Source organism: Phaseolus vulgaris, chromosome 5 (assembly GCF_051622355.1).
Source record: "Phaseolus vulgaris cultivar YP4 chromosome 5, ASM5162235v1, whole genome shotgun sequence".
In the NCBI taxonomy this organism is placed as follows: domain Eukaryota; kingdom Viridiplantae; phylum Streptophyta; class Magnoliopsida; order Fabales; family Fabaceae; genus Phaseolus; species Phaseolus vulgaris.
The window spans coordinates 5,595,070-5,667,158 of record NC_143502.1 but is presented as its reverse complement, the minus strand read 5'-3'; the positions used below and the strand labels follow the sequence as shown (position 1 = coordinate 5,667,158).

At 34.7% G+C, this 72,089-nt stretch overlaps 3 protein-coding genes and 1 pseudogene across 8 annotated transcripts; 2 read left to right on the top strand and 2 right to left on the bottom strand.

The window, feature by feature from the left end:
* Positions 1-13,886: 13,886 nt before the first annotated feature.
* LOC137834971 (C-type mannose receptor (DUF620)) lies at positions 13,887-17,816 on the bottom strand. The gene is made up of 3 exons (XM_068643248.2): positions 17,210-17,816; positions 16,452-16,799; positions 13,887-15,043 (listed from the first exon to the last, which is right to left on the bottom strand). Exons 1-3 carry the CDS (start codon positions 17,522-17,524, stop codon positions 14,549-14,551), a joined length of 1,158 nt encoding a protein of 385 aa, XP_068499349.1. The 5' UTR covers positions 17,525-17,816; the 3' UTR covers positions 13,887-14,548.
* Positions 17,817-25,770: 7,954 nt separating this feature from the next.
* LOC137836268 (small nucleolar RNA R71) lies at positions 25,771-25,876 on the top strand (annotated as a pseudogene).
* A 10,280-nt stretch (positions 25,877-36,156) lies between these two features.
* LOC150027442 (uncharacterized) lies at positions 36,157-36,600 on the bottom strand. The gene is made up of 2 exons (XM_090302367.1): positions 36,368-36,600; positions 36,157-36,250 (listed from the first exon to the last, which is right to left on the bottom strand). The coding sequence occupies exons 1-2, from the start codon at positions 36,598-36,600 to the stop codon at positions 36,157-36,159; spliced, it is 327 nt and encodes a 108-aa protein (XP_090158493.1).
* A 16,654-nt stretch (positions 36,601-53,254) lies between these two features.
* LOC150027441 (aldehyde dehydrogenase 22A1-like) lies at positions 53,255-55,952 on the top strand. 6 transcript variants are annotated; one of them, XR_016521049.1, is made up of 7 exons: positions 53,255-53,536; positions 53,685-53,872; positions 54,421-54,494; positions 55,001-55,081; positions 55,235-55,378; positions 55,470-55,639; positions 55,718-55,952. XR_016521049.1 is itself a non-coding variant. In XM_090302524.1 (6 exons), exons 3-5 carry the CDS (start codon positions 54,481-54,483, stop codon positions 55,376-55,378), a joined length of 243 nt encoding a protein of 80 aa, XP_090158650.1. In that variant the 5' UTR covers positions 53,255-53,536; positions 53,685-53,872; positions 54,421-54,480; the 3' UTR covers positions 55,718-55,952. The 6 variants fall into 6 exon arrangements, 1 of the variants encoding a protein (XP_090158650.1); XR_016521046.1 differs by having other exon boundaries at positions 54,997-55,081; positions 55,470-55,592; XR_016521047.1 differs by having other exon boundaries at positions 54,997-55,081; positions 55,470-55,602.
* Positions 55,953-72,089: the final 16,137 nt, after the last annotated feature.

Here is a 72,089-nt window from a genome sequence, read left to right as displayed (position 1 = left end):
GATATAAAGATCAATGGTGTTGTCTATAGTCATTGAGGAAGAAGTTATATGTGGGTCTGAAGGTATGTGCAAGGGCAACCACAATCCCAGTTACTTGTCAAATAGCGTATCCACGACGGGTTCATATGTAGAATAGACTTTGTTTTCAGGGAACAATCTTGAAGAAGAGTGGCAACAACCGGAAGTGGAGGTGGCGCAAAGGGCAAGCCTAGAATGGAAACTGCTAGACCCAGTCACATCTCAGTGTGGGGAGCCTAACGAGATGGACATGCCAACGCAGGTGAACATTATAACAAATATGACGGAAGCAATGTGTGAGCCCTAAGTTGGTCCAAGACGTAATCACAAATCTGGTTGAGGCTGTAGAGGCTGTAAAAAGCATTCACTCTAAGCCCAATACGAGTCAGGCCCATACACCTTCTAAACTATCCTAGAGAAGGGGAGGTGGGGGTAGGGTCGAAGATGGAGTTGATGAGGTTAGGCAGCTGGGAAGCGAAAGTGATGTCGTAAGTGTATCTGTGAAGTGTGCGTTGATGGAAGCACGTACGGCGGAACCCAGAGCTTGTCGATCGGTGCAGCCGCAACCTACGGAATAGTGGAAGAGCACGTTACCCTGCACCAACGCATCTCGCATAGGAGAGGAGAAATTGATTCCGCTTGAAGGCTCGCAGACTGAATCTATTAACCTTGGTGTAGGTGAAATGGAAGGGGGACGAAGTAAGGATGCAACCGTGCTGTTAAACTTCGTTGGAGAAGAAGAATTGGCTCGAGGAGGGAAGTCCGGTGGAGATATCTATCAGATGTTTACGGCAAATCCAGGTTAGTTTCCAATTCATTGTGTAGTCCTATATCTGATAGTGGTATTATTAACTGTAATAGAAGGTCCCGATGCATGGTTAACATAGATGAACCAATAAAACTGTAGGAGATTGGTAAACATATAGGGATAACATGTGAGGGGGATGTGGAAGAGATTATCGGCGAGATGGAAAGTATGGAAGAAAGGGACTCTGAGAGTAGGAAGAGATGTGAGGAGGGGGGGGAGGGTGTTTATGATAATTATAAGTTTAAACATTAGAGGAATTGGTGGGGGAGCTAAGGCGGGATATCTAAGGAATTTAAATGGTAAAGAGGGAGTGGAACTAATATGTATATAGGAAACAAAATCTACTTTAGTGTCAGAAGAGAAGTGTTACTCCCTGTGGGGTGAGAACAACATAGGGTGGCTACATAATGAAGGAGTTGAAGGGGCAGGGAGCATGCTAACGATGTGGCATAAGGAAGCCTTTAGTTATGTTAATCATATGAAAGGAAAAGGTTTTATTACGGTAATGGGGAAGCACATAAAATCAAAGGCAAATATAATGGTGGTGAATGTATATGCATCATGTAATGTGGGGAAACTAAGTTTATTAATACAAAGATTGAAGTTGATGGAGCAACTAGTTGCACAATTGATACAAAGATTGAAACCATAATTAACTGAGCAGATAAAAGCACAAGTTACTATTGAGACATGAGTTCGACTAGCGATTAGAGTCCATGGGTATCTCTTAGCAACATCATATGATTTATCCAGATGTACTTCCATCTCATGATCATGTTAGCACAAAAAGTAGTTGTGTTACTGAGGACTTAGAAAAAGAGGAAACACACACTGATATTTCCGATCGATGTAGGTTTTTTGTTGGAGAAGTACCTCCTTGTTAAGTAACCATTGGGAGAGTGTATCTAGGAGACTCAACCATGAATGATGATTTCACTAGAGTGGTGATTGAAGAAGTTAGGGATGCAAGTATGACAATTCTAGTGCCCACAATAGAGGTTAAACTAGTGGGAGAGACACATGGAACATCCATTGCATGGCATACACATATGATTAAGGTCAGTTCAAAAAATTAACATGTATATTTCATTAATTTCTCTTAATGTTATTTACATTGATACATAATGTTTATTAATATGTTTTACAAAACCCTTTGAGGAGAAAAAATGCCCCAATTGATGGTGATTTAAGAATTGAGCCTCAGTCATAACTCTAACAAAATGTTAATCTAATTCAAGAGTTGGTTAGGGTTTCACATAAATTATTCCATACGTGTTATGTCATTCCCTAGGATGCCATAGTGTTTGGCGTTGACAATAGAAGTATATTGTTGTACATAAACATGCAGGATATCTTTGAAATCATCCAAGGGAATCAAATGATGAACATTGCAGTCATTCAACACTTTATGTAAGCCCACTTTAAAACCTTTACATGTTATTTAACGAACTAATGTTCATGAGATCAACTATTTTCATTGTATCTATATTAATAATGTAGGTATATGAAGCAATTAATTATCAACATGGGAAATGTTTATATTTATTGTTTCTTTGAGCAACAATCTTTACAAAAGTTTGGGAATAAAAAAAATGGAATGTTAAACTTACATTTAACAATGGATTCATGAATCTCGAAAGAAGATTTACATGACCCATTTTATTAATGGGCAAGTAAAATTGGCTACATTTAAATGTGGTACAGAGTTATGTTTTAATTAAGAAATAATATGTTATCTAGTTTATATAATTGTAAATTTATAATGACCTTTCTTTTTAGTGCAATTAGATGATATATCCACTTTATCATCACATAATATGTGTTGGGTTTATCCTAAGGTATTTAATTCTTCATTTGAACTATTAAATTCTAGTTTTTTTTAGTTTTTTAATAAATTAACTTTGTTTAATTTCAAATCTTACAGTGCATTGGGCAACAAGGAAGTTTTGAATGTGGCTATTATGTCATGCATTGGATGTGAACCAACAAGTATTGAAACACTTTAAATATTTTGAAAAAACTTATTAGAAATTTCATATATGTCATTACTAAGACTAATTTATTTGTGTTTTAGCTTTTTGCATATAGCAAATCATTGGGCATAAACACCATAGAATAAATTTGTCATGAATGGGCAAAATATTTTATATGCATAAGAAGTCAGAACATGTTATGATTTAGAATTGTGCATAGACATTGTCTTTTCATATTGCTAGTTTAGTTTTGATTATGTTATGTTAGACTTTATTTTTCTAAGTATATTTTTTTCGACAAGTTTTTTTATTGCTAAGGTTGGATAAATACAAAATATTATATTTTTCTAGAAATATGGTATACATGTTTAATAATTATAGGTGGAGAAAATAATAAAATTAAAAAAATATTAGAAAATTAATGCTACATATTACATTTGTTGTAACCACAATCGATATAATAGGCAGGAGCTCCAACTTAAATTTTTACCCTAGGATGTGAATTTAAATCGGTTACAAGAAGGTAACCAATGTAATAGGTGACGATGTTATATGTGTCTTGTTTTACTCTTAAGTTGGCTCTTTTAATCACACTTTTATATTCGTCAGTGTTTAAATTTGATGTAATATTTGTATACTTTATATCGATTTTGCAATTGATTATAATGTGTTCCACTTTCTACATCGTTAATATATATATATATATATATATATATATATATTGAAACTGATGTAAAAACTCACCTATAACTAATGTAAAACGTATTATTTGTATGAATTATTTTTTCTTGTACACTTATAAACTCTTTAACTTAGTTAACATAATCTATGGATATGGCTCTACTCTTAAAGGTCGATTTCGTAATACTATAATAAAATATATAAATAATATTAGTAAAACCAACTTTGATAAGTAAAAGTCAAACACTAATTAGTTAATAACATTAAAGTTATGTCACACATTCAACAAACTCTAAAATCATGGATGCTAATTTATTAACATTGGTGATGATTTTTAAATTGATTTTTAATTAAAGCAATTTAGTCTCGATCAAGATGGTACCGTTTTTATTTTAAATTTTATGTAATTTAGTGTTAGTTTAGCCACTACATCATACATTTTTTTTTTATATTAATCTAATTTGTGTTTGTGAGGCTGACACTAATGACAATCAATTAAAAAAAAACTCATACAATGCATCTATCTTAAACAAAAATAAAATACTAAGTAAGTTTTTTTTTTTTGTAGTGGATGAAGGAGATAAGTGTAGATGAAAGAAATGAGTGAAAATAAAAGAGACGTGTATGGATGTAAGAGATGAATGTGGATGAAGGAGATGAGTGTGACGAGATTTATATAAAAAAGTGAGAAATAGAAATTGTGAATGACAAGATTTGTCATCTTTATATTTAAGACTTTAGATTAAGTATAATCTACAATTCTTATACATTGTCACGAAAATACACAAATTCATAGTATATAAATTAGTATCGCTTAGTTAATGCTAACTTAAATAAATTTTAAACATGGATTATATTAGTATCAATCTGATTGGCACTAACTTAAATAAATAATCAAATAAATAAAATTAATATTAGTTTAAGTGACGCTAATTTTAATAAATATAAATACTAAAAAAGTAATAAATATTTTCTTTTAAAAGTTATAATTATTTTTATTTAATAATTTAAAATTTATTATTATGATTTTGAATTTTATTTTCCAAACTGCAGCTCAATTTGATTTTGAAGCAAGAGTACACGTTATCTTAATGATAGAAGAAAATTAGTTTCACTCATGCCGCTACAAAAAGATGCCTTTAAACACAACCCCCACTTTTAGATAATTACATTCACATTTTAAATTATTTAAAATTTTATATCACATATTTTCCTTTTTTTCAACACTTAAAAATCGGTTGATGAAAAAATTATCAATCAGAATCATGAATATGGTTCCTATTTTATTATTGATGTATACTTAGTTGACCATAAATATTTTTAAGAATACTTATTTAAATGTTTAGGGACATAAGAGAAGCATGATATTTTTATTAAAAAAATTATAATTAACTATATTTGTTTAGAAAAATAATTTATTACATTAAATAATCCAATAAAAGTAATATAACTTTATTACTAAAGTTGTTAAAGTGGGTTAAATTTGATTAAAATTAACCCATCTCAATTATGTAAAATTGGACCAACTCCACTTAAGACTACTAATATAAAATAATAGAAAAGTAAAATAAAGGTAAAAGTATAAAGAATATAGCTGCCAAAAAGTAGAAAGAATATATGTCACTTTCAACAAATTTTGTAAATTAAAATAATTTTATTTTTAATTGGTTTATATTAGATACAATCCATATTACCCATAATGGGTTTGGCTACGCTATTTCTAAGTTCAAATAATTAAAGCCGATTTGGATTGGCGCAATTCTTTTGAGCATTTTGATAACTAATTTTTTTTTGTTTCACAGAAAAATCAGTTTCCCTCTTCTTTATAAAAGAAAAATAAGAAAAAAAATATATATTTTCAAAAAATGTTATTTTTAATAGTTATTTTTAAAAAATAAAGATGAAAAAATAACATTTTTAAATTCGAATTCCTTAGGTTTTTTTTTTTATTCCCTTACCATAATCCTAGCAATAATGTATACTTTTTTTAATGATACAAATACATAACATAATCTGTATCCAACAATTGAAGAAACTGTTACACATAGTACAAGCAAAAAAAAAAATCATGCAGAATTTTAAAATAATCAGAAAGGAAGAATTTTAGGGTTTAAATAATTAGAAAAAAATTAAACTGAATTTATTTTTTACTGTTGATAATTATCTTAGTGCACTTCATCATTTCAACCATGGATATTTTTACTGTGACGTCAGCTCATGAATATAGTAACCATCCTAAGTAGAATGGTTTTTCCTTTTTGGACGAATTGAAAACACACTTAGGCCCAGGAATTCACACAAAAAAGGAAAGGCAGCACCCCTACATTTTTCTTCTTGTACCACCACAATTTTATAATCCCGAAACTCACCTTCACCTCTTATTTGAAATTGGAATCTGGGAGTGTGCTATGGATTTATCAATCCGGAAGGGAATCATATTGCTTTCCGGATGACGGGGTGTTCCAGAAGCAAAATTTGCATGAATTGTTGATTTCAGGATTATTGAATTCAGAAGCCTAATTTTTATTACGGATTGGTTGATCTGGAATTATTTTTTCAATTATGGATTTTTTGAATCCAGAATACATATTTTGAATTACGGATTGACAAATCTGGAATGATTTTTTTAATTATATATGTTATGTATTTTTTTATTTTGTATTAACATTGTCATTCATGTACTACTAAAAGCACCAATCTGGGAGGTTATCGGACGCGCCAATCCAAAATTTTACTGGAAGCGCCAATCCGAAAATTTACCAAATTTCGTAATCCAAAATGCAAAAAAATAAATGTACAATTTTTATATAAGAATGGTTTTGTCTTTGCACAATATTGTGGGGTGCAGGAAGAAAAATGTAGGTATGCAGGAAGAAACTGCCTAAAGGAAACAATATTGGGCCTTTTCAATTATCCACTTAGGCCCATGTACTTTTTTCCTGAACTCCCATGGTATCCTCCTGGACCTCCATAAGGTGTGAAAAGTGTCAAAAAAATAACCCATGAAGTTTAGTTAGGAAAACTTCAAATTAAATAATTTAGAAAGTTTTTACATTATATAATTCAAAAGTTGAAAAATTTTAGTGTTACATTCTGAATTGCATAATTCTTATATTATTTATTTTTACGGTTATTTAACATTTTGAATTAGTTTAAAATATTAGATGATATTAAAAATAAATAATAACATATCATAAAATTCAAAATTAAAACTTTTCATTCAAGATATTAAGTATAACTCAATTTTATAAAACTGACTCATAAAGTAAGATTTACACTCATTTATATATAATGAAATGTTTTTATCTCTCTATATTTGAGCATAAGACTATATATTTAAGGGTGACCCAATAACGTCTCGATAGCGGATAACTTGATAAATTCAACAAATTTTCGATAGAATAAGTTGTGTATAACTATTTTAAATTTAACTCAACCTTATAAACTTAATTAGATTTATTTTTATTTATATACTATGAAATATTCTTATATCTGATCTAAAAAAAATAATAGTGAATCCAAAACTTTATTTTCTATGAAAAAAATAGTTAATCCGAAAGTACTTTATAATCCAAAAAAAAAGAGTATATAATTGATTCCATTGCACTTCCCATTTCACCTACTCTACTCTATATAGAGCACATAGCATTGAATCGAGGATAACTAGGTCATATTTATTGGAGGTGGTTTCAAAATTCTTTACTAACCGTTTTGCTTCATGAAAAAGCTTGGCCCCACATAACGCTGATATCATGATAATGAGCATAGCCATCTACACATTATGGAAATAAATTACCAAATTATTACCAATTGAAAATCTCAATTCTGAATTATAAACACTTCCTAAATAATTGTTTTTATAGAAAAAAAAAAGTTTAAATTAACTAATTCAGAGAAAAATTAATTTTAGATTTATAATTCAAAAAAGTTAAAGAAAATTATGTAACATTTTGTGTAACACAATCTAGTATTATTATTTTTAGTATTATTTAACATTTCAAATTATTCATTCGCGTTATCAGAAATATATTTTAATTATATAATTCAAAATATTAAATAACATTGAAAATAAATAATATTAAATTATATAATTCAAAATACAACACCAAATATTTTAACTTTCAAATTACGAAAATTTTATAAAGTTTTTTTATATTTTCCATACCTTGTGGAGGTGGAAGATGGAGTCATGGGGGTGTAGAAAGAATGAGCCTTTTCCTTTTCCTTTTAACCTTGATCGTACGCAAAATACATGGGTTCATTTTCAAAACCTTGATCCATTCTTTACCTAAAGGGTCTTCGTCTTTTGGAGATATCTAACAACAATGCATGATTTTGTGGATAAAGCAAAAGTTATTTCCTGAAAATATATTTTAATCAAATACTTTATAATATACGTAACTGTATAAGCTTTTGAATATGGTTTCGATCTAAAACATTACATATATTATAACCCTATGTATTCTGTGTCTGCACAACTTTACCTCATTTCAACAACTTTACTTCTATTCTTGACTTTAGCTTTTTTGAAGATATATTATCTACTATACACCAAATTATAAAGATTGATTCACTTGTTACAATAAAATATCTATACCAAAACTTGAATTTAGGAAATAGATTTTGAATTACCAAATTGCTGTATATGCTGGATACATGATTATCATTAACTTCATTAACATTTTTTTTTCTTAGAAAGTGTGAGTGTTAACAGAGTGAGAAAATAGTTGAAGGAAAATGTATAAAAAAAACAACACTTCTTGTTCTTCTTTTAAGATTTGGGATGATATGTAAGTGAGTGACTCTTTTGATGAGAAATCATATAAAGAAATACTTTATCAAAGTGAGTGAATCACTTCTTATTGATCAAATGATATACTTTTTCAATTTGGTTTTTGATCTGGGAACTTTATGAACGTTATAGAGAGCAGATCATAGATGAAATACTTTTGATCATAAAGTAACAAGATTCATGAGATGAAAATTAGAGGGGCTTCTTGATTATTCGTTGTATGGTAAAAATAACCATGTAATTAATTAATGTGCGCAAAAATTAATTTGTGGTTCATAAAGTTTGGTGTAATAACTCTTTAGGATAGATTTTTTTTTTAATTTAAATAAATTTTAGGAGTTTGTTTTATTGAAACTATAAAAAAAAGGATTTTTAGTAATGATTTAAAAAAATTATTAAAAATAATTGCACGTACAAGATTAAGGTGCTCAAGTCGTCCAATTATTTCAACCAGGATATCTTGACGACCTTGAGGTAGACAATTACCTTGGGAGCTTTGCTAAACAAAGGAATCCGACAAGAGACCAAAATCATATAATTTTTTAATATAACTAATGCTTTAATATAAATGCAAAAGAGAATAAAAGTAACTTACAATTTTTTCTGAGACTATCCGTGATTGCTCAAAACTATATGCATCTGACTTTTTAATTCATGTCATCTTCCATTTTTCATGGTGGGAAGGTGGTGATGAAGGTTCACTAACCCCTGTATCAATCTCAGATGCAGTCCCCTGTTTGGATTGCTCATTTTCCATCATCAATGATTGCTCAAGCTTTCGATATCCCGAACAAGAAATTAGGTGTAGGGTAACATTCTTTAATGTTGTGTCTTGAGCTTTCTTCCGACGATCTTGTCATAAATTAAATAAACAAAGTGAATCAAATAATATTAAGTTATTAATATTATGATCCATAAATAAAATAGTTAAGTAACTTCACTTACCAACCACGCTTCATATTCACGACTTTGAACAAAAAGACGTCACGTCTCTTCATCAATATTGTTATACTTTAAACAAGGATTTTGGCCTTTATAACAGTAAAAAACATATTTCGTCGTCAATGTTGACTTAAACTGACAGAATTTAATGTCGATCTTAGATATAATCTTTAATCTCAGTGGTTCCACATTAGGGATCTCAAAATGTGTCTGCAAAATAATATCATGAAATTAAAATTGATCAATTAATATTAAAAAGCATTATATGATAACGATAATAATGTAAATCTTACCAAGACATTCTCCTAGAGCATGTTTCGATCAACCTCAGACACATCATCCCATGAATTAAACAATATGGAGAGCCTCTCACGAGCAACAACTCCAAGATAGTTGTTGAAAGTCTCAACATTAGGATTAGACACTCCAATGTTCACATCAATGTTGACAAATGTCTTCTCACCACTAACACGTGTCAATGAGAGACGCTTCAGTCTGGTAGGTACTCTGATGGCTTGTCCGAAAGAGGGGATATACGAAATCGGAATTTGATTGTCATCCATATCTGTGTTAAAAAAATAGGTAACAAAAATTAGTTAAATTGTATCAAAAGAAAATCATATAAAACGAATACATAAAATTCTAAATTTGTATTATAAAAAATATTTCTAAATTATTTACCATATGTAAATTCCTTCACTTTGGTCTTGACGGGTTGCATGTACATCATCAACTACATCGTCATCTTTATTCATTATCATTGGTCTGAATGAATGAGGGTCACCATTTCCAATATCCTCAATAGCCTCCCTTTGTTTTTTCTCGCGTAAAACGACATACCAATCTTCTGACAAAGGATCTTTGACGTAGAAAACCTGAGATGCTTGTTGAACCACTATAAATGACTCATCTTGATAACCTATCTTTCGAAAGTCCACTAATGTGAATCCTAATTCATCAATTTTAACACTGCTTTTATTGTCAACCCATTTACACTTGAACACTGGAACAAAAAACTTACTATAGTCAACCTACCATATCTCTTTTATAATACCATAGTATGTCATTGATCCAACTACATGATTTGTATCTTTTGAAGTGGAAAATTGCATTGACTCAGCTTCAAGAGTAACACCATACTTTTGAATAGTAGTCCTTTCATCCATAAACTTCGTGTAAATAGACAATTGTTCACTTCGTAACCTGTACAAGAAATGACATCAAACTTCAATCCAGCAGCTAACCAGGTCAAGGTCTCTGATGCAATTTAATCTTTTAACACTTTGTCTTTAAACCAAGGTATGCAAGTTTTATTATGTTCCATCAAGACCCATTTTTGTGGTTGTCTTGGGATATTTGCCTTCACAGTGGCTTTATGAGCATCTATGTAAGGTTTAACCTTATTTGTGTTATTTAATATATACAAATGTGCCTGCAAGATTTCTGATCGAGATTTGCTTACCACATGTACACCACGTAAACATTTACTTATAGAACGCCTATGGTGCCATGAGTTGGCTTGAAGACCTATTGGATTTGCTTTTAACATGTACTCTGAACAAAATTCAATACTTTCTTAAGCTATGTACCTTTCAATCATTGAAGCTTCTAGACGATTTTAACATACCCTTTCAAAATTTTCATATACCGCTCAACAGGATACATCCATCTTAAGTACACTGTTCCACACAATCTAACCTCTCTTACCAGATACAAAACTAGATGAACCATGATGTAAAAAAAAAAGATGGAGGAAAAAACATCTCCAATTCACACAAGATAACAATAATTTCATCTTTAAGTTCATATAACTTTACTGGATCAATGACTTTACAACAAATGAAAGAAAAGAATGAGCACAGACGGTTTATGGTATGTCTAACATTTTTTGGTAAGATCCTACGAATAGCTACCGGTAGCAACTATTGAATCAAGATGTGACAATCATGAGACTTCAACTCAATTAACTTCAAATGTTGCATTGACATAAGGCTCTTCACATTTGAGGAATGTCCTTATGGCACTTTCACACCCTTTAGACATTGACAAAAACTTATTTTTTTCATCTTTTGACATGATATAACAGGCTGGGGGCAAATATGTACACTTACCAATTTGTATCGGTGTCAACTCACCTCGTATCTTCATCTCAATCAAATCTAAACGAGCATTTAGACTATCTTTCGTCTTCCCGTTAATGTTAAGAAGTGTACCAATTAAACTATCACACACATTCTTCTCAACATGCATTACATCTATACAATGTTTGACTTTAAATCTTGACCAGTACGAAAGATAAAAGAAGATTGATTTTTTCTTCCATATGTTTGTCACAAATGACTTCTATTTTGACTTACCGAAGGTGTGATATGTGTTATTTACCTTTTCGTAAACCTCAACACCAGTTAATGGAGTTGGTTGACTGTCAGTCTCTTGATGTTCATTAAAGGCTTTTTTCAACCTTTGTAAGGCTGATGACTTCTAAGAAACCTTCGATGCCGAAGATATATTATCATCCTTCCATGTTTCAATTGTTGAGAAGAGGTGTCTTCTTCGCACATTGGACATGCTTTATGACCCTTAACACTATACCCTGATAAGTTACCATATGCTGAAAAGTCATTGATGGTGCAAAATAACATGGCATGCATCTTGAAAGTTTCATCAGCAAATTCATCAAATACTTCAACACCCTGATCCCACATTAACTTCAAATCTTCAATTAGGAGACTTAGATAAACATTTATGTCATTTCTTGACTGTCTTGGACCGGATATCAGACAACATCACGTATTTTCGCTTCATGCACAATCCAGAAGGTAAGTTGTAAATAACAAGTAAAACAGACCATGAACTATGATTCATAAACAAATTTATTCCATTTGTAGCTAAACCAAATTGGATATTTCTTGATTCTTTACCAAACTTTAGAAACTCATCATCAAATTTCTTCCATTGAATAAAATCAGCTAGATGTCGGTACATGCCATCATATTTCCTCTCATCTGCATGTAATCTAAGATTCTTAACATCATTTGGGTTTGCAAACAAACGCTTCATCCTTGGAATGATGGGAAGATAACACATAACCTTCATTGGGGTCCATGCTTTTCTATTTCTTCAATAATATCATCAAAAAAAAATTTCAACTTATAACGTGATAACCAACACGTATTAAATCTATTTACAATCTAACAATTTAATAATTCTATTCTAACCTAGCAACTAAAATAATATAAATTAAAAATAAATACAAATACAAATTATAATAAATACAAAATATACAAATTAATAATACTAAAAAAATATTAAAAAAAATAAAAACACCACCAACCTTGTACGTGAAGGCAACATTGGTGAAGAGTAGCGGCGAAGAACCAATGGAGGCACAAGGAAACCAATGAAAACAGCGTGTAAGGAAACGAAACAGTAATAGCAACAGAGAAAACATTTACCAATGGAGACATAAACGAATAAGAGAAACAAAAAAAGAAACAAATAAGCAATGGAGGACGTCGAAATGAGTGAATGAAAGAAACTTACAATGAGCAGAGAGCACGAAGATGAAGAAGAACTAGAGAGCACAAAGGAAAAACACGAAACAATGCGAGAAGACAAAGGAAATGCGAAAAGCGTAAGTGACGCGCTACGAATTAGGGTAATCAAATTTGTGTAAAATGGCAGTTCCTATGTAAAACTGTCGTTTTACACCAAATCTGCTTAGTATAAAACTGTGGTTCCACCACACCCGTCATTTTAGACCAAGCAACTTTGATTTAAAACGACGGTTTAACCCTAAACCACCGTTTTACACTTATTTTAATTTAAAAAATGTTACCGCGTTTTGATAGATAGCATTTAACCGTAAAAGCGTTATAAATTTATTATCGTAAATGGTATTTTTGCACTAGTGTCTATCTAAAAAAATTTCATGGTACTAACAAATTAGAAATGAAGGTATACCTTTTAAAATCATTATTATAAAACTCAACAAAATGAACTTTTTTTTAACTTTTATTCAATAAAAAACTATTACGCATGTTAATATCTAATTGAATAAAAGTTTGACAAAAGTTACGTTATAAGTATATATTCATAAACTGTATACTTTTAAATCAAAACTTTATGATGATTTGAATGGTTAGACATGAAGGGTATCCGGTGTAGTTCATTAGAAAGACAATTACTTTTTTATATCATAATTATATAATTTATTACTTCTGATTTATTATTCAATATTTTCTCTCTTTTATAATCAGATTATTCTCTCCTAAGTTTGTCCCCCCCAAAGCATCTCTTTATTGTTCGTTATTACCACACAAAAATTAATATTCTTAAAATTATCACAATAATTAAATCAATAATACTTTCAAAAACAACTTTCTTTTGGATAATTTAATTCATATTTTGCGTGTTTCAGTTGATACACTATATTTATCTGCTTTTAAGTCATATTTTATTTGTACATCTATATATATATATGCTCTTAAATGTTGGATAAATCAAAATGAAGGAACTTTATCATAAAAAAAAAATAAAACTTAGAAGAAGACAAATGGTGAAAAAAAGTGTGATGGGAAGGTTTTTTTTTTATTATTATTCACATAAAATAGTTAAAGTTAAATATAAAAAACCTATAATAACTCATACAAGGCATATTAAAATGGCATAATTGATCAAATATCCCACAAATTTCTCCAAATGAAAGTACATAAATATGTGCCATCATTATCTTATACGAATTTAGTAACTTATTCCACCCCACCTTGAATTTGTCATTTGAGCTTAATGACTTGAAACACATACTAACTAGTGGCCACTAAAACCTTACATTAGAAAACATGAACAAAGGCAAAAGTAAAATTACACCTTCTTCCACCAATCCTTTTGATTATACCACCCCCAAAATTAAGTAATACTACAATTCACATTGCCAAGAAGAAAAAGAAGAAGAAAAGTTTAATTATGATTTCCATTTTTGAAACTTGAGATAATTCTGATTTTGGTTCCCAAATTTAAAAGAAATTAGTCCCTTTAATAGAAAGAAAATAATTTTAGTCTTTAAACATTAAATTTAAGTAATTAAAAATAGTTTTTAACCCTATAAAACCCTGAAGCTTAAACCATATATCCTAAGCTACAATTCATAAAAAAACTCATTTTAATTTCTTAAATTTATTATTTAAGGACTAAAACCATTTTCTTTTAATTTTAGTGACTGAAAAAATCTTTTTAAATTTGGGAGACCAAAATCAAAATTATTTCAAATTCCAAAAATGAAAAAGCATAATTAAAAAAAAAAGTAAACCAAACCCCTCTAATAAAGTTAGGTTGTCATGGAGAACTTATGTTGTTAAAGATATCAGCTGGAGGAATGAAATGGTCCATGGAGAGTCCAGGCACGTTGAACATCACATCATCAATGGTCCAAATCTCTTCCATCCGGGTTCGGCTATGCTGCATCGAGAGCTCGCCAAACCGGAATACTGTCGCAATGGAGCGCCCTTGATGGGCTATGAGAACACCATCAACGTCTCTGTAGTCGCTGATGCTGCTTCCTATTGTGGTCTCCCAAAACACCGTATCATTGTCCTGCGTTGGGACCCGTGTGAGGTGAGAGTCTTCGAGGTATATGAGGAGCCCACTCTTTTGGCAAAAGTAACCGTAGAGAATGTGCCTTATCACCTCTGCGGGCCCCTCGCTCCGTTCAACCACCGCTGCACGATCCGCTGAAACCTTCAGCACAAAGCAATCAACGGTCCCGATTCGGTTCTCGCCCAAGCATTGCGCGTTTGTGAATAAGCTCGCTGTGGTCTTTGGATCCAAACCCTGCAGTGCACAGCAAATTAGAAAATTGCAATTCATAAAGAAATAAATTTCAAACATAGTATATTCATTTAAAAAAAATTAAAAGCAGTAATTATTTTTAAAATAACGATACTAGACAAATACATTAAAAAACTACAAATTTGATTATTTTATTTAAAAACATTCTATTTTTTTAAAATAAACACAAACAAACTCACGCATTAATATAGATAGAAAGAAATTATTTAACAATCTATAAACACTTTCGTTCTAAAAAGTTCAGCTATTATTATATACTAGTCGAAATTATAAGTAAATGATTTTCGTCTGTGTCTTATTTTGGATATACTTGAATGCCCATGGTGTGTATAACTTACCCAAATAAGTTTTTACATTTTTTATTTTATTATCTAATTAGAAATAAACAGAAAGAAATGGTAATGTATGATAAGTTATAGATATTATGAGTTGTGACACTTTCTTTTCCCTGATGAGAATAGTATAAGCTAGGAATTTTGGCTTTAAGAATGCTACATCACAACATCTATAACAGTCCGAAAAATCATTAATTGAATTTTATTTTGTCATTTTATGACTTTTTTTGTACAGTTGTTTTTGAAAGAATAAAAAGTTGGTGTTGATAAACGAAGGTGCGTTATCCTATGCAATGCCAAACATTAGGTGAAGAGTGAAAGAAGTACAAAATGAAAAAGGGAATATTTAAGCATGAAAGCAGGGGCAATAATGCAGTGGAGGAAGCACTGTGGATTAAAGTGCAGAATTAAAAGGAAAAGTTAAAGCAAAAGGATAATCCAAGGTAGCCATAGCCACCTGCAATAAGTGGCAATCCCAAGATCATGACTCATGAGCCATAAAAATAATCATACATGACGTCAGATTGACAGTCACGTGGCATGGAAGTATACTAATTCTTGAAGAAAACAAGTCCACATTGTAGGGTAAAGCATGGGACAGTTTCTCCATCATTGTCAGCTCGATATATACCCTTCATTCATTGGGATTTCAATTTTTTTTTCAATCTTTGTATTTGTTTGGTACAACATGCTTTCATTCCTAGGCTATGTCCCCCAAACCACAATTCCAACAAATAAAGTCTACCCACCAAACAAACCACCAATAAATCAACACAACTTGCTCCATTTTTGTTTCGCATCATGCCAAAGAAAACAGTGAACAAAATGACCTTTTCTTTTTTAATTTTTCTCTTTGTACTAAGACAAGTTTTAACATATTTAGCAGAATAGGTCTCATTCTCAATGTGCACTCTACCAAATCAAGTTGAATAGCCAAATAGAAAAGAAAAAAAAAAGCTTTAGATCGTTCTCTATGCATTAACTAGGAAATTAAATTATGAGCTAGTTAAAGAGATCTATTTTTTTTAGTTAGTGATTTTGATTCTTTGTTATACCTGAATGATACGACGCAAGGGTCTTTGGGGGCCTTTGGCAGCATGTGTGCCTAGCCATGGCGTGTGCCGCCACACAGTTTTGCCATTGCTTCCTGCAACCACCTTGTGGTCACCAACCACCAATTCAAGAGACCACATTCCAGGTAGCATCTGCCAAAGTACGAAGCAACCATTTTCACTGCTTCTTGTCCCCAAGCACTTGACATTCTTCCCAGATGAAATCTCTGTCTCACAGCATATCATCTTCACCGTCCCAGTGGCATACATGTTCTTTGTGTCCTTTTGCTGCTTTAGGCACCCTGTGGCAGCCAAATACTGCTGGATAATGTATTTGGCAGTTGAAGTTTCCTGTTGAAGTCACATGAATGGAAAATGTCACCTAACCAGATCCTACACCAGAATGGAATTAATAGTACCAAACTCTAAAATCTTAATCATGTAAAAAAAAGTATTGCCACAAGTAGTTGATGTGGCTGCAAGTTTAGCCACAATGCAGCTAACAAAACATCCAAGCTAACAACTTCAGTTGTATACAAAAGGAAAAAAAAAGGACAAAACTTAGATATAGTAGCTTCTGTTGTGTATTTCTTAAGTTACTTTCTGATAGTTTAACTTGGTTAAAAGATCAACACAAATTAGTGAAATAAAACGTTAGTTATGATAGGACAACAACATTAAAAGCACCAAAAAAACTACATTAAATTCTGTCTAAACAAAAAAGGTAACATACTGAAGAGAGAGAGAGAGAGAGAGGTTACAAATGGGGTGTCTTTGATGTGAATGCTAAGGGTGGGATCATGAGCTGAGGGAATAGGGGCCAAGGGGCATCCCAAGACACCAAGCAAAAGCCTTAAATCTTGGGTCTTGGCATGAATGGTTCCATAGAATGATTGTGAGAAGCTTCCACCTGGGGAGATCTTCTGAGTTCTGAACCATTCCCTTATGACTTCCCAGGAGCTCTCTTTCTTGGTGCCCTCCTCTTGCATTTCAGGGCCAGGACCTTCGATTAAGGGTGTCAAAGGCTGTGGAGCCCAACTCTGGCGCCAACGTGCTCTAGAACCCATTTGGGGCATGTAAGAGTCTGGAGAGTAATGATTATTAGGAAGAGAGAATGGAATTGAATTGAATGCAGGAGAAGATGCTGAGAGAAATATTGAAGCAGAAGGAGGAAAAGAAGAGCTATGAATGTGAATGCGGTTTGGGAGTTAAAAAGAGAGAGTGTGTGTATTTGTGTTTGTGTGAGTGAGGAAGTGATGGGAAAGAGACAAAAGCGACAGATTATCTGTTCAACGGCAGAGAAATGACATTATTATATAATACAAACTCGCATGTTGGGTTGTCTATTTGCTTTATTCCACTTGCTTTGGGACTCACTCTTGTCGTTACATTTTTATACTCTTTACTTATTTTTTTTTTATTCTCTCGAGCTAACCTATTCCCCATGCCACCCTCTAGGTCCCATGGGGATTGCCCTACCACCTTTGATCAATTACTATCTCTTTCCATCACTAAAGTTTTTTCATTTTTTTCGATATTTGAGTTCTACGAATATCTTGATAACTTCTCAAAATATATGTTTGTTGATTCTTTGGTGGTACTGGATGATAAGTCATGTGTACTGCTTGATCATTTGTATGCTTTTGTTATGAGTTTGATTTGTTTGCGTACGGTGTTTATTGTTATCGAGATGAGGAGGATAATAGAATGAAGTGTTACAATAAAAATACTATTTTTTTTTGTAAGCTCTGAATTTTTTTTTACTTGTCACAAAGAATAAAGTATAATAACACTTAATGATAATAATAAAACTAAAAGATATAGTAGTAGAATGAAATGTCCAAAAAAAAATGTATTTTTTTATGAATCTCTTAATTCTTAAAGATGAATCATGGTAACAACATTTGTTTTTTATGATTTCTTTTTCAGAAAAAAAAATTACTTCAGGTGTCCCAACTCTTTTATACATATACTTACAACCAACTTTCTATGATTTTCACCTAATTAAACAAATCTAAACCATATGGCCATGAGCATAGAACAAAATATAAATAATACCAACAACATTCCAACATCAAAAGGCAAAAACCACACATCTACTACATTCTACTACTACAAAAAGAACATGATTCAAAATCCAAAACATAGATAAGACAATCTTTTTATGCTTCTCAACAACCAATGTCCAAACCATGCTGCATAGTTTTGCAAAATAAATACAAAGCATAACATCGAGGGTGACTCTTTCTTGTGCTTCTTAGGGGTGCTTCTTAAACCCTGCATACAAACCAAATACTTCCTCTCTACCCACTAGAAAGCGTTAGCAGCACCAGTCTCAAGCATCAACATCAGATAATAATAAATCAATAAAAGAACACAAAAGTAGTCTAAAAGTCTCCCTACCATTAAAGCAACCCATCTTCATCTTCTCTTTCTGATAGATCAAGCAATCCCTAGGATTCAAACACCACTGGACATATGTAAATTCAGCTAAACTCTCTTTACTAGTAAGCCGTGACCACGCCTTAAGTTGGTCCAAAGTAAAGATCTCAGAGTTATCTACTCTTCCTTCCTTAAAAAATGATTTGATTACTTTGTTTCCAGATTTCTCCAACCACTGCAATCCACATACACCCCCAAGATCTATTTATGTCCTATGTTGCCCAACCTAACTTAAACTGAATGAAGTGGGATCTGCCATCCCAATGGAACACTATATTTTCCCCTACCCACTCACTACACAGGCACCATACCCTCTAGGCTACTTTACATTCAAAGAAAACATGGCTTCATGTTTCCTCTTCTTCCCCACACATAACACACTTGTTGCTTTCCAAGTCTAACCCTATTTTCACCAAATTAACATGTGTCGGAAGCCTATCTATCAAAACTCTCTAAGCAGTTGTCATTGACGAGGATAGCGCCTTAATGCTCTAAAAGGACTCATACATTGATCTACAAACCCTTTCTCCCTCTGTCCTTAGGCATTTCTAGGCTAAGTTAACCGTGCAAACTAATTTTTCTTCCGCCTTCCATAACCATTGGTCCCCGGGACCTTTTGAGAGGACTTTGTCAATTAATAACGTCATGAGCTAGTTTTCCCCTCCAACTTCCCACTCAAATAGGGCACGTCTCCAAACCACTTTCCAACTCCATATGTCATTGTTCCAGAAGCCTACTTGTGATAGATTAGCAATTTTATCTATGGTAATAGTAGAGCCTTGGGAATTTTACACTTAAAGCCTCACTACCAAGACACTTATCTTCCCAGAACCTTATTCGCGTACCGTCCCCTAACCTTCACGAGAGTTTATCCTCAAAGTAATTCCCCCACTCCTTCGACGACCATACTTTCTTTAAGTCCTTCCACCAGTTAGCCTCCTTAGAATTACTGCATGCTCTTCTCAGCTCTCTCCAACTGCCATACTTTGCCCCCCCTCCCAAGAATAATAGAACTTGTCCCCAGGCCAAGCAAGCCTCATTATCCCTCTATGATTGACACTTTCCTGCATTTGTATATCTTCCCATATAGCTCTTTGTTCCAACTCCATCTCCTGCAACTGTTCCAATAACTTGTCTTCCCTAAATGGTGCGTATGGTTCTGGTTGGTGGACGGTTGACTGATGTATAGAAACCTCACCATTTTGTGGTTCCTATTCTTTTGCAGCAATTCAGTTATTAACAATAAATTTCAAATCAACTGGAGGTCTAATCGTGACATATGGGTTAACCTCCACACCATGTTCTGCATAGAGGGCAATAATAAGAGTAGGGAACCCTAAAGTACCCTTTGCCTTCTGATTGTTTGGGCCAATTTCAAATCTAGCAAATTTATAAATCTCATGACAAATAATTTTGGCCACATCAATAGAATAATTATCTTTTAAAATGCAATAAAGAAGATGACACCTGGGAATATTCAAGTCAGATACATGGCCATTAGGTACCATATTGACCAACATGAAGACCATCCAAGCTTGAGATAGAGTCTTCATATGTTTTCTTAATATCCTCCATGATTTACCAACTGAACTTATTTGATAAGTGTGATTGGCTAAACAGATTTCCCTTGCCACTATGTCATCATTAAACCCACAAATTTGAGCCTTCAACCGATGATATGTGCAATCCTCATCTACTCTTATCTACAAAGGGTCACCCAAAAATGCACTAATGGAGTCCCTTTCAAAAGGCACTCATTGCCCTCCTACTCTTGAGCACAACTCTTGAGTTCCATCTTCTTCTGCCCAAGCATTTGCATAAAATTCATGAACTACATCAGGATTATACATTTGAAAAGGCTTAGCTAGCCTCATCCAATTTCTTCTTTGCAGGCTCCCCAGAAGTGGGTCATATTATTCTGGCAGCAGATGTACTCTTCTCTCAGGAATGAAAGCCCAATTCTTTATTTCTTCATACTTTTTCTGCAATTTTTTACTTCCAAACTTGTTTCTTGTTGGTGGTTCTGGAGACTCCATCCTTACTCTTTTCCCTTTGGTCGTTTGAGCTGCAATACTCTTGGTCTGACCCATAGCTGCAAAATTTAAATGAGGCGCAACCTATTGCTCAAACATTATTATCATTCCAAACCTCAATTCAAAATTTAACCAATCTCATGTAAATCCCACATAAACATTTTTACAAACCCCTTTTCTGCATTGTCAACTAGCCATCCATATGCAAAAATGAAAACTCCATGTAATTTTCACTACGCATTTTGACAAACACCTTCCATTCATGCTTAATTTTGGTGCAAAAGAGTAAGATTTCTAAAACTAACCATTCATAATGCAAGAACCAACAATCAACCATGCCAAACAGGGTTTATAGAACAAAGAAACTAACTTCATTTACCATTATCTTCTCAAAACTCAAAAACCCAAAAAAACCCCAAATCTTAACCCCAAAAAACATAAATCTATGGCTTAGCAAAGAAATTAGGGAAAAATATAGAGGTTAAAAACTTACTTAGCACACAGTGATCAAAGATTTCTAGTTTGAAAGAGGAACAAAAAAATTAGAGAAGAAATAAGCTATCACAAAGCAAAAACAAGAGCTCCTCACCAAGGATTTTGAACAAAATGGTACCGCTGGACCCCATTTCGCATTTCTAAAAACGCTGTCAGGGTCGTCTCGCTTGAGCGAGTAAAATCTCACTTGAGTGAGAATGCACCCGAGAGCACACAAATTTTCGTGTCCTTCTCACTGGAGCGAATAAATTGTCGCTTGAGCAAGATGGCTCCAGAGGCACCAACGTTTTTCATACTTTCTCACTTGAGCGAGTTTGCCACAATGAGCTTATTCCAATTCTTATGTTTGTAGGACAAAAATTAATATCAAACACCTAAAATATATTCTAACATAAAATAAACAAATCAAAATTATTGGATTGCCTCCTAGCAAGCGCTTTATTTAACATCATATAGCTTGATGAAATTTTTTTATCAAGGGGGATAATGATTTTGTACCAGTGCTCTTTTTACCACTTTTGTTTTCCTTGAATATGGATCTTCAACTTTAATTGTTCTATCCATCTTCAACTCCTTGATAACCCATAATTTGTTCGTCTTCTTCATTCCTTTTCCCCTACCCGCTCTGAGCATAATAGGTTGTCCTGGACAATATTCATCTTCTTCCACTGGCTTCCCTTGGTTTTCCCAGTTTTCTTTTCTCTTTAAATTTTTATGAGGTGTAACTTTCTCCTTTAGCTTTGAACCATCCATTAGCTATAGGGATGACATCATCATTTGAAATCTCCTCTTATCTCTCATCCTTATCTGCGATACAATTATTTACATCATCAAAAAGATTAAATATTACCTCATCATCTTGAGTCCTTAATCTATGTTCTCCCTTGTCCACATCCACTATGACTTTAGCAGTCTTCATGAAAGGTCTGTCGAGAATCAAAGGCACCTTCTTATCTTTCTTCATGTCGAAGATAACAAAATCCACAGGAAATATAAACTTATCTACCTTCATAAGAACATCTTCTACCACACCATAAGGATGTTTCACAGTTCTGTCAGCTAGTTGTTTGCATCTTGGTGGGTTTAACCTCCAATTCACCTATTTGTCTTAAAATTGTCAATGGCATCAAATTTATGCTTGACCTTAAATCCAATAAGGCATTACCAATAAATAAATCATCTATTGACACAGAAATATTAAAACTCACTGGATCCTTGAATTTTTTTAGCAAGTCTTTTTGTTTCAAGGTACTGCTTCCCGCTTTCGACTCTATTTCTCTTTCTTCAAAACAACACATCTTCCTTTTAATTCCTTCAAATAACGATTTTTTTCTCCAGCCATCCTGCAAAATAATATTTTGGAAGCAATTTATCATAAAAAAATCTTTTATTCTCTTTTTTTTTTACAGGAATATGAGGATATGATAAATCTTTTATAACACTCATCTCCTCAACTTCATATTTTCCTTCCTTTTTTATTTCTCTCTTCTTTTTTTTCAAATCTCCTTCCCCTTTTATCTCATTTTTTTTCTATCTCAACCTTTACCATCTTACCATCTCCCTCTCCTCTTTTTTCACCATTCTCACACTAGTGCAAAAAGAAGAAAATGATACACTTTATTTAGTGCGGCTTTTGCGCTACCCGCTTTCGTAAAAAACGCGGTGGCATTTTTGAAATTATTTTGATTTACGAATGCGGTTATTTGAATAGCCGTATTCGTAAATCAAAGCACTTGATTTACGAATGCGGTTATTTGTATAACCGCACTTGTAAATCAAAGCGCTTGATTTACGAATGCGGTTATTTGAATAACCGCATTCGTAAATCCTTTTTTACCCTAAATTTTGAAGCGCGCCACACATAATTTCAAACTTTATTTCTCGTCTTTGCCTTCGTTTCGCGTTCGCACTCTGAGTTCGTCTCCTTCTGCTGCATCTGCATTCCATTTGTGCAATGTAAGTTTCTTGAACTCTCTTTCTTCCTCTTCATCTTCACAAATATATGCATAAATGTTTTTCGTTTTTCTTATATATGTTTTTTTCCTTGCATTGGTGGTCTCGAAGCACTGTTTCGTTGGCTGACATTCGTTTTTCTTACATTGTTTGGTTTCTCGCATTGCTCAGTACTCTTTCATTGTCTTCGTGGTTTCTTGTGGATTTTTTAGTTTGCTCCGTTGCTGCTTCCTTGTCCGCCATCGCTTCTGTTGTCGCCACCGTTGTTGGCGCTCCCGTGACTCTTAATCAACGTTGGCTTCACACAAGATTGACGATGTTTTAAAATTTTTAATTTTTTTTAATGATTTGGCATATACAAGTGCGGTTAAAGCAAATAACCGCACATGTAAATGGTATTTATAAATGCGGCTAGCCGCATTTATATTTCTTGATTTACAAGTGCGTGTTGATCAAATGCGGCTATAAAGCCGCATTTATAAATTCGAAATAGCCGCATTTGTTTTATGTTTCTGCACTAGTGTCAGTAATGATTTTATTGCAATGCTTCTTAGAGTTGGTCGTTGTGTTGGCTGAAAATTGGCCACTTTGTCCCTCTACTATTTGTTTGGCCATCTATCATATCTGAATCTCTATATTACCGATCGTTGCCATATTGTTCCCTTGGCTGGCCATAGTGGCTTTGACCAGTTTCTCTACAATGTCTTCGAGTTTACTCATCCTTTCAGGCATGGATGGATATTTTGATTATTGCTGCTGTTGGAAAGGCCCTTGCTTAATGGATGAATGATGACATTTTACGGCAAGTGCACCGCGTTTGTCAGAAGTAATAATTGTCCCTAAGGACTGATATCGATCCCAGAAGGAACAGTGAATTATCGAGTACAATATTCGCTAAATATAACAACAGAACAATAAACATAGTTTGAAGTGATTATATTGGCACTGATCAATAAGAAAACAAACAAAGAATTTGTTGCTTCAATTGGAAAAATAAGGATTAGGTTTCATCTCTCTCACTCTCATGTATTTTGATTAGCATGTCAATATTAAGTTTTTTGATTGAAATTGATGTCCGTAGAAAATTCATTTATATCGATCTCTCGCATATAAAATGCTTAAGAATGTTTCCTAAATATCGATCTCTCGCATACTTATAAAAACAACTTAGAAATCACAATCAAATGTTAATGACAATTAACATTTCAAGTCTATCTCTAGCACTCAAATATGTTAAGTAATGATGTTTAGGTCCAAACCCTAAAAATACCTCTCTGTCAGATTTAAGATTCTCAATTTGTCACAGAAAGTTAAAAGTAAAACAACAATACCAATAATCAATCAAGAACTGAATATTAATATATAAGATATCACCTCAATACATAAGAGTTTGAGCATATTACTCTCAATCCCAAAGGGTAGAATTAGCCACACATACTTCTAGCACCTTTCATTCTCTCAATTGGGTTACAATTCACTCTATGATGTTTTCCTCTCAATCTGGCACACTAGAGTTGAGCCTCTAGCCCTCTATTTATCCTAGTTTCCTAGGGTTAGGTTGCTTCCTATGTCGTGCTAATGGGCTAAATGATGAAACATAAAAAAGACTCAATCTTTCTTTGCATCTTTTTCCATTTTGGGACCTTCCAGCTTTCTCTTTTTAGCTCAAATTATTCTCCTTTATTTCAAATCTTCAATCCTCCCTAGAAATTTGCAATTAACACTAAATTTGGGAATAAAATGCTCTTATTCAAATAAAACTCATAAAAATGTAAAAAGGTATAAATTTATAAATTATGGATTATTTTATATGTAAATTAGCAATAAATCCTCATAAGTGTTTATATTTTAATATGAAATATTACTGAAATTAGACACTTATCAATGAACCATAGTCTTGCTTCCACCCAAAATTTTGATTTTGATTGCTTTTCCAACCTTGAGAATAATTGTTGGAAAAGCCACCTTGCCTTCCTTGATTTCCCATATAATTTACCTCATCTTCAGGTGAGTTGGTCTGATAAGAACAATGACCATTAGGATGATCACCTCCATAAAAATCACACCTGATTGGTATATTCTGACTTTGAGATGAGTGAACCACATGTAACTGTTGAGGTAGTTTGGCCATTTGTGTGGTTAGTTGCTCAATTTGCTGTGTCAGAATTTTATTTTTAGTCCGCAGTGCATCTGTAGTGTTCAATTCCAATAACCCTCTCTTTTGATGAGCTTGTTTGTCATGCTGAGCTTGATAATCAGTTGTATCCAAAGCATCAATAATTCTCATTGCTTGATCTACATCAACAACCATCATTGTGCCACCAACTGCGGCATCAAGGAGCATCTTCGTATCAAATCTGAGACCATTAAGGAATATGCTCAATTGAGAAATTTCTTCAAACCCATGATTTGGGCATTTTCTCAGCATCATTTTGAATCTCTCCCATGTCTCATAGAAAGACTCCTCTGCTCTTTGTCTGAACATAGAGATTTCAGACTTTGCCTTGATGTAGCGAGAAACTAGAAAAATTCTTTGTAAAATTTTTCCCTCTACATCCTTCCAACTAGTAAGACTCTGATTTATATGTGATTTGAGTCACTCTTTAGCTTTACTTGCCAATGAAAATGGAAACAAGCGCATATAAACATTCTCAAGATGATCTGACTGAAAACTCATGGTTCCCACCAATTCATAAAATGTAGCCAAGTGTGTATGGGGATCCTCATGATCCATCGCTGTGAATTGATGGGTAATAATGAGAGTGAGGAAAACGGGTTTCATCTCCAAGGCCCTATTAGTAGCAAGTATTGCAATGCTAGAAAAATGTTTAGGCCCCTAGTGCATGGCATAATCTCCAAGTGTCCTCATAGGATGTGGTGCTTCTCTTCCGCCATGTTGTTATCCTCCTGAAAAATATGAGTGTAAAAAGAAGAAGTTGTTGAAGATTCCTCTCTATTGTATTTTTGCTTCTTTTTTGCCTTTGATTTCCTGTTTCTTCTAGCTGCCCTTTCAATTTTTGCTTCAAATAACAATTGGTCTTTGGGAATTCGACCTCTCAATATCATATAAAAACAACTAATTTAAGGGTTAGCCAAAAATTCACTAGCCATGACAAAATATTTTTTATTTATTTTTAAAATTAAACACAATTAAAAGAGACTAAAAATAAAAGTAAATAAATTCAAGAATCTGAACTAAATAAAAAAATAGAATAAATCCTAAAATAAATATAAACAAATAAAACCAATTAACTTCAAAATAAGAATTAAAACAATAAAACAAATTTGCAGATTAAAAAAAAATCAAAACAATAACAAATCAAAACAATTTAAAATATTCACAATATTTAGGAATTTTTACTCAAAAATCAAGCTTTTCCTCGACAACGGCACCAAAAACTTGATGACTTTTTACGCCAAGTGCACCGCATTGTCAAAAGTAATAATGTGTCCCTAAGGACAAATATCGATCTCGCAAGGAACAGTTGAATAATCAAGTAAAATGTCCGCTAAATATAAAACAAAACAATAAAAAGTGTGTTGAAAGTGGTTGTGTTGGCAATGATTAATCAGAAAACAAAATAAAAAATTGGTTGCTTCAAGTTGGAAAAATAGGGATTAGGTTTCATCTTTCTCACTCTTATGTATTTTGATTAGCATGGTAACATTATGTTCTTTGATTGATATTGATGTCCGTATAAAATTCATTTGTATTGATTCCTTGCATATAAAATTATTAAGATGCTTCCTAAATATCGATTCCTCGGATATTTATAAAAACAACTTAGAGTCAAACTCAGACATTGATAGCAATTAACATTTCAAGTCTATTCCTAGCACTCAAATATGTTAAATGTTATTGTTTAGGTCAGAACGATAAAAATATTTTCCAGTCGGATTTAAGATTATATGATCAAGAATTAGAAACAAAACAACAATATCAATAATCAATCAAGAATAAAATATTATATTATATTTAAATATCACCCAAGAGTTCAAGCAAATTACTACCCAAGAGTTCAAACAAATGGCCCACTCATGATGACTATTGCACGCAAGGATGACATGAAAAGAATATTCAAGATGTTTCTCCTTAACGACTACCTCCTCAAATGTTTCCTGCCACCTCCTATTCTCCTAATTGGATTACAAATCACTCAATGATTTTTTTTTCTCAATCTGGCACACCGAGGTTGTATCTCAAGCCCTTATTTAACCTATTTTGCTAAGGATAGGTGACTTCTTGTGTCGCGCTGATGAGCTTGTTGATTAAAACATAAAATGACCCAATGTTTTTGTCGCCTTCTCGCTCAAGCGAGAAAGGCATCAATTTTTCATACTGCCACTGGAGCATTCTCGCTCAAGCGAGAATGGACTCGCTTGAGCGAGATGCTCTATTGCCGAGTTGGACTTTTTGTGCTTTTTTGTGTATTCTTGGGCCTTCGAGCTTTCTCCTTTTAGCTTAAATTATTATTCTTTAACCCAATCATCACCATTCTTTCCTATAAACTTGAAATTAACACCAAATTTGGGAATAAAATGTTTTTATTCAAATAAAGATAATAAAATATATAAAAAGGTATAGATTCATAAATTAAAGATTATTTTATATGTATTTTAGCAAGTAATACTTACAAGTGTTTATATTTTAATATGAAATATTACTGAAATTAATCACTTATGAAATAAAAATAATTGATAGCTAATTAGGTATCAATTTAAAAATTATTTATTAATAATAAAAACTAATTTAGATACTAATAATTTTTTTAATTTATAAAATAGTATATAAATTAATTAATATAATAATTAATTATTTTTTGTTAATAAAATTAATTTTTATTTAATTATTTTCTAATAATAATAATATATATCTTAAAAGTTATTCAACCTAGGAAATAAAGTGGTATCCGTAAGTCAAAGATGATTGTATTTGAGTGATGAGAGCATTTGTTTTCGGATAGAAAAGCATTAATTATATATTAAGAAATTGAGTTGAATGACATAAGCGTACTTTTGAATGAAGGTAAGAGAAGGCTGTGATCTGAACACTGCTCCATGCATGATTCTTAAGTGCAGGATTATTGAAGTGTGAGTGAAGTTGCAGCAGAGAAAGAGAAAGAAAGAGAGAGAGAGAGAGAGAGAGAGAGGAAGAAAAAGAGTGTGTAGCAGAGAGAGTGAAAATAGTGCACGCCTGCACCTGATTCCAAGTACGTAGGAGAAATCTAGTAGCATATCTTCTTTCTGATTCACCTAATCCAACAAAGATTTTGCTAAAACATGTCATCTAATCCCAAGGATCACCCCACCCTAATCATCCTCCCATCATCTTCTTTTCATCATCATTCTCCTCGATTCTATCTATCTCGTTTATAACACATCATTACAATATCATTCTATTTTCTAATACTAATTTCTACTAATATTTCCTATCAAATAAAAACAATTTACTATTAAATTAATGGGCTAATGATGAAAATATAATTTATTATTAAATTGTTTAAAACCATACTAAATCCAGTTGAATCCTTCGTATTAAGTAAAAACAATTATTAAGTTAGTTTTATATTTTAAAATGGATTATAACTTTTAGTTTAGAATTATCTTATATTAGAAAAGTGGACTACATTTTACCATAGATGAAATTAAAAAATCATTTGAATAATGTGATGATGAGAGGACATAACAATGAAGATGGAATAACAACAAAGAAAACAAGGTATATACATGATGAAACTTGATGGTCAAATGAGTTGAAGTGTTGATAGAAAATGAATTTTCTTTAAAAAAAGAAGTTTCTTTAAAAAAAGAAGTTTCTTTAAAAGAAATAGAAACCAAGTGCCAAAAGGCATAAATAATATAAGTTTTTATGTTACCTAGTAACTAAGAACTTATACATCTGAACACTTGAAATTGATAGTAGAAGATTCTTATGTGACAAAAAAATCATTAAAAATGAGTAAAAATAATCAAATGTCTACCTTATAAACTATTTTGCTCAAAAAAAATTAAGGTTTGTATTCTTAAAATTCAATACACTATTTGAATGAAACTAGACAAAAAGAAAAAAAATGTGTAGTCAAGGTTGTTATAAGAGGGAAAGTATCTTGGAGATCTGAATGAATGTTTTGAATTTTGAACAAGTTGAAAAATTGGTAGAGAATAAAAATAATTGTGTAGTTAAAGAAAAAAAATAGTGAATATATTTTTCTCAAAATACCTAATAAAAAGTTTAAATAATAAGTGCAATGATGGATTATTTGTCATCTAGTTAATGGAGAAAAAAAATATAAAACAGAGGTGTGTGCTCTCTTAAAAGTGAGAAAGATGATAAAAATATCAGGTTTCAGAATTTCTTCTTACTCTCCTATAAACAACACCACATCATAATTCTAAACTCTAAATCTTAATCTCTAGACCCAATAAAAATATAAAAAATTATTTAGTTATAATATGCTAGCTCATAAACTTGCAAGCAAATTGGTTTTCACTCTTGTAAAAAACTAAAAAAAATACTTTATTTCTATTTAAGTCACATTCTTTAAACTCTAATCCAACTTTATTGATAACAAACAATATCTATTGGTAAGATATTTGAGTCTATTTAGAGATAACAAACAATATCTATTGGTAAGATATTTGAGTCTATTTACAAAATCATATATTTTGATAGTTCTAATTATAATCCTATCTAATCTATTAAATTATTATACTATTAATGGTATTATTAATGATCACTAACATTGTTATTTCATTATAAGAACAAAACGTTGTTGAGGAAAAGTTTTTATATGTTAAAATTGGACAAAATTTTGATTAGGATTCAAAGCAACGTTTTTGATAAAAATTTAGAGCTAAAAAAATTCTAGACAAAAGAAAATGCATATAATGTCATTGAAACACAAAACGTAATTAAATATTTTATTAAATTAGTAGGAGAACTAATATAAATATATTACAATATAGTTATTATTTTATAAATCAATATTTCATTTCTACATGGCATAACTTATTTATTTGTTACTTCTAAAATACTTATTTAATCGTTTACTGCGCTTATTCTAAGATCTCTATTGATTTGTAAATAAAATGAAATTCGTCCAAATATTCTTCTTCTCCACACCTTAAAATATTAATAATGCTACACATAGTTCTATATTGTTTATTTTCCATAAATGCAATGCCAAGTGTCATGGTTTTTCCAATTCGCAATCTATGTGTAATTTAAAAAACCTTTTCAATTTTTATATACTTCCACTGATTTATTATATTATTTTAATTTCTGGATCATTCCTTTTCAGCATTGGTCCTAAACACCATTATTTTATTTTTGATATAATTTGAATAGATAAGATTTGGCACGGGACGTGAAAAAACATGCTTGGAAGTTGGAGTGACATAGAACATGTTACAAAATCTATGTGTTGGTTGAAGTGAAACAGGATCCGATGCTTTAAACACGTGATCTCAAGTTTAATGTCGAATCTGTGTGTACGTGGAAAATATAATATTGGAATCATACTCACTTTAGCAACATGATTCAATTAAGAATAAAGATAGTCCAAGAATCAAAGAAAAATATTCAATTTACTTTTAATACCATGTTCATATGGATCTTGATATTTAAACTATGGGGAAATATGCACTATAATTCTTTTTAAGCCTTTTTTTTTTTAAATATAACCCTTAAAAATGTGATTAGCAATAGTTTTGTTAAAATAATGTACTCCTTGCATGAAACCTTTTTAATACGGTTACATTAAGTATTCATGATTCTAATTGCAATTATTTGAGAAACATATAAGTTGAAACTGGTACTTAATCGTTATTTTTATTAATTTGTTTTAAATGTTGTTTTACATCCTCTTATACAATTTGAATATGTAATAAGAAATCATGATTTTTGGAAATATTAAATTAAATCTTTTTTTTCTATAAATCTAATACTAATTGTATGGCCCACTATAAACCAATTATAGTCACTAACCACTATAAAAGAGTTATAATCATATATTTAGTTTGGTAATCACTATAAAATAATTATAAAATGCAAAGTTCGAAACAATTGTTTTTAACTAAAGTAGTTATTGATTAAATAGCTGGATTTTCACTAGATATTGGTTACAAAACTCAACAATTTTTTAAACTAAGATAATCATTTCTAACAATTTCGACTCATCACCTTGGATGTTTCCACACCAAACCCAATAAAAATTTTAATTTACATTTTCTTCTTCAAAAAATAGGATATCATTACTAGAAAATCATTAAATAAAAATCAATTTTGAAAAGAAAAAAAAAACTAATTAGTTCTTATATTGACTAAATTAGATAATATTTTAAAGATAAAAAAAAATTTCTATCTAAATTAGTTTCTATTATTGATAAATAGTTTCTAAATTTGTATCTAATTAGCTACCTAGGTTTTAACTACCAATTATTTAGATTCTAAAATTGGTAGCAAAAACTTTGGTTGCTAATTAGGGTTGCTAATTAGATACCAATTTAGAAACCATTTAATAATAATAGAAACTAATTAAATACAAATTTAGTTATCAATAATATAAACTAATTTAGATACCAATAATTTTTATAATATTTAAAATAGTATCTAATTTAGTTAATATAACAACTAATTATTTGTTCTTTCTAAAATTGATTTTTATTTAACAAATTTTGTTGTAGTATATATATATATATATATATATATATAAATGTGTGTTCTTGATACTTTAATGCATTATACTTTCATGCATTAAGCTCATAAATTTAGATGGAGAATTAGATAGTGGTAGGTTGGCATCATCAAGTGAAGAGATCATTAGTGAGAGATGGTGTTGGTGGAAGAAATGTGGGTGCATGATCCTGATCTTGAAAGTCAAGCTCTCTTAGCTTTAATGGATGAAGGGTGATTTTCATATGGTTGAGGAGTCATTGCATACACATACATATATTTGTTTTGAGGGAATGAAGGTGAACCTTTGGAACAAGTTTGCTACTCCATCACACTCAAGTCAGATCAAATCTGGTGGAAATAGTAACTTTATATATCTATCTTCTGCTATAATAATTTTTTGCTTTATATAGAATCCACATGAATATAAGATCATGAATTTTGCAACATTCGACATAGACATTTCAAGCAAGAATAAACGAATGAGCCACCCTCCATCGACTTTTTCTTCCTACACATGTTCTTTCCTCACTTTTATAAATTTTCATATTTTCAAAAATATTTCTTTGTAATTTTTTTGGATTACGTAATTTAAAAGTCTTTTTTCAAATTCATAATTAACTTCCGGATTACATAATCCAAAAACCTTTTTTTTCAGATGCATGATTAGTTTTCGGATTACATAATCCAGAAGTTTTTTTGAACTTTTGGATTATGTAATCCGGAAGTGTTTTTTAGCTTCTGGATTATGTAATCCAGAAGTCTTTTATCAAATGCGTGTCCGGATTACATAATCCGAAAGCTATTTTATGAGAGTGACACAAAAAGGATAAAAAGATATTTTGACGTTTTGTATGGGGTGGCAGAAGAACCTATGGAGGTGCAGGAAGAAAGAGTCTCCATCCCGCACCATATCACTGCACCCAATCATAGGGGAAAACACGAAAATACCCTTAAAAGAAATGGGTACATATAAAATTACATTCCGGACCGCCTTTCCGGAACACAATAATCTCTTCCATAATGTATTATTTTCAATTTCAGATTTTTTTATCCGGAATGGGATTTTGATTTTTTTTTTCTGAATTTTTATATCCAGAACACAAAATTCTCTTCCGAATCTATTTTTCCAGAATGCATTATTTTCAATGCTGGATTTTTATTTCCAAAATAAAAGGTATTTTCAGAATTTTTGAAATTATGTTGGGTGCAAGTTCAAAAGTGTTGGGTGAAGGGAGCATTTGTCTGTCTTTTATTGTTATCTGACTCATAGTGTACGTAGTAGTCCCTTCAGTCTTTAATTATCCTGGGCTCATTTATTCATCATTCTTTGGGCCTGTTCTTCATATAGCCCAAAAATGTCATCCACATCCTTTTTCCTTACAAAAGATTTACCCAAAATGTAAAATCTTCATTCAGTATTTCTTAATCGAAAATATGGTGATCCAGAATTTACAAGATGGTGTCTCCTTTCCCCAGGAAATGTTATTTTAGAAAATAAGTTTTACCCAATTTGAAATTTAAAAGTTTATAAACTGATGTTACTAGGATGTAGGAAGAAATAACCCATTTTGTGTTTTAATGGTTAGTTTTGTTTTGTCCACATATGGTCCAAATCTTCTGTTTTTTTTGGTTGTTTCTCCCTACATTTCAATTTTTTTGAACATCTTCCATCCATTTTGAAATCGACTTTCTAGAATGGAAAAAATATATCTTGAAAAGCCCCTTGCAAAATAAATATAAGAGGTGTGTCCAGGAATTTTGTGAAACGCATATAGAAAAAAAAAACCTTGTTTTCTCTTACATAATGCCAAATTATTTTTACTACCTCACTGAGTTGTTTTTTCTGGGCCAATCCATATTTGTAGGCATGCGGTATTAAGCCCAATTTGACTGCCACATTTTAGATTATTTCTTCCTACACCTCCATACCTTCTTGTGTCACCCCATACTAAATGTGAAAAATACTGTTTTATCCTTTTTTTTCACCCCATACATATTCTGATAGTGTTTTTTAGATTTATAAAATCCAGAACTCTTTGGGATTTGAAATAAGTCTATGGATTATGTAATCCAGAATCTAGATTACATAATTTAGAATCCGAAATACATAATCTGGAAGCCAATCTCATATTCAGAATAGACTTATGGATTATGTAATCCATAAACTAATCACACATGAAAAGAAGACCTCCAGATTACCTAATCCGAAAGCTAATTTTATTTATAGAAAAGACTTCCGGATTATGTAATCCGGAAGTTCATCACAAAAGGCTTCCGGATTACATAATCCAGAAGCTAATTCTGGATCTAGAAAAAGACTTCCAGATTATGTAATCCAGAATATTAAAAAGGGTATTTTTGGAATATAAAAACTTATGGGGTGGCACAAGAAGATATGGAGGTGCAGGAAGAAGCAACCCACATTTTAACTTCGTCCCCTTCTTGAGTTTCCATTTTGGCAGATTCTCCCTGCACCCGATGATTTTTAACTGGCACCCAATCACATGTATGAAAAGACCAAATTACCCTTAATGAATTTAAAAAATACATAAATTATGATCTGCACCCAATGTCATGCACTCAACTCTATTGTTCTTCTTCTTCCTTTGTGCGTGAAGCAGCAGCCGCAGGCACCGTGACGTGAGACACCGTCAGCCACCTTTGCTCCGTTCGTTTGCTTCGCCGTGAGTGACCTTTATCATCGCAGGCAGAGGGAACCATCGTCGAAGAAGTCAAGGTACCCTTCATCATCGTAGTTTTTTATCCGCTATAGAATAGTGGCTTCTGGATAATTTTATCTGCAAATCATTATTGGCTTCCAGATATTTATATCCACACTTCATTAATGGATTTCGGATATTTTTATCCGCACGTCAATAATGGCTTCCAAATATTTTTATCTGCACTTCAATAATGGTTTCCGGATATTTTTATCCGCACTTTAATAATGGGTTCTGGATATTTTTGTCCGTAAGATACATTTGACTTGCGGGTATTTTTATCCGAAATGTTGTTGTTGTTCTGTGGATATTAATATCCGTATTAGTGTTAGGTACTTAGGGCACTTGGCTTCTATGGAATTTTTCATTTGTTGTTTTATACTATATGTGTTATAATTTTGTATATATGTTGGATTGAATGTTATTTTTATGAAATGTAAGATGGTGCGGACTAGAGGTGGAGGAAGTTTTAATTTGGATCGTGTGCGACCAACTGCATCGGTTAGAAGAAAACGGGGTGGCCCTAGTACTTCAATTCCAAATGAACAGTTTGAAGATTATATTGAACAAGAAGAAGTTGAAGTTGATGATGAAGGTTATCCAGGAGGCCCATTGGATAAGTCCTTACTCGTTAATTATGAACATCATGTAGCCAAATAGTTGTGGGATGGTTTGGTAAGTAATGAAAAATAAGTTTTTGTATTTGGTATGTATTTCGGATTATTGATGATATATGTTGATTATTGTAGGATCGTGGTGAGCTGAAGGTCGTTTCACATGGGAGGAAGATAAGGTTCAAAACATATTTAAACACAAAACCTAACAATTTTTTGTAAGCTGTAACCTTAAATCGATGTCCAACCACATGCAGACTCTTTTGGAATGAAGCTTTGATTGCATTATGTTGTAAAATAATCATCTTATTGATAGAATCCCAACAGAAACATAAATCCCCCATCAAATTCTGAAGAACTCTCTTTAGGCTCCAATGTGTCGCCTCAACTTTGTTACTTGTTGTGTTTCCTAAGTGCATCACCTTATCTATCCATGCCTTCACAAATTTTTCTTTATGTGGATGTAACCATGTATCCATCACATAATCAACAAATATAAGCCATGGAGAACAGACAACTCGAAGAGCATTGACCCGATCTTCAAAGGCCTCAACAATATCACAACCCACAATAAATCCCCACACTTCCATTACTTGATCCCATGCCTCTCTTGGATGCACCAACATTTTACATTTTGCTTTCACATTTTTATCAATGTGAAATCGACAGAGCAAATTATAAGCTTCAGGAAACACCTTAAGGCATGAATCAACTCTAAAAAACAACCCTTTAAGTTTGTCAAGGCCCACAAAAAATTATTTTCCTTTTCTGCTGCTAGTAAACAAATGCAACGGAGAAAGTCAAACCTGTTGACGTAATCCCAACAATCTCAAGTAACGACATCCTATACTTGTTCGTCTTGTACGTACTATCCATTAATATGACAATATTAAATGAGTTGACCAGTTTTACTGAATCTGGGTGTGTCCAAAATATATCTTGCACAATATTCGAGACCTCATCACACCTACATCGTTGCACGTACCTGTCTTGCTCCAGTAACAACATAAATTGTTGCATTTCTGTTCTGTGACCTTGTTGTGATCTTCGGTGAACAGTGATTGCATTATAAACCTGCTTAATCATCGTCACATTCTTCTCATTTCTCTCTTTCATGGTTTGTAAAATATTTCTTGGCTTTACCGAAGTTTTAGTCAAATCCTCAACCATAACCTTTTCCTCTATACTTAACCTTCCAGCATATGGATGACCCACCATTGTCTCTGCCAAGTCATGATTGTGAGAATCACAAATTAATTCAACCATCCACCCTTGACCACCTTTGACTGGTTTGCCTCGCAATCTGAAAGGACACTCACACTTTCAACTTCCCGTTCGACTGACATCTATTTCTTTTTCATACCATTTGTATTTACCTCCTCTCTCACAACCTAACAATACGTAGGTCATCATTCCTCATTGGCTCGTCCATGTATCCCACCTTTATATAACAATAACAAACCCATAACTATAACCAACACTTTTCGCCCACTCTAACAGCTCATCTCAATCACGAAATACCTACAATAACATATGCCAAATTTTAAAACAATTCATAAAAAAAGCATTCACAACCCAACATTGACCATACCTCATCTGTAGAAAATGCCTCACTACACTCATGTGCCTTGTGTTCATTATCTAATGCGTTATAACTTATTGACTGCTCCAGATCAACATCATCTAATCCATCCCACACATCAATCTCTCCTAAAACTCTCATGTTTGACTCTGTTGTATCCATTAGGCTGCTGAAAAAAAATGAACACTTAGCTTCCGGATAAATAAATCCATAACAAAAAAATTATCAACAGTTAGCTTCTGGATATATACATCCGTAAGCCAATTATGACCTATAGACATGGGCGTTCGGAAGCAACGAACCACACTTCCGGATGTTGACATCCGTAATTGAAAAATTTGACTTCTGGATATTAATATCCATAGTGAAAAAAACAGACTTCTGGATGCCGATATCTAGGACCAGCTGAGCTCGAACGAAAAAACAGAAACGACTGAAAATTGATTACTTACCTCAATAATTTGGCAAATGAAGCTTACACTGAATGTCCGTGCACAACCATGAATATAACCTCCTCTTTTGCAGCTCAAACCAAAGCTTCACACAACAATGAACTTCCTCTACCTCACCATACAATATTTTTCAAAGTGAAGAAGAGAAGGGCACAATGGGAGTTTTAAAAATTCGTCGTGTGCACGTCATAATTGATCAGTTGCAGGAAGCAAACTTCCATTTTTGAGGTGTCTCTTCTAAACAAAATATTAATTATAGAAGAAAGAGGTTTTAAATCCCTATTTATTTGTACCGCCCTGGCAGTCGGAAGTGATTACGTGGCATCCAGCTACGGTATGGGCGTGTTGACAAGGCGCCAGGTTGACAGAAGAAGAGGAAGTCGGGGGGCTCGTGAAGTCGCCAGTTATTAAGTTGGCGTGTTCCGATCTCCAACATACCAGAACCGGCGATCACCGGGTTAAAGATGAAGTCGCCAGATGTAAACTCAGGCGACCAAATGATTGGAGATCGCTAGAGCAAGCACATCGCCAGAGATGAAGGTGGTGCAGATTATGAAGGCGGCCGGCGAGACCACAGGGAAGGTGTACGAAAGCACCCTAACTCGCCAGTTCGAGTAGAGATCGCACTCCCAAGTTAGCTATGCACTAGGCAGTACCATGCATAAGTAACTTAGCCAAAAAGAGAGTCAGAAGCAGCGCCCAAGTCAAGGAGGCTCCGGATGATGGCACGTGTACGACTGGATGCGAGCCACGTGTCCAAGTCTGTAACTGCCAGGAGAGAGAAAGTAACCAGGTATTTAAGGGTTCCCCAACGAACTTTTGAGGTACGCACGTTCAGATTATACTCTTTACGCTTGCGAGTTCTTGAGCATACTGTGAGAGAGAACATTGCACGGTTCCTTGAGAGTTTTAGAGTGTTCTTGCTCTTAGTATTTGGTGGTTCGGTCACTGACTTGGGCGTTGGAGTGCGATCGGCCGCAGCGGCGCCGCTCTGTTCTTTTGCAGGTTCTTGAGGTGGATCTTGAAGAAGGACGGAGGTTTGAAGCGGTGCACACGTCGATCCTTTGACGAGGCAGGTTCCAACGTTCTGGTCAACAGGCAGGATCATCAGGCGCCCACCGTGGGGTCGTGTAAAACCTGTTCCCATCCACAGCGTGAGTTCTTGGAGGTTTTCGTGGTTTTCTGCGTGGTTGTGTGCTGGTGCAACCACCGTTCGCTGTTCGTTTGAGATTTGTTCGGTGTTTTCGCGTTTTCCACCGTTCGTTTGGATTTTTGTCTGGTGAAGTGAAGTTTTCTGCTGTTTTCGCGTGATTTGTTCGGTGGAGTTTGAGTTCTTTCGCTCGTTTGGTTATCCGTGGGAGAAGCGGTGGTTTCTGGTGGAGTTGCAGGTTTCTTTGAAGGTTCGCGGTGTTCTTTAGTTTTCTTGCGGAATTACGCGCAGTTTTTTCCGATTGATCGCTGAATCGATCGTAGCTGAAGTAAGTGTTGTTCGCTGCATTCTGTGATTCGCCAAGTTTCATGAGAAAAATGAGAAGCAATCGTTCAAGTCCAGTTGCGCCCGTCGCTGCTGAAGGCGTCGCCGCCATGACCATGGCGCAGATGGCAGAGATTATGTGCTCGTTGCAGGCAACTGTGGAAGCCTCGCGCATAGAACAGGCGAGAATGCACGAGGACCTGGCCGCCTCTCGGGCCAGGAATGATGAGCTTAGCAAGGTGACTGAGGAGCTGCGTCAAGCTCTTCAGGAGCAGCAAGGGCGTCCTATTGCTGAGGAGGTCGCGCGTCGACGCCGCCTCGTGTTTTCCCTATGCCTTTAGTTCAGGCGATTACTGACACGCCTATTCTTACGAGTGTGGTACCTGTTAAGGCTGTCTTTACCGGCGTGGAGGATCCTGAAGCTCATCTCACTACGTTCCATACGCAGATGATGCTGTCAGGGGGATCAAACGCCGTATACTGCAAGATGTTCGTGAGCACGCTCCAGGGAACGGCGCTGGAATGGTTTGTGAGCCTGCCTAATGGCTACATAACCAGTTTTCAGCAGTTCTCGAAGATTTTCGTTGAGCAGTACATCGTGAATAAGGCACCGCCCAGGGTGTCTTACGACCTGTTTGATATAAGGCAGTATCAGGGAGAGTCCCTCAGGGACTACCTAAATCGCTTTGGGGCGCAGATGGTCAGATCGCCGGCCAAAGATGAAGAAATGCTAGTCTATGCATTTAAGAAGGGCGTGCTGCCGGGACCATTCTGCGAGGCGTTGATCAGGGCACACCCCACCACGTTTGCTGAGGTTAGGCGACTTGCGGTGGCCCACATCGCCGACGAGAGTGAAGTCGCCGAGAAGAGAGGAAGCGTGGCCCCCACTAGGCCACGCGCCCAGACCAGGATCCAGCCGCAGAGGGTGCTGGAGACAGCGGCGGCCAGAAGGGATCAGAGGACTCGCCATCCTTATGATCCAAGGAAGAACAAGGGTAGGGGCCAAGGACGCCAGCAACCAGCACGCCGGGAATACAATCGCCCGCCTAAGCACAAGTTTGTCATGGGATTGGCAGATCTAATCGCCATTCCCAATATATCCGCTAGGTTGAAGGCGCCAGAAAAGGTGGGCGACAAGGTGTTGGGACCAAAGCCAGACGCCTGGTGTGAGTTCCACCAGGGCTTTGGCCATACAGTGGACTCGTGCTTAGCATTAGGATACCAGCTCGACGATCTGGTTAAGAGCGGGTTCCTAAACGACTATTTGCTGGATAGAAGGACGGGGGGCGCGTCGAGCTCCCAACCAGCATGTGCTGAGGCTCAGCAGCACGAGATGCCCACGCATGGAGAGATCCACACCATTGCAGGGGGTTTCTCAGGAGGTGGATGCACCGCATCATAGAGGAAGAGGTACGCGAGGTCTGTGATGACGGTGGATATGTTTGAAGACCACTCGCCGGAAGTGGATATTTACATTCACCAAGCAAGATCTCCGGGATGTTGTGCCTCATGACAACGATCCCATAGTAATTTCGCTGATAACAGCAGGAAGAAAGGTCCACAGGGTGCTAGTGGACCAAGGAAGCTCGGCAGATGTGATGTTTTGGCCGACTTTCACGCAGTTGGAGCTGCCCCTTGACCAGTTGAGGCCCTATGGAGGGTGTTTGTATGGTTTCGCTGGTGACCAGGTGGAGGTCAGGGGGTACATAGAATTAAGGACAACGTTTACAGATGTGGCGGGTTCAAGAACGGAAAAAATCAAATATCTGGTTGTAAACGCTCCTTCAGCATACAACATCCTGTTGGGAAGACCCACGCTCAACAGGATAGGTGCCATACCGTCGACCCGGCACATGAAGGTGAAGTTGCCGTCTATGGAGGGGGTGGTTATCACCATCAAATCCGATCAGAAGGAAGCGAAGAAGTGCTATGAGAATAGCCTGAAAAACAAGAGATCGGTGAGTTATGTAACAACCACCCCGCCCCCTGGTGTGAAGCCCAGATCGACGGTAACAGAAGAGACCGCCGGTAGGGACGTGGAGATGGTGGACGCTGAGCTGGGGGAGGGGAACGCCGGTCTGGAGGAGGAAGAGGCAAGGAATCGCCCTGAGGAAGCGAGAGAGCTGGGAATCGCCAGGGCGGTGATCGCCAGAGAAACCAGACCAAAACCCGTCAAGCAGTGGCTCGAGAGAGAAATCGGGGGAAAAATCTTCAAGCTGGGAAGATCCCTGGAGGTTGAGCTCTAGGACCAGATCGCAAAGGTGATTGAGCGGCATCTGGACGCGTTTGCATGGTCCGCTTCGGACATGCCCGGGATCGATCCCGACTTCTTGTGCAATCACCTGGCGATGGACAACTTGGTGAGACCAGTGCGACAAATTAGAAGAAAGTTTAACGAGGAGAGGAGGCAGGCGATCAGGGACGAAACACAGAAACTCCTCGCTGCAGGCCACATCAGGGAAGTCCAGTACCCTGAATGGCTGGCAAATGTCGTGCTGGTGAAGAAGAGTAATGGGAAATGGCGCATGTGCGTCGATTTCACTGACCTGAACAAGGCTTGCCCGAAGGATTCATATCCTTTACCAAGCATAGACGCCCTGGTAGATAGTGCCGCAGGGTGTAAGTTGTTGAGCTTCCTGGATGCCTTCTCGGGGTATAATCAGATCAAGATGCATCCCATGGATGAAGAGAAGACAACCTTCATGACGGAGAGATCGTGCTACTGCTACAAGGTGATGCCGTTTGGGCTGAAGAACGCGGGAGCCACGTACCAGAGGTTGATGGATTGAGTACTTGCACCAATGCTGGGAAGGAACGTGCAAGCGTACGTCGATGACATGGTCGTGACCTCGCCAGAAAAGAGCAAGCACGTTGCAGACTTGGAAGAATTGTTCACGACGATCGCCAAGTTCAGACTGAAGCTGAATCCAGAGAAATGTATTTTCGGCGTGGAGGCTGGAAAGTTTTTGGGTTTCCTCTTGACTGAAAGAGGCATAGAGGCCAACCCTGATAAGTGTGCCGCCATCTTGGCGATGAGGAGCCCAGCTACGGTGAAGGAAGTTCAACAGCTAACAGGTCGGATGGCAGCCCTGTCTCGCTTCGTGTCAGCTAGTGGAGAAAAGGGTCATCCCTATTTTCAGTGCTTGAGGCGTAATAACAAGTTTGCTTGGACGAAGGAGTGCGAGGAAGCCTTCGTCAAGCTGAAGGAGTATCTGGTGAGCCCGCCGGTTTTGTGCAAACCGCTGGTGGGAACCCCTCTCAGGTTGTATTTTGCTGTAACTGAGAGGGCGGTGCTCGCCCAAGATCAAGATCAGGCTCAAAAGCCTATTTATTTTGTTTGTAAGGTGTTGCAGGGCCCCGAAACGAGATATCAGGCCCTGGAAAAGGCTGCGCTGGCTGTGGTATTTTCGGTGAGGAGGTTGCGCCACTATTTCCATAGTTTCACCATACTAGTGATGACTGACCTGCCCATCCAGAAGGTCTTGAAGAAGCCTGACGTTGCGGGAAGGATGGTGAAGTGGGCAGTAGAATTGTCAGAGTTTGATATTAAATATGAGCTCCGAGGCCCGATCAAGGGGCAAATCTTTGCAGATTTCGTGGTTGAGCTCTCATCTGAGGCGACACGAGTTGAAGGGGACGACTTCCGTTGGGTGCTCTCGGTGGATGGATTGTCGAACCAGCAGGGTAGCGGTGCTGGAGTCATTTTGGAAGGACCCAACGGCGTGCTGATCGAACAATCTTTGAGATTTGCCTTCAAAGCCAGTAACAATCAAGCAGAATATGAGGCGCTGATCGCCGGGATTTTGCTGGCCAAAGAGATGGGAGCCAGGGTGCTAATGGCTAAGAGTGACTCGCTGCTAGTCACAGGGCAAGTCACAGGCGAGTTCCAGGCTAAAGATCCACAAATGGCGGCTTATTTAGAGTATGTGCAGGAATTGAAGAGTTCCATTGCCTCCTTTGAAGTGGTGCATGTGCCCAGAGAGCAGAATGCCCGAGCTGACTTGCTAGCTAAGCTCGCCAGTTCAGGCAAGGGGGGTAGACAGAGGACGGTGATTCAAGAAACTCTGAAAACGCCGAGAGCATTTGTGGCAGATCACCTGGTTCTTCAGATAAGCAAGTCGACGGAGAAAGCAGCGAGAAGTCATAAGTCCCTGACGCAAGAAACTTTGAGATCGCCGAGAATTAGAGCATGTCGAGGAGAGAAGGTGAACATGACGCAGGTCTGCGCTATCCATGAGCCAGACACCTGGATAACACAATACAAGCGATGCCTGGCAGATGGCCTTCTCCCACTGGATCCGACAGAGGCTAGGAAGGTAAAGAAAAATTCTAGCAAGTACACATTGATTGATGACGATCTGTACAGGTTTGGGTTCACTCACCCACTCCTGAAATGCGTACATGGCGAGAAGTGCACGAGAATCATGGCAGAGCTCCACGAAGGTATATGCGGAAGCCACGTCGGGGGTCGAGCTCTGGCCGCTAGGACTCTCCGTGCAGGGTACTACTGGCCATCGATGAGAGAAGATTGCAAGAAGTATGCCCAGTGTTGCAAACAATGCCAACAGCACGCCGATTGGCACAAAGCGCCTCCCGAGGAGTTGAAGTCGATCTACAGCCCTTGGCCGTTTCATACTTGGGGAATCGACATCCTGGGACCATTCCCACTGGCGATCAGGCAGATGAAGTACTTGGTGGTGGCGATTGAGTATTTCACCAAGTGGATCGAAGCAGAACCAGTGGCCCAGATCACCGCACACAAGATCGAAGGTTTCGTGTGGAAGAATATTGTGTGCCGGTTTGGTGTGCCTAAGCGCCTGGTGTCGGACAATGGGACTCAGTTTGCAAGCCACCTGTTGAAGAAGCTTTGCGAGGGGGTTGGAATTCAACAAGTGTTTGCATCCGTCGAGCACCCTCAGACAAATGGCCAGGTGGAGTCAGCTAATCGGGTGTTGCTGAGAGGTTTGAAGAGAAAGCTAGAGAAAGCCAAAGGAAGCTGGGCTGAGGAGGTACCCCGTATAGTCTGGGCGTACCACACCACTGAGCAGTCAGGAACCCATGAGACCCCGTTCAGCTTGGTCTATGGATGCGACGCAATGATTCCAGTGGAGATCCAGGAGAGCTCGCCGAGATTCCAGAACTTCGTAGAGGAAGACTCGAATGAAGAGAGAAGGCTGAACCTGGATCTACTGGATGAGGTCAGGGAAGATGCGAGATTGAAGGCTGAAGCGGTGAAGAGAAGGATTGAACGAAGATACAACTCGAAGGTGATGCCAAGACAGTTTAGAGAAGGCGACCTGGTGATGAGGAAAGCCCACCAGTACGAGATGGAGAATAAGCTGTCGCCCAAGTGGACGGGGCCGTTCAGAATAACCGAGGCGCTCGGGAACGGCGCCTACCGATTAGAGACATTGGAAGGAGGGGCGATTCCTCGCACTTGGAACGCCACGCACCTGAAGTTGTATTACAGTTAAGAAGCCTTGTAAGTAAAGACAAACACGAAGTTATATTATAATGTCTCTGTTAAAACAGTTTGAAGGGGGCATTCTTTTTTCCCTAAGGAGGGTTTTTAATGAGGCCACCCAATAAAGAGAAGTTTTCAAAGTACAAGTTGTTTTAGATTGCGTGCTTGTTGTTTTCAGAAAGTTTTGAAGAAAGACCTCGTCACTTGTATGTGGCTTAAGGCAAGTTAAAGATATATTGCATGCTTTCTAAAGAGTTTTAAGTCCTCATCGTCTTTCGGCGATCGGAGGCACCAATTAAAAGTTTTAAGTCCTCGTCGTCTTTCGGCGATCGGAGGCACCAGTTAAAAGTTTTAAGTCCTCATCGTCTTTCAGCGATCGGAGGCACCAGCTAAAAGACCTCAACGCCCTCGCGCGTCCTGAGGCGAGTTAAAGACCTCCTCGCCGTCGAGCGAGTGCAGGCGAGGAAGAGCGAAAAGTCCTCAGTGTTTCTGGGGGCGAGGAGATGTAACCCCTGGGGCAATGTAGAGGCACCAGTGAAAAGTCCTCAGTGTTTTTGGGGGCGAGAAGATGTAACCCCCGGGGCAATGTAGAGGCAAGTAAAAGACCTTATCGCCTATGAGCGAGTTCAGGCGAGCTAAAGACCTTCTCGCCGATGAGCGAGTTTAGGCAAGGTAAAATCCTTCTCGTCTCGAACGAGTTCAAGTATGGTGTTAAGGGTGGACGAAGTTTGGAAGGTGGTTGAGGTAGGTTCGAGGAGAACGCCTAGCCACCCGGTCTTTTGTTCTGAAGCTCAGGAAGGTAGAGAAGGATCCGAAAGGCGCCTCTACCCCCAGATAAAAGAACAATGGCCAAGGCATGAAGCCAGAAAGGAGCTGATATTGCCAAGAGTCTTTGGCGACCAGGAAAAGTTCAAACAGTGGCGAGAAAGTTAAAGACCCGTTTTGATGAAGCAGATCGGGTGAAGAAATGTTTTAAGCCAGTGGTTGAGTTAAAGTTCGTTGCTTGAAGAGTGATTTTGCGCTAAGGTTAATTACCTTAAGATTACAAGTTGTTAATGTGATTATTATTCGAAGTCGAAATGGTTCGAAACAATTAAGTACAAGGGTGCCTACGAAATTACTAAGTTATTTCTCTGAAGTAAATTGCGCAAGGGAAGTTGAAGCAGGCAAAGAAGTTACAGGAAGGAATACAAAGGCAATTTCATTAAGTAAATATCAGTTCGGGGTACGTAAATAGAAAAAGAAGAAAGTTCATTACAAAATACAAAGAAAAAGCGTAAAGGTGGTGGATGAGGGGAAATTGATCAGTCTTTCGACGGGAACCACCTTCCCATCCACCACCTCGTTGTTTAGGGACACCATGCTGAGATCCAGATCGGGGAACAAGCATGCAAACTGTTCCCGTGCAGCCTCGAATCCAGCAGCCAGAATTTGGGCAGAACTCAGATTAAGTTCTTCAATCTGTTTCTGGAGTTCTTCAGTTTGTTCCTTCAGCCCCTTATTCTTCTGCTCCAGCTCTTCGACTTGCTTCTTGAGTTTTTCGTTGGTTTCTTGAGCCTGGAGAAGGTCTTCAGCAACCTTCTTGGATTCTGCTTGCACTTGGCCCAATTCAGCAGCGATCTTCCCCTTCTCTTTGTTGGCCTCGGCAAGCTCAGCCATGGCGTCGTCCCTCGCCTTTTCCACCTTTCCCAGGAAGATCTCCCGATCAGCGGACCTCTGCTCCAGTTTCTTCACCTTGGCGGTGTCAGTTTTTATTAGGGCCTCTAAGTCAGCCACCTTAACGCGATAAGGCACAATCTTGCTTTCCAGCTCAATCTTCTCTTGAGCCAGAAGCTGCACCTTGTGGCGAAGATCGGTGGCCTCCTTGCGCGCCAACCGGAGCTCGGTGTTCATCGCATCTTCTACTCGGGAGTGTTCAATCTCCGCGAGTGTCAGATTGAAGGACAACTTCTCCACCTCAACCCTCATAGTGCTATTCTCAGTTCGAAGGTTGAAGAGGTCGTCCTGGAGCTTCCTGGTGGAGCTCTCCACAGCTCTAGTTATAATGGTGGGGAAGTCTTCTGCCATTATCTTCAGTTTAGCAGAAAAAGGCTCCCACATCCTTGTGACCGAGAGAGAGAGGCTTGCTGGTGGAGGCACCTGGTGGGCCTGTTGTTGGCTCTCGCCGCCACCTTCTTTAGTTGGCTGTTCAGCGAGTGCTTCTTGGCGAGGTGGCGACGTCGGGGACTCAGTAATTAAGATTGGAGAGTCATGAGCGACTTCATCCCCGATTGGAGCAACATCTGCGGCTGAGGCATTTGAAGGAGGACCCCCTCCAACTATTGCACAAGGTGTGGAGGCGCTCGGTGGGTCCTCCATGAAGTTTGGCTCGGGGGCCTCAACCGCAGGTGGCGCGGATGCCAATGGAATGGCTTGGACTGGTGAAGCAGGAGCTGGTGGAGGTGGCAATGATGGAGGAGGGGCAGGCGTGGATGGCGGTGTTGATGCTGGAAGAGGGGTTGGTGCAGATGGTGAAGAAGGTGCCACCCTCTTCCTCTTCGTAACAAGGCCATCTTCAGTGGCCTCGTCGTCTTCCTCCTCCTCCTCGTGGACTACTTGGGGAGTTTTCCTCTTGGGTCTTTTGAGGACAAGTTTCTTGCGTTGAGCGGCGGGTTGGACATCGGAAGGAGCTGGGCTCTTGGGTGGCGATCGACCCTGTGCGGCGACGATCTCCACCACAGAATTTGGCACTGTTTGGGAACCCGTTGCCAACCCGTGGGTTCGGGCGAGCGCCCTTAATTCAGCAAGCTTTCCCTGGCCCAACATATTATCTGCATAGAGCAAAAATGCAAGGGTTAGTTCAGAGGGAAAATGAATGCATAAGGCAATACGCAGCAAAGCAGATAAAGGGTGCAGAAAAATAAAACCAAAGTCTCGCGCACAACGCACAAGACGCCCAGAAACAGTTAACAGGAGTAAGTATTAGAACAAGAATTTAAATGTTCTAACCTATTCGAATTTCGAGTTGGTCCTCGAAGAACTCGAAGCAGATAAGTGTGGTGGTGAGGAAGGTGATGTTGGCGTCTGCCACACTCTTCCAGAAAAAACAGAGATCTCTGTCCAAAGCGCCCATGCTATCAGGACTTCTGGGTCTCCTGAAGCAGCTTTTGGACTCTTTGTTCACCTTGTTTACCCAATATAAGGGGAAACCGTCGAGCAAGGAAGCGTCTTTGTCATTGGGACGCACCTGGACGAATTTGCCCTTCCAGTCTTTATAGGATTGCTGGAAGATGGAGAGGATCGACCTCCCAGCAATCCCATTCAAGCTTACCCACAGGCGGTCTCCTGGGTGCTTGGCTTCGAAGAGAAACAAGAAGACATCCACCGATGCTGGCAACCCCAGGTGGTCGCACATGACTTGGAACGCTCGCACGAACGCCCAGCTATTGGGATGAAGCTGGGCGGCGGCGATGTTGAGCTCAGTGAGAAGCTCCCTCTCGAAGCGGGTGAAGGGAAACCTGAGTTTCACCTTCTTGAACAGGGTTGTGTAAACAAAGCAGAAGGGTCCGCCGTTGTTTGCCTTGTCGTCAGCGCAAACTGGCAGGCCAGGGGGGCAAGGTAGCACTGTCATCTTCTCGTCGTGCTCCTTGTGGAATGATTGGTGAGGTTCATCCCTCTTCGTCAGTCGCAGAACTGCCCCAGCAGTGTTCACAGAAGATGTTTCCCCCAACAGGGTCGAGTTGGCCCAGGGATATAGTTTTTTGAAGTCTGGTGGGGGGACGGAGGCTCCTCCGGTGACAGGCGGAGTAGCCTGGGCCAGGTTGGGGCGGGAAGGTGCAGGCCTCTCAGCCTGAGAAGACGAAGCACCACGTACTCGCGGTGGGTCGTGTGCTTGTGAAGAGGGGTTTCGTGATGAAGGAGGAGGATTTGGGGTGATCTTTGAGCGAGTCATTGTTGAAGCTGCAAAGGAAGAAGAAAAGGAAAAATGATCAGGGTTCACAGAGGCTGACTCGATCTTGGAAGAAAGGTGAAAAACGAACGAACGTAGGTTCGTTGAGACGTTGACAGAGCCCTAAGTTACGAAGAAGGAGAAATCGCAAAAACAACCCACAACGTATGCACCAGACAGTTAAAGGATGATGCGAATCAGTTAAAATGCAGGAAAAACCAGCAGAAGAAGGAAAGGAAGTACCTTTTTATAATCAGGAAGGCGATGAAGAATGTTGGTGATTCAGAATGTTGAAGAACGCTGAGAGCTTTTTTGCAGAAGAGAGTTGGAGCATTTGAGGATACGAAGAAAAGTGATGGAACAGTGGAGTGAAAATGGGTTTAAGGGTTTTTCGAAATGGGTTTGGGAAGCGCAAACGTTAACTGAAGGTAACCGTTGATGAAGCCACGTGTCGAACGATGGAGAATGTTTGGTGGAGCGTCAGAGGAGCAGAAAGTGCAACCGCTTGGAATTCTGCGCCAGTGCCACGTAGATGACGTGACTCTTTTAGTCTTTTCGCTAGACAAGTCTTCGCTTAAGACTGGGGGGCTTGTGTACCGCCCTGGCAGTCGGAAGTGATGACGTGGCATCCAGCTACGGTATGGGCGTGTTGACAAGGTGCCAGGTTGACAGAAGAAGAGGAAGTCGGGGGGCTCGTGAAGTCGCCAATTATTAAGTTGGCGTGTTCCGATCTCCAGCATACCAGAACCGGCGATCACCGGGTTAAAGATGAAGTCGCCAGATGTAAACTCAGGCGACCAAATGATTGGAGATCGCCAGAGCAAGCACATCGCCAGAGATGAAGGTGGTGCAGATTATGAAGGCGGCCGGCGAGACCACAGGGAAGGTGTACGAAAGCACCCTAACTCGCCAGTTCCAGTAGAGATCGCACTCCCAAGTTAGCTATGCACTGGGCAGTACCATGCATAAGTAACTTAGCCAAAAAGAGAGTTAGAAGCAGCGCCCAAGTCAAGGAGGCTCCGGATGATGGCACGTGTACGACTGGATGCGAGCCACGTGTCCAAGTCTGTAACTGCCAGGAGAGAGAAAGTAACCAGGTATTTAAGGGTTCCCCAACGAACTTTTGAGGTACGCACGTTCAGATTATACTCTTTACGCTTGCGAGTTCTTGAGCATACTGTGAGAGAGAACATTGCACGGTTCCTTGAGAGTTCTAGAGTGTTCTTGCTCTTAGTATTTGGTGGTTCGGTCACTGACTTGGGCGTTGGAGTGCGATCGGCCGCAACGGCGCCGCTCTGTTCTTTTGCAGGTTCTTGAGGTGGATCTTGAAGAAGGACGGAGGTTTGAAGCGGTGCACACGTCAAACCTTTGACGAGGCAGGTTCCAACGTTCTGGTCAACAGGCAGGATCATTATTTTAATCAAATTTGTGTGTAGTTCTCTTTTACACTACAAGAAAATTATTGAATAAAACTAATTTTAGAAACCAAAATAATTAATTAGTTATTATATAATTAAATTAGACCATTTTATAAATTAAAAAAATTATTGTTATTTAAAGTAGTTTCTATTACTATTAAAAATTTATAAAATAGTTTCTAAATTAGTCTCTAACCTTTAGCTATCAAGATTTTAGTTACTTACTATTTTATATTCTAAATTAGTTTCTATTAGTCTCTTATACACTAATTTAGAATCTAAAATATTAGTAACTAAAATTTAGGTAGCTAATTTAGATAAAAATTTAGAAACCATCTCATAAATTTTTATTAATTATGGAAATTATTTTAAATATGAATAATTTTTTAGTTTTTAAATTAATATCTAATTTAGTTAATATGGTGACTAATTATTTTTTGTCTCTAGATTTAGTTATTATTTAATGATTTTCTTGTTATCAATTAAAAATAGTTTCACTAATTAAAAATTGATTATAAGTATTATTTTTATCATTTTTAACCCACAATAATACATAAAATTACTCTTAATTATTTATTGATTCTCCTCTATATTAAACACGAATACATAATGTTACTTTTAACTAGGCAGACAAAATTATTTCTCATTGAATAACAAAAGTTGTTTTGAAAAATTACAAAGAAAACTCTTAACGTGAGAATACACAAATAATCTCTCCTTCCTCTAGAGACTAACTTTAGATGCATAAGAAAATAAATTTGAGATTATAGTCTCTAGAAGCCATATGCAACCATTTTCTCTTTATGAAGGAAATAAATTTGAGATTATTACAATACAGCTAGTTTCTATTGAATCTTTTTGCACTTTCTCTATTCTTAACTACAAGAAAATAAAAAATGGAAAGAATACATAATTGCAAGACCTAAACTAAAAATAATTGTATTCACAAATTTTACACTTGCACTTGAATCCATACAAGATACACTCTTAAACACCTGTAACTATCCTTCACTCATTGAAAGGGTGTATTTCTTATTTTTTCTAATCATCAAATCAAAATATCAGTAACTAATTGCCAAGTATAATTATCAGAAAAAGTTAAAAAACAAAATCAGATTCAAAACCTAAACTTATCACGTTAGAAAAAAATAGGCCAAGAGTAGGTTTGTTCAGCCTTTGATTCAACCAATACAACAACGTTGCACAAATAAGACATAGTTTTTACTTACTACACCCCCATTTTGAACTTGCACCCCTCAATTGGGTGTAATACCGCACCATATCCACTGTAGTAGAAGAAGAAGAGAAAGAGTATGTTGTAGTTATAAGAAGACGAAAAATATCTTGTTCCGAAAAATTTATTTTGGAAAAAGTATTCTAAACTATAATATATACGTTTTTAAAAGTTCGTTATGGAAATTTTGTTTGAAAAACTTGTTCTAAAATCTATTTCATGCGTTCTAAATTTTTTGTTTTGGAAATCTTGTTATAAAAATATTATATTTTTTAAAAACATGTTTCAAAATGTATTTTATGAATTTTGAATAAGTGTGTTCGAAAAACATTTCCACAAGTAATTCAAGAATTATTTAAAATAAGAATAAAATAATTATTTTAAAAATTGTGAGGGTGTAAGTTAAAAATGGAGGTAAGAGTTGAAAGACATTCACCATTCATAGCATGGAAGAATGCAATGCACCCATTCTATAAAGCACACTAATGATGTGTTTGAATTAAAAAAATATTCCATAAAGCACACTAATGATTTGTTTAAATTAAAAAATATATGTGTAAAGATTTAAGGAATGAATTTGAAGTGATTTGGAGGGTATTGAGAAATGATAAAGATTCATTATATATTATTATTTTTTTAAAATTTTATGTATATTGCTATTATTTTATATTTTTTTACATTTATATTATTACTACGAGAAAAATCCATTTTAGCTACCAACAAAAAGTGAGTGTTATTAAAAAGAAGTCACTAATAAGGATAAAGTCTACTCACTGCTTTAGATATCATATTTTAGTCTCTAAAATAGTATTTAATTTATTCAATATAATAACTAATTTTTTTTATCTTTAAATTTATTTTTTATTTAATGATTTTCTTATAGTATCAGCAAAATATTCCAATAAATGAACTAAGCCATTCTAACCATCCTTCCAAGAATAGGGGTTGAAGAAAGGAAAAATTTTAATATCCAAACATGCTAAAAATTTCACCATTCCAATAAATGTACATCTTTGTAAGTCTATCGTGGCTTTCTTTCATCGATCAACGAATACAAACACACACTTTACTTGTCTTTTGTTTCGTGTATATAGTAAATGCCCTGAAACAAACATAATGTAAAAGTTGTGATCAAGATAAGAGCGAAGATCAACATACATTTAAAAGATGTAAGTATATTTTTGTGATCATGAAAATTAGAGATTAGTTTTGTATCATTCATATTAGTGTTTGGTTACATAAAGGTTACATTTAGGGATGCTTTTAGGGTAGACTCTTATGGGTTTCCCTATCTTCGTCTCTACTAATGAAGTAAAAATTTATCTCCAATACCATTTTCATATTCAATGTGTATGAAATTTTTGTCTCATAAAAAACTAATTTGGATTGAGCGTTTTGTTCCTCATATCTTATATACCTAGGTATGTTGACATAAAGCTTAGGATTTCCAATGCAAATGCTATTTAATTCCTTTTCTATTTGTGCAACGTTGTTAAATCATAAAATCTTACAAATCCAAATCCCCTTCCCCTATTTGTTCAACTTTTGAGAGATAAACACTTCTTTTACTTTTCTCTATATTTGAAATTTTTTAAACATGTCATACTCTCCATGGATATTAGGAAAGTTGGAGAAGAAAAATATTTTGTAGTTGTGACCTCTAGAGCCCGTTGATGCCTCACCATGCTTGATCCCACCCTTCAAAGGATACTACTGAAGAAAAGTAGGTTTCATCTTTTCGTCAAAACAACCCCAATAACAAATTGCGGACCACCACACTCAATTCTCCCACTTCCTAGTTGATTCGAAACAACTCCATGACGAAACCACATCAAAGGACAGTGCATTCAACAACTAACACTACAAGAAAATGATTGAATGGCAACTAATTTAGAAACTAAAAAAAATTAGTTTCTATAGTAACTAATTTAAATACCATTTTATAAACTAAAAATTATTGGTTACTAAAATTGTATCTATTATTAATAAAAATTATAATATAATTAGATATTATATTTTTGGTAGCTAATAATAAATTTTTTTTTTTTTTTTATAGAAACCATTTTTTTAGTCTCTTTGTTAAAAATGTAATTAGAAACCATTTTTTTAGTCACTTTTAATTTATTTTAGAAATTAAATTTTGGTCTCTAAAAGTAATAAAATTAGAAACTAATTTTGTAGTTTCTAATCATCATACAATTATTGATGCTTAAATTTTTAATCATTATTATTTAAATTTAGATACCAATTTTGAATTTAGATACTAATTTTAAATATAGATACTAATTTTAAAGTAATTAAATTTTTAATCACTCTGTTATCTCTTTCTTCTCACTTTAACTTTTTTTACTCATCTCTGTCTCAGGGCAACGCTGCTCAACCCTCATTCAGGGCAACGCTGGGCATTTCTCACTCACGGGCCACGCCGCTGCTCATCTCTCACTCACGACGAAAACCCTCTAATTCACGACGACAACACTCTCACTCACGACGAAAACCCTCTCATTCACGACGGCAACGCTCTCACTCACGGCAACGCAACGCACTCTGCCACAACGCACTTTGCGCTTCTCTCCTCCGAAGGAGGCCAACGTTTGTCATCGTAAGTTTCGATTCATGCTCCATTCTCGTCCTTTGCCCTTTAATTTTTGCTCATGGAAGCTTCGCACAACTTTACTCACTATGTATCTTCCCCATCTTAAAACCCTAGATTTTGTTCTCATGTTGTATTCTCTCATTTTCATCTGTAGGAACCTACGAGAACTTTGAATCTTTTCCAAGTGTTTGAATAAAGTTGTGATTTCTAGCCTTTGCTTTTGAGGAGAATTTGAAGGTCATTCTGGAAGAAGAAGTTGTAGTCTTGCAAATTTCCTGTGATGATTGCACAAGGGAATTAGTAGATAAGGCTCACGCTGTTGGGTTCAAAGTTGTTCCTCAAGTGAGTTTTCTGTACATTTATTAATAGTATCAGGTTACTAACTTACACAAATTCTAAGAGACAATGATGTCCTAATTTTGGTTTTCTTTTTATTTGCTGTGCAAATTAATTAGTTTGTTCTTGTGTTTTCTGATGCCTAGCTCGATTTAGACTTAGCCCATTTTATTTTCAAATTAAAGAAAATTAAACTAGAAGTTCGTTTGAAGTCGATGAACCCCTCAGCCTGCTATAACACCGTTGTTGAGTTTATATTTCATCATTCTCCTTCCTTATTTATGCTTAGATAAACTTTCCACAAGTACTTGCAGATTTAGCTTCTTCAAAGAGTTGGTATTAACTTATATATAAATCAATTTTAGCATATGAAAAAACTTATTTCATTTTCTTATTTTTGTCAGTGTCTATGAAGAAATTTATATTGCTAGTGGATAGGTTGAGTGACTTAAGTGATATGAAGTCCCTTTTGTGAGGCATTTTGAAAGCTAATTGTAGGTTATTGTTTGTCATTGGAATCTAACCTGTTACTCGTATTTTTAATCCTATTACAGGTCGGGAACATTGAAGGTGCGAAACAAGCGATTGAAGCAAGGACTTTGAAGTTGGTGGTCATGTATTGGGTCAGGTGTGCATGCTTGTCATAATTTTGATATAGTCTATGTAGTAGTGGTTGCAGGTGTTAAATAACTACACATTACATTGTTTTTCCTCGAGACACTTTTCCACAAAACCTTCACGATCTGTATAGCCTAATTATTCTCAGGCTCACTTACACGGAAGCTTTTTGGGTCATCTTGCTTGTGTTTTCTATTCAATAAAAATTTGGAAAGGTATTAATTTGAGGAAGTGATGAATTAAAAAGAAAAATTTCATCATCAATGCTTTTCTATCAGAAATAATGAGTGTGTAATTTCAAATATATTCAAATATTCCCCTTACACTTGCAGAAAACCTTTCTAGTTAAAAGTATTGTTGAAATAAGGCTTGTGGGGTCTTTTTCGTATTTACTGCTTCATGTCCTTAGTTGTTTTGAGGGAAGACCGTCACTTGTATATGTGTCACTTGTATATGTAACGTTCTCACAACCTTTGAAAAATTTGGGTTGTGATGTGCTGTTTTCCATGTAGTCAGAGCCGTGCTAGAGATAAAGCTTCCCAGATACATTGTGGGATTGCTGTGATTAATGATTTTGGTGCAACATACATGTGTCAGGTAAAATTTATTTTACTATTTTATCGTCATCTCTTAGAAGGCGTTTGACCCTAAAGCACATTAGTAGCAGTGATATTATCTATGCTTTTAATTTACATATAATTATAATTTCCACTGAATTAAAGTTGTATTGTGTAATTTCCACTATTTCAGTCGCTGCCATTTGTGGGTGTGAAACAAAGTGGATTTGGACAATTTGGTGGTGCAGAAGGTTTGCGGGCATGCTGCCTTGTAAAAGCTGTTGTTGAAGATAGATGGTGGTCATTCATCAAAACCGTGATGCAGAAGCCTCTTTAGGTTATTTTGGAAAACCTTTCATAATTATATATTATTGTACTTCGTTAAGAGTGAAAAGATAGACTGAGATGGTTTTTTTTCTCTGCTTTAGTATCCTGTATTAGTAGAAAATGGATTTTAGTTCTAGGAATCGCTTGTGGAAGCACTATTGAATTCAGCCTATGAGACCTTTTGCAAGCTTGGTTTACGTGTTGAGAATCCTTACTGAAGATTGGTTAAGCTTGGTTTTGAAATACTACTTTCACATTAATCATATTTTGAGTAAATTGCCCTCCTATTGTTGTTGTAGTATCTTAGGACAACCAAATTGTTGTTGATAATTTACATGTCATTTTGCAGATTTTTACCTTCACGCCCTGCAACTAATGGGATTGGAGATATCCTCGAAAGTCATTATACTGATCCATGACCATCGTGAAAGAAGATACCAATTAGAACAATGGACTTGTGGTTTGGAGAGTTTTTGGTTGATTTCATATAATTAACTTTGTTTAATTTTATTATTTATGTTAGTCTTACATATAGTTAACTTTGTTTCTTTATTAATGCTGAAGAAGTTTTCGATTTGTCGTCACTTCAAAGTGAGTTCAAACAAACCTGTGCTAAAATATGAGTTTCGGTGTATAGTTGGTACTTAGAATTATGATAATATAGTCAAGAGTATTCAGTGACTGATTGTAGATGATAGATAGAGATGTAGACAGGGACAGTCATAAATTCTACTGTTCAACATTTTGCATTTGCATAGCCATAGATATTGCGCAGAGAAAGAAAAGAGGGAAACACATACACAGTTGAAAGATAAACTCACACTATGGATTTCTTTTTAGTCTACATACTAATGCAGTCATTCATGAAATAATAATGCGTGTGCATGGTGATTTCTGATCTTTGTTCTTTTGCTTGAGGCTTTATCTTTGAGGCTTGTACTTATATATTTATTTTTCCTCCCTTTTTCTTCTTTTGTAGCATGAAAAGCAGATTGAGAACAAAAGAAAATTGTTGCACAGTAGTAAAGGGAAGAAAAACAGTCATTCTGTGTGGCAAAAGGTTCAGAAAAATAGTTCTAATGGATGTGACAGTGATTTGGAGAATGTAAACACTACTTTGTCACAACTAAGCTTTGAATAATAGCATTGGGAAGAATGCATAAGTCATGAAGAGATACAGTCCATTAATTAAAAAATATTAAATCTTTTTAATAACCCAACAAAGGTTATAAATAAATATAAAATATGAAAGATTTGAGTTAACGAACTTTATAAATTTATTTTAAAATTAATGAACTTAATTATATAAATAAATATAAAATATTAATAAACTGTAATCTATAAATATAAATAAATATAAAATATTAAAGATAAAGTAGGTAAATAAAATAATATTTTTTAATAAATTATATTATTTAGAGACCAATATAGTGACCATTTTTTTGGTATTTATATATTTGGTCACTAAATGAGTTTCTATATATTTTGGTCACTAAATTGGTTTCCATGAAATTGGTTGTTAATTTAGTTTCTACATAATTGGTCACTAAATTAGTTTTTATATATTTGGTCACTAAATTGGTTTTTATTTAATGGTAACTAAATTGGTTTCTAAATTAGAATCTAAATTGGTATCTAAAATTAGCGACCATGATTTTAGCCACTTAAGACTATTAGTTTCTAAATTAGTCTCTAATTAAGTTAGTGACTAATTTTATCATTTTAGAAACCAAAAATTTAGTTTCTAAAAGCACTTTTTCTTGTAGTGTAAACTATCTGAAGCAGGTTATAACTCTGATTCTCTACTGTTCGATCTTAATTTGACTGAGAATATCTTAAACACTAAATGAGAGGGCATTCGATTCTTTCAAATGAGAGAGGACTTCGAGGAAGCACAATAGTTTTTCAAATGGTGGTTTTCAAAGGACATCACATTCAATGACTAAGCTACCTCATCTAGTTCAAAATTATGATTCTCTATCGTGCAAGCTAATTTGATTGAAAATACTCTAAACCTAATAAAGATGTGTATACACAAGTTGTACAATAAATTTAAATTGTTTGTTTTTGTTTTGTTGTAAATTTTTTTGAAGATGTGAAACTAAAGAATAATGATAGATTAACCTCGATTATATTAATTTGATATCTAAATAAATTATTACTTTATTCTTAAAAATTGTAGTTGTAGAATGATTATTTTTTATTATTAGAGTATCACAGAAACTTTATTCCATCAGGAAAAAAAAAGTTGCTTAGTGGTTTCTTCGTTCACACAAACTGCATATGTACAAAATAATCTTCTACAAAATTATATCATATATTTAACTTTTTACATGTTTCCTACATTTCTTTCTGTTTCTTTATTAAGGCTTTTTATGTAAAAATAAATACTATAAATTTTTTCTTACTTTCAGTTAAAGAATTATAATTTTCCTATTCATTTTTTATATCTCAATAAATTTATATATGCCAATACTTATACGTAAAGCTTGAATAAAAAGGAAGACTGTAATTTATTAATGTTCGTGCACGTTATGGAACACTAGTATACAAGCAGGACGTAGGGTATGGGTGTGAGTGTGAGTGACAACATTCTCGAAAGTCATGGCATGACATGAATACATAAGAAGGATTAGTTAGGGTTTTGCTTAAGTCAATTTTGAGATGTTACTTTAATTATTTATTTATTTATGTGCTGCAATTATAATATCATTATTTTTAATGTGCAAGAAGACTGGTTATTCAGTAGGGCACTTCATCGTCTAGCTTAATCCGTAGCCTTTCTAGTTACATTTTAAAGGTTGAAAAACTGTTTCTTTATTCCACTTTTCTGAACCCTAACAGTGATGTAGTAGTATATGTGAAGCTTTCAACTGCTATGGCAATAATACTGGATAACTTGCCCATTAAATTTCATTAAATTTTCAGTTTACATAAAACAAGACTCAAACACGTATTTTATTGAAGAAGAAATTGCATAAAATATGAAAAGAATTCATGAATGGGTTTGGGAAAGCGAATTACTTAGCATCTTTGATAATGATTGTCCCAAGAAAATAAAAAAACCAGCCAGACAAGAAAACATCAAAGGCCATGGCCTTATAGTTATAATAAGTGCATTGACTGTATTGGGAGAGGGTTTATGTCAAACTTGGGTAACCTAATATCGAGATACTAATTAAGAAACCATAGGAATAATTAAACTATAGGACCCCACTCTAGTTTCTTGTAGAATTATGCCCATAACAATAATATATCAATGACTTTGTCAAAGGATTCATGAAATAAACCAGAAAGGGATGCTGGCATGCCCACAGCTTAGTATAATTAATCCACATATTCCCTTTGACAATGATTTTTTCTCCTGAATTTTTAGTGTTGGACTTGGAATTTTGATTAAGTAAAGAAGGTTTACGTGAAATTACACACAAATAAAAATATTTCATTGTGTAAACATTTAAAATACGAGTGCATATTGATTACATACTTATAAATGCATATATAACTTATCAATTATTTTTAGTGATAATTAGTGATGGAAGATTGCATGGTTGGAAATTGTTCTAGTTCAAAAGGACCGACCGAGAGAACTCGTATTCGGTTGAACAATTCACTCATTCGTTTTCATCGGTCAGTCGATACGCGTTCTTTCTTTCAATCCTCATACTCGTTCAACTTTTTTTTTTTATAAAGTTTTCGTGTTAGGCATCACTATGCAACTTGACATCTCAGCTAAGCTGACTCATACTCGTTCAACTTGTTCTTCCTTCATCTGCTCTTATTCCTCTACTTTAATCAAATTCTCCTTCTTCCATTTGCTTTTAGTAGAGAGGACACCTGCAAAAGATGCTCTGACGTTCAAGTGACTATTCGGTATTTAGTGCAAAAAATGCGTAATAATGACATACTTTTTTCTTGAAAGTTGTGTTTATTTATATGTTTATAATGAACTTTGTTACTGTTGGGCCGAGATTAACGTATGGATCATGATTAATGGTGTATTACCTAGTTTTTCATACGACTTAGCCTTGTTAATCACCTATTGATCTTCAATGCATTTTAGACATGTCAGCCAGCCAAAATCGGGTATCGAGACTAAATCGGGTATCGAGACTTGTTAGGCTTGTTCGATTTCGACCGATACACATGCCCCTAGGCTCGAGGGGTTCACTCTCGAAGAGTATAGATGTGACCATTGCTTTCTCGAAGGTTGGATGTAACATGTTGGCAACATCGATGCTTGACGGGACGTGCCTCATGATGACCTAAGATTTTCGAACGCAAAACCGTATGACAAGATGATGATCGTTGGATTTAAAACTATCTAAGGGTTCTAAGTGAAATGATGTTTCATTGTTCATGGCGCTTGACAACTATAGTATCATGAAAGGTTGTCTATTAACATATTAAAATGTTTATGCCCTAACAATCTCTCCACTTTTAGTATGACAAATAAAACCAATTTTGTGTTGAAACATGTTAGTGTAGTCTATCTTATCATTTTGTTTTATTTGTTCTTAAAAAGTTATAGGCAAGTGATGACACACATTTTGTGCACACATTTATAGTTTTATTGTAAATTGAAAACACTTTATTTCTAGTTTAACTTTTTCTTTCCAATATTAATTATTTTTTTTATTCTAGATACATTTGATTCTACAATTACATTACTTAAAAAAGAACATGTTGTTTTTAAGATTTAGATCCTTTTGCTATTTTATATTATTTTTGGAAGTGGAGGTATATTTGTTGTATTTTTTTTAGAAAGCTATGTGGATTCGATTTTCCTTTAGCAAAGACTTTTGTAATTAGGTTTATTGAAATAAATATAACTCACATTTTGGTCCATGTATACAGTTGATTAGAACTTATATATAAACTAAATGGGCTCTAATAAGGGAGATTACATTATGATAACAATCATTTTACAGTCAAATTAAAATAAATTTCAGTTCCAGTTTAGAGGTCGTCTAACATCAGTGTTAGATCGTCTATCACCAAAAAGATGATAGTATAAATGTGGTTAGATGATCCAAAGTCTTCTTCCAATGAATGCAATAGTAAATTCAGTCAAATAATACGCAGAACATATATGCAAAAAAGGTAAGATTAGCAATAAGAATAAAGTAAAATGCGAGGTTTTAATTTGTTATGCAAACAAGTAAAGTAGACGATTAAAAATAGTAGAGAAAGTAGGTTGACTTCCAAGTTTACCATGCATTCCTAATTGGTTATCTGATTATCATCCTTCAATTTCCATATAGATGCCACACTTCATCTAACAAGCATCAATCAAATTCAACAGATTATTATCAATAAAACAATTTTTTTTTTTGATAAGCAATAACAATATATAAATGTGAACCACTTCAGGGGTGGATCAACCCTTATACAATAAATACATAATCCAACGTCTAACACTACTCTCCAAACCAAACAGGCAAAAACACAGTCCACTCTAAGAACCTAAAAACCTAAAAAACATCAAATAACCAAACGCATACATTCCAAAGGTCCCAAACACCAACTGGAAAAGGAAACCGAAGTAGTGCGAGATTTTGCAGAAATCCAAGACCAAACCTTTGCTTGCATTAGGGTACAAACTTCAGATGCGTCGGTCACACCCCTGTTGAAAATAATAGAATTTCTGTGATTCCATATTTCTCCCACAACCCCCACCCAAATTGTATTCCACACTTCATTAATAAAATTGGAGGACGTAATCATCCTAAATTGGGAAAAGTTTGACTTAGGATCATTGTGAGACACGAACGACACTCCTAGCCACTTGAAACATAAACACCAGACTCGCCAAGCAAAAATACAGTCAAAAAACAAGTGACGATATGACTCTTCCTCCTTCCCACACAGACAACACAAAGAACTTTCTAACAACACCCCTCGCCTTTCCAAATTGACCATAGTAGCAATCTTATTCTCCATCATCCTCCAAGCCGTAAATAAAGCTGAAGGTACGGCTTTACAACTCCATAACTTCCTAAAAATCGGAGAATGATCCGCCTCACAATCCCTCCTTACCAAAGAATAAGCAGAGTTAACTGAAAACGATTTATCACCCCCTCCCTTCCACACCCACCTATCCTCCTCTCCCAAAACCATCCTCGCCTCAAGTAAAGCCTGACTCAACTGAACTACCATAGGCTTTTCCCACTCGAGAAAAGGTCTGCGCCAAGCTAATTGCCACACCCAAACACCATCAGACCAATACCCAAGGTCGGCCACCCTAACTTTTTCGGCCGAGCATATAGAAAATAATCTCAGAAATACTCTCTGTTGGGTTTAATAGTGCCAAAGTTCAAGAGGGGGGTGAATTGACCTTTTAAAACTTTCTCGCAGAAACAGTGTTTAACACAGTTTACAGAAAATAAATCGATTTATGTGAAAATGAACAGATTTATTTTGGCACTGTTTGTGTTTGAAAAGCGTTTATACAGCAAGGTTAATCACAAATTATGAGTGTTCTTCTTGATATCAAACAGTTTTCCAGAAATTAAGAACAGTGAATCACAGAACAACAAGCTTCAATTTTAAGCAATTGATTAAGGTTCAATTAATAGCTTTGACAATTTCTTGAGCAACCTATCACAATCAATCTGTTCCAATGGCTTTCAACAAATTTTATATGTTCTTATCAGAAACAAACAACTTTTCCAGAAATTAAGAACAGGACCCAGAAAAAACAGATTTATTAATGAATGAACAGATTTATTTCTTTGCTGTTTTATCAATTATGCAGAGACTTAATTGCAGAGATTGAGAGAGAATGAACACGGGGCAGTTATACTGGTTCACTCAACTGAGCTACATCCAGTCTTCACCTAAAACCAAGGTGAAATTCACTAAATCACAGTACAAACAAACACAATTCCCACTGTTCTTGAAACCTACAAGAACTTAGGTACTCTTGCTGAAAAAACCTATTTCAGCTCACACACACTCTTCAAGAAAACCTATCAAGAAGAGTGTTCAACCAAACTATTACAAGAAATGAAAAGTGAAACGACTACACCTGATTGAGGATACAAAGATCTGCCTTAAACCAGTAGGCAAGATTGCTAGAACAGTAGCAGCACCTCACACCAAGCTTTTGGAACCAAACCAAGAACAAGCACTTTGTGATTTTCGAAATCTTTGAAGAACAAATGCTAATCCTTTGTAAACTCTTAATTCTCTGCTGTAAAACTTGTTTTTACAAATGTATGATCGATGTTTAAACTCAGAAACAAGTTTTCATTTTATAGAAAACCAACTTATAACAGAATTTTAAAAAACAGTTAAAGCTGTTATAAAATGAACAGATTGAAAATAAAATGAACAGATTTATTTTCAAAAAGCAGTTAGAGAAACTGTTAAGAGAGGAGACTTAGTCAACCATTCTGGTGCAGAGATAAAACTGGAAAACGTTTAAGCTTGACATGGCACCAGAGACAGAAAGAATCTATTCATTTACAGATGAACAGATTTATTTTTCAAAACGAAAACAAAAAAGCTTAACTATTTAAACACAGTCATTTTGAAAGGTAGAAGACTTAGTCAAAATACATGATGCACAAAATCTAATTTTCACAAGACTTAGCCAAGACATCAGTTTGAAAAAGAATCTGTTGATTTAGAAAAGAACATATTTATTTTTATGCAGTAAACGTGTTTTTTGTAAAACATGTGAAAAACAGTTTAAGAAAACTTATGCTTGTTCTTATCACATGGCCAGTGGTTATGAGGTGAGTTACTTAGCAAAAAGCCCACTCTTAAACAACCTCTAAGCACTACCTAAGACACACTTAAAGCAGAGCAAAATACACATGAAATGTACATAAAAGTCTTCATCAAACACATGTCTTGAAGGGGCAACAACCATCTTCAACACTCTCTTCAACGCACCACAACCGAGCCACCTGTCCTTCCAGAAAGAAATTTCCTTTCCATCACCGACTTTCCACTCAAAACCATCTTCAAAACTTCTGCCCCACCCCTCTGAGGCCCAAATCTCTTTCAGGTCTTTCCACCAAAGAGAACACTTACTACTTTTACCTTCCCTTCTCAAACTTCTCCAACCACCATATTTAGAGATTAGAATCTCCTTCCAAAGACCACCCTTATCCGTACCCAGCCTCCAGATCCATTTTCCTAGCAAAGCCAAGTTAAAAAGTTTTAAATCAATGACACCAAGTCCCCCAAGTTCGCGAGGCTTACACACCTTTTTCCAAGAAGCCCAAACTATCTTCCTAAAACAATTTTACTAATGTATTTAGTATTTTATTCGATTCCAAGTGTCTACTCGTGAGTTGTTTTTCTTATACCTCTTAAACTAAGCTAACAAGAGATTAATTATAATTAAGCGAACTAACCAAGAATTCTAATTAAAAATAATAATTTAATTTCCAACAAGTGTTAAAAGACAATTCCTTTGACAAAAACTCAAATTCAAAAAGACCGGAAACTGCTAAAAAAATTGATGAACAAAACTTTTTGAATAAAACCTCATAATTCAATGGGAAATAACAAAGGAATCAACTTAAAATGTTTAGCCTTCTATGAGGAAGACGAAAGCAAAAGAAAAAAAAATCCAGGTCTAAGAGCATTATTTGGCTATAATTTTTCTTTTCTCTTGTTTCAAATTGTTAAGAAAATATCTTATTTCCCAATTAGTCCCATATACGATTCTCGTTTCTCTTCAAAATGTATTGTTCCAAAATTGATTTGAATTTGTGCATTGATTGTAATTTAATCCAATGCTACTGTGAGAGATATTAGAAGAATTTTATGAATAATATCTTCAAATGATATTTGTTCTATTTTATGCGTTTTACAAAGAAGCTTTTAATTGCATAATTTGAAAGAATCTCCTCGCATTTGTTTCGGTTCTTGCTTCCTCAAAATATAATAGAATATTCGAATCAATATGTTCCTTTCCCATAATGGAATATCTATTCGTAGACACTTCGAGCAGACTGTCTAATGGCTTTAAACACAAGGAGATTCTAGTTCTTTCGTAACTAAGCTTTCCAATATTAAAAGTGACATAACTCTTCACTTAGAAATATTTAACATCTTCACAAAAGATAACTGAATTTTAATCTCTCTCTTTAAAACAACTTTTTCAACATTAGATGCTCTAGGGAGATCGTCTAATGGGTGTATAGGTGACACCGTCTAATCCTTCTTCAACGAGACTTTCTGGACTTCAACACGTTGTAATTATTCATCTAAGTTATCATTAATAAAGTCCATAATCTTTGCAGATGGTCAACATCAAGATAAGAAAAAAATGTATTTAAAAACCTGATTTAAACTATTATTCTAATTGTGATCCAGTTTCATCCAATTATGTGAATCTCATAAAATAATGGATTTTACTCTTAATTACGGTCTAAGAAGCTAATGTTAGACTCTCTAAGAGTGGAAAAAATGTACTCATCACATTCACTTGTTTAGTTTTTCAGTTTTAATATTTTTTTTCTTCTCCTTTTCTCTTATGAAATGTCTCTTTGTCTTTTTTTTCTTCTATCTATTCATGGAGAACTAATTATTGATACTTTAATCAAGAACTTAACAAATTAAAATATTTGGTTTAGCTTTTTGAAAAAAAATTATTTGTATTTATTTTTAGTTCCCAAATTGTTGCATATTAAGAGATAATTATTCTGTAATTAAGTGTAGATTTCATTATCTATTTATTAGAACATATTTGATATCTTTTTGTGATTTGATTTGTATAACTTTCCTTACCTATTATTTCTTTTCTTAATTAGGTTATAAATAATCTATAAATTGAGACTCTAATCACATTTGTAAATACATAAATACTTCTCAGAAATATGTTTAATCTATTTCTTTCAACTTGCTATCAGAGTTGGATTCCGATCCAGGAACTTAATTAAATTTTTTCTTTTGGTCCCTTAGTATATTTTATAATAATAATAATAATTTATCTCTTTTACATCCTATAAAGATGTATCATGTCGATACAAATAATGGAAAACGTCCTATAATGATGTATCAAGTAAATACAAATAATGAAAGGCATTTAACACTAATCAATTCTCAAAACTAAAAATTCTATCATACATGGAACAACGCTATCAGGAATAGAATTGATTTTTTTTTCTTTTTTTTATTTATCAGCAATGAATAAATAAAATTTAAGCTAATTAATTTTTACGTAAAACATAAAATAGTTAATATTTTAGGTACCTAATTTGAAAGAAAGTAATTTTAGATATGCAAAATAATAATAATCATATATTGAGGACCTAAAACTTACTTTAAAAAATAAAAAATTATAAATTAAAATTAGTTTATACACAACTTAAAAACAAAATTTAAATAAACTATATGAGAAAACTTTTCGAAATAAATTTATGCATACTAATTTTAAATTAAAACCAAAATAATTTCGTTTTCACTTTTAAATGCTAAAGAAAATTGGTTCAATCATACTCTTATCAAAGAAACACTAATATCATTATTTAAGTAACCTCTCATGTATTAATTGAATTCTTTTTAGCTTATGAGAATCGATTATAGCATCAAACACTTTAAAATCAAAATAGGTGATTCATTACATATATTACTACAAGAAAATTACTAAATAGAAATCAATTTTATAGACAAAAAATAATTAGTTGCTATAGTGACTAAATTAGAAACCATTGTAGAGACTATTTTTAAAAAAAAAATTAGTTTCATTATTGGTAAATAGTTTTTAAAGGTTTTAACTAGCAATTCTAAATTTGGTAACAAAAAACCTTGGTTGCTAATTTAGAAACTATTTATCAATAATAAAAACTAATTTAAAAACTAAAATATTTTTAGTCTCTAAAATAGTTTCTAATTTAGTCAATATAGTAACTAATTAGGTTTGATTTCTAAAATTAATTTTTATTTAATGATTAATTATGTTTGATTTCTAAAATTAATTTCTATTTAATGATTTTCTTATTGTATTGTAGTGTATATAATCAAAGCACATATCTGATAGGAGAAATTACTATTGCATTAATAGGTTGAAGACAAAGTATTTCCATAACTCCAAAAAGAAAACTATGATAATGATGATTATATAAGACAAGAAATATACTTAGAAAAGTAAAAAAAAAATGTTCCTTTGTTTTTGATGGACATTCTCTTAAAAATGGCAATGATGGTGTGAAGAAAGTTATGAAGAGCATGTTATATATGAGAATTTCAACCGTGAGAGCCATTCCTCACAATTATCATTAGAATTCCTCTTGTCCCCAAATGATGGCAGGGCAATCATTTGATCTCTATCACTGATATCGCCACATTTTTCTCATGTCAAACTTTATGCTGTTTTCAGTAAACTCTCCACACTTCAACTCTGCAATTTTTTCACTCAAAAACTCTTCTTCTTCCCTTCCATCAGAAGATTCCACTGCCCATTAATTTGTTCTAACGGGGATTAAGGAAAGGTTCTTTGCACAATTCATTAAACAAAAAGGGGTTGTAATGAAGTAGGGTTTAGATTGGGGACCTCAATCTCTTCACTCACTACCCTATCTTTCTCCATTTTAATAATCTTGATCAATCCTTCTGTATTGATATCCCCTAGTGTCAAATTCAACTCATACAATAAATTTTATTCCGAATTATAATAAATTAAATTAAAATTTATTTTTTATTTTGATTCATTAAAAATTTAATTCAATCCATCATTTAAAACCTTTTATGGATGAATATGCAATCCTACTAAACCTGTATTTTTTGGGGATATATATATATATATATATATATATATATTAATTTCTTTACTTGTTTTTAGCTGTGTAGAGCTCATAACTGATTGGATGGTAAACACATTCTTGTTAGATGTTTTTTTAGGGTATGCAGAACTAAACCAATCTAGTGTAAAACGGTTGAAGTATCTTTACAATGTTTTACATTAATCTATTTATTCTTTTGTTGCTGATAAAAAATTCACAAAATAATATATTTAAAATTTTTTTTAGAAATAGTTTTAGTAAGAAAAATTAGAAATATATTTTCGAAAGCTTTTAGAAAAAGTTTAAGAAGGATGTAACAGTAAAAAAATATTTGATTAATTTTAATCTGTTTCATATATTGATAAAAAGGTTGATTGGATTTTGAGAAATATGAATGAAATAATTAGTTTTTTTTTTATCAGCAATGAATTAATAAAAATTAAAAGAGACCCTTTAGGGATGTCCCAACCCGTATACATCAGACCTTAAAGTCTAGACTATACGCATAAGCTAAATAGATTCTGCTAGACATAAAAGAGCCAACCTCAAATTTATGGTTTACTCATTTACCCCAACAGACAAAAACACCACAAAAGACCCTCACTCACCACCTAAGACAGAACCAAACTTAACCCTTATAGAAGACCACGAAAACCTCCACAGCACACCATATCAGCACTATATAAAACCATCAGCTCCCTCCACGCTAGAAAATATACGCTAAGTTAACGGTGTTGAGTAACACCCGTTCTCCACCGCAGGCTCTATACTCAACAGTCCCCCTGTAACTACCGCACACCAACCACGCAGCTGCTCATCCAGAAACAGTGGATACGGATAGGGAACCTGCTTAACTTCTTGTGCTTTGAATAAGACACCTGAAACTCCAGTCTGTTATAAAGTCTTTAAGCTTGCAGGCATTACCAGAGTACCTTAAGCAACTTACAACTCGGGACGCCCACAACCGATGCCCTCTACATTCACCTCGCCACGCAACGAGTTACCCATGCACATTGTCTCCGGCGACCACCGACTACGTCCATAAAGAGCACGCCACTTCTTCGACCACCGATCGACGATCATGTTAGCCTTTGCATCATTTCGACATCCACCGCCTACGCACACATTGAGATCGCCGTTTCATCAAGCGGTGATTCTGTTAACCTTGTATAATTTTGTCGACCACCGACTACATACATAGGGAGCACGCCGTTTCAAGTAGCTACGGCGACTACCGACTACTCACATATGGGGAACGTCGCTTCCTCGATCGGTGATCATATTGACCATCGCCGTTTTTTATAACCGGCGATCATGTTGAGCGTTGCCATCTACGATCGCCATCTGCACAGAAATGGAGAGCGCCGCTTCATCAACCGGCGATCATGTTGAAATCGCTGTTTCAATTACCGGCGATCATGTTGAGCTTTGCACAATTGGCGATCACCGACTACATACAAATGGGTCATGTCGCTTCACCGATCGACAATCAAGTTACCCTATGTAAAGCACCACTTCACCGACCGGCGATCATGTTGACTTGCATACCTTCGACGACATAGATTTGATTCTGTCTTTTATTTTGTTTTATTTTTGAAAAAATTAAATTAGATAAATTTACTTATGATGAATTCTTTTTACAAATATAGTATTTATTTTTTGAATGTCCTAATACTTTGCATATTTGGAGTTGGGTTTAACAAAAAAAATTTAATTCTCATTTTTCTAATGTGGATGATCTTCTTTCTGTTATTAAGAGCGATGATAGTCCTTTGATTAATTTGATTAAACTTGTTGTGATTACCTTCTCTATTTGGATGATATGGTGTATGAAAAATTATGCTAGATTTCAGGTTAAGATTGATCTTTCCATGGCCATCTCCATAATTAAGGATTTCACTTGCCTAGCGAGTAACTCGTCTAAAAGCTCTATGAGGAATGATATGTTTGACTTGAAGGTGCTTAAGTTCTTTGATATCAATACTTGGAGTGACAAATTTCTTCATCCTCTTCTTCTTGTTAGATGAGAGTTTCTTTCACTAAGTTGGGTTAAAATTAAGATCGATGGTGCTGCTAGGGGTTCTCATGGTTTTGCTGCTTGTGGTGGTATTTTTCGTGGGAGTATGGGGGGAGGGGGGGGGGGGGTATTGGTGGTTTCTCTGCTTTCCTTATTATCCAGACTGCTTTAGTTGTTGAGTTTTATGAAGTTATATCATATTTATGTTATTGAAGAAACTAAAAAGATGGGTCTTATTGGTTTATGACTTGAATGTGATCCTGTCTTGATTTGTATTGCATTTACTGTTAGGACCAATGTTCATTGGATTCTTCGTAATAGGTGGAACACTTGTCTTGATTATTGTGGAAAAATCAAGTTTATGATTTCTTACATTTTTCCTTAAGGAAATGCATGTGTTGACAAACTTGCTAACTTAGGGTATATTCACAAAGAGCAATTTCATTCATATAATAGACTTTCATCTAATCTTTTCTTAGAATTCTTTATTAATAAGTATAGATTACCTTAGTATCACTTTTCTTAGATTTTTTATATATGAATTTTGGTCTAGTCCTCCCATATTTGCTTGTATTTTATTTCTTTATTTCTTTTTCTTTTTTTAATAATAGTTTTTTTTTTCGTGTAGTGACAGATGATTGATTGTTGATACTTGATGTGTCAGCCTAGTTTAAATGTTAAGTTTCATAGTGATACTTAACGCGAGAGCTTTTTATTAAAAAAAAAAGTTATGAATTTTATATTAGAACTTTTGAATTAAGTTGATCACTTGCATTCAAATTTCAATCCACCTAATTGACATGGTTTTCTTTTAAATGTGTTAAACTACATCTCTATTGTGTGCTATATCAAATTATATATAAACTCACTGAGTTGTTTTTATTATTTTATAACATATACAGTTATTACACTCTGTGATCATGTTAATTAACTACACGTCAATGATAATGATGAGGAATATAAGTATTATTAAAAAGTGTCACAAATATAATCCTACCATCATTTGGAGTTGAACTCTTACAGTTAGCTTCACTCTTCAAGAAAAAAAAAGAGATGAAAAAATTATCTCTGTTTTTTCACCCCTTGGTAAATAGTGCAACTGCATCACGAAACTTGTGCTTTAGGCATCAAATTTTGAAGTAAGATAAGAAATGTTTGCTCATGAATGGATGATTGTAAATTGAGTCTTGTGGCATTTAAACTTTAAGCCTGATTGTTGGGGGGAAATTAAGCTTAGTTTTAACTTATTTATTTAAATATAAATAAATTTAAATGTTAAAATCGAGGCATCCAATTTATTTTATTTATTAAAAGTGTTTTAAAATTTATTATTCGTTATATATACATATATATGATTCTTTATTAAAAAAACGTAATTTCTTAAATATTTGAAGAAGTGAATAAATATTTTCTTTGGAAGTATAAGTACTTTATTTAGTATATTTATATATTAAACTATTGTAAATTAAATGTGAATGTTCACAATAACGATATTATTCAAATCAATATTTATTTAAAATTTATAAGAGAAAATAATAAAAAAAGATATATTAATGCTTAAATTAAATAATGCGGGAAAGTAAAAGAAAATGATAAAATATTCAAAATAAATAACTAAAACAAATAAACTACAGTAAAATATAAAAAAAGTGATAAAATACTTGAAAATAATTGAAATATAAGTCTAATATCTATATATCACTAATTCTAACTAGTCATATATTAAGCACATATTGATTATAAGTAAACCTAAAATTAAAGTTTGAACTTGGTTTTTCATCAAAATAAATGAACTTAATAGTATTTAATTAACGACCTAAACTTGTTTATGACTTATTTATTCCTTTAGATTCCAACACTATAAGTAGTTAATTATAAAAACAAAAAGAAAACGGCATAAAATTATTCTCAAAGATCATACCAACTTTCTTGAAGATTTGATAGACCCACCTAAATGAATTTACCATAGGACACAATAATTTTACAAAGTCTAACGTGCAATTCTGAGTATATATAAATTATATTATTCATTCCTATGTGTTTCCCTGTTGTTGAAGTACACTTGTGTACGTATTTGTTACTCAAGATTTCTATTTCTTAAATTCATTTTATTTTATTGTCCGAGTACACTCAATTGTTATGAAAATCAAATTGCACTCGTGATTTATCTAGAAAATTGGTGAACACTTTTAAGTTCAGTCTAATTAAATCATATAGAACTAGATTATCATAGAATTGGCACCGATTAAATTAGTAAAAAACCCAGTCATAAACGGTTTAAACTGGTCAATAAATTTAATTAGCTTTTTTTTTTTTTTTTTCAAAGTTTAGATTTGAATTTATTATTGATATTAAAGATAATTATTCGTGTATGTACTATACTTTAAATGTAAAAAATTTACATAATAGTATTTCATTTCTATTTATATATATTATTTAATTTTTATTATGGTTTATTTATGTTTCAAACTCTGAAATTTTTAGTAATTCAGATTTCAGCATCTAACATTTAAAAATAAAATAGTTTTAGTACCCACATATTAAATTTGATGAATTAAAACTATATTGGTTAGATTTAGGGATTTAAAGTTTAGGGTTTAAGATTTAGAATTCTAAAACTCTTTCTAACTCTTCGAATTTAAACATGAAAATCATATTTTCAACATTTTAAAGAACTAGAATATTTTTTCTAAATTTGGGAATCAAAATTAGAATTACTAACTTAAAAACAAAAGATATAACTAAATTTTTTATTAATATGAATTTGACTAATTTAACTACAATTTCACTATTGAAACTTAAATAAAAATATCTATAATTAGTTTCATTTTCTTTCCACTTTAAAATATTTATTTTTTCTTTGTTAACAAGGAGTATTTATTATAATATCAATTCATACTTTATAAATATATATAAACTGTAAAATTAATTAAATTTAAAGTCTATTTTATAATATTTAT

Bases quoted from the DNA above. Each gene is read 5' to 3' on its own strand.
- LOC150027441 (XM_090302524.1), top strand. The intron at 55,082-55,234 runs GTAAAATTTATT...CCACTATTTCAG, and splicing joins GTGCAACATACATGTGTCAG to TCGCTGCCATTTGTGGGTGT.
- LOC137834971 (XM_068643248.2), bottom strand. From the start codon at position 17,524: ATGCCCCAAATGGGTTCTAGAGCACGTTGGCGCCAGAGTTGGGCTCCA. The intron at 16,800-17,209 runs GTAACCTCTCTC...TGACTTCAACAG, and splicing joins ACATCAAAGACACCCCATTT to GAAACTTCAACTGCCAAATA. The intron at 15,044-16,451 runs GTATAACAAAGA...TGTGCACTGCAG, and splicing joins CCTTGCGTCGTATCATTCAG to GGTTTGGATCCAAAGACCAC.
- LOC150027442 (XM_090302367.1), bottom strand. From the start codon at position 36,600: ATGGTGGGTCATCCATATGCTGGAAGGTTAAGTATAGAGGAAAAGGTT. The intron at 36,251-36,367 runs GTACGTGCAACG...ATTAATGGATAG, and splicing joins TTGTTACTGGAGCAAGACAG to TACGTACAAGACGAACAAGT.